Raw genomic sequence first — 70,996 nt, forward strand, 5'->3', positions numbered from 1 at the left:
CTAGCTAATGTTTAATGTTTATAATAGTTATTTTTATCTCCTGATATAATAATGAATAAATATTTTCACACAAAGTAAGCGTTATTTACTGTTCGGTTGTACACATCGTAATTTTGTATAGTACATGTTTCTATATTCGTTTTCAAATGTTTATATAGCGCACGCGCGCGTGAAAGTGAGTTTTTGGTTGCTGTTAAAAAAGGTGTTATTTTGCGCGTGTAAAAATAAATTAACGGCCAGTTCTGTTTTGAAATAAGAGGAAAAAGGTTTTACCGGTTTTTATGTCGGAAAAGTTCGCGTCTTTTATTTCGCTGTTCACGACATTTTTTGGTCCGTCGAGCCGGATACATTCGTCAACTTGATTATGTTCCTCAACTAATCATCGAATCGGCTATCTTTCCGTGAGAGACAGTGAAAATTAGCGTGGATTCTCCGTTGGAAACCGTTTAAACCATCGATCATATCCCGATCGTAAACGAATCAACATAAGTCATCATGGATGTTCTGGTGAGAAGAAGAGCAGCTATCAAGGGACAGATCACCAGGATTGAAAATGCGGTGGGTCAAACAGCAACGAATCTATCTGACGTCGCCTTGAAGCTGTATGTAGACAAGGTGGAAAAACTATCGAAAGACTTGGATGAGGTTCACGATGCCGTAGTTGCAAATATCGATCCCGACGACGACGACTTCGCGGATCACGAAGATGAATACAACCCTCTAGTCACTCGACTCGTCACTGAATCAAATGAAAGAGCAGCAAACATTCCAGTCAGACAAGTCAGACCAGCTAGTGATGTACGTTTACCTAAGCTGGAACTTCCATCATTCAGCGGTGGTTACGTCGATTGGCTTCCATTTCATGATCTCTTCACGGCCACCGTACACAACAACGAATCGCTCACCGGAGCTCAGAAGTTTCAGTATTTGAAGTCATCATTACGAAACGAAGCAGCGCTCCTAGTTCAATCTATTCCGGTAACTGACGCTAATTATCTGGAAGCTTGGGATATCTTAAACAATCGGTTCAACAATACCCGGGAAATCATCGATGCACACGTAAAACGTCTCTTCAGTCAAACTAACGTCATCCAAGAATCTTCATCCGCTTTACGAACGCTTATCGATACCACCGCCGAATGCATAAGGGCGCTCAAGGTTCTCAAAGAACCAGTACGACATTGGGACTCCATACTACTTCATCTTGTAAAGGAAAAACTGGATTCAGAATCTCGCCGACAATGGGAACTTTCCCTGAGGGGGACCGAAAGACCAACTTTCGAGGATCTCGTTACATTTCTTGAACAACGGGCCAGAGCCTTAGCAGCAGCTCCGCCTACAACTACTGCAATCAAGTCGAAGCCTCCATTACATCAGAGACCGAGTACAAAGGCTCATCATGGTGCTCTGAGCGAGACGTGTCACTTTTGCAACGAAACACACTCGGTATACAAATGTACCAATTTTCTGAATGCATCTTCGGACGAGCGTTGGAACATGGTCAAGAGGAGTGCCATGTGTTTCAATTGCTTACGAACCGGTCATCAAAGCAATGACTGCAAATCTGGTCATTGTAGGAAATGCAACGCACGACATAACACACTTCTACATCAAGAGAAGGAATTAACGAAGACGAAGGCAACCTCCGGTGTAGTTTCATGCCCATCTCGTGAAATAATTGGATCAACCCAAGTTATCTTGGCAACCGCAATGGTCCAAGTCAAGGGACTTGACGAGCAACTTTATCCAGCCCGAGCGCTTCTGGACTCGGGTTCTCAAGCCAGTTTCATCACGGAACAATTCACGAGGAAACTAAGATTGAAGCGAACACGTTTCAACGTCTCAGTTGACGGAATTGGAGCAACCGGAATGAACACCTCTCAAGGCAGTGTCATGGTGAATATTCAGTCAAATATCATTAACACGTCGGAGGTCATCATCGAGGCAATCGTCCTGAAAAAGGTCACGGATTATTTACCTAACAGTCCGTTCGATCCTGGAAATTGTCTACACTTGAAAGGCTTAACACTTGCTGATCCAACTTTTCATAGCCCTGGACAAGTGGATATTTTACTAGGTGCTGACGTGTATCTAGAGCTCTTACAAGATGGCATTTGCAAGGGGAAAGAAGGTCTTCCAGGTGCCTTTAATACTCTTTTCGGATGGGCAGTTTCCGGTCCATTGCTGATGGCCGGAAGAAGTTCGAAAATAAAGGTCCACCATTGTACATTGGAAGCAGATTTGAAACATCTTTGGGAGCTAGAAGACATCCAGCCTCGAAGAATACTATCTCCAACAGAAATTCAATGTGAAAAGAACTTTGAAGAATCACATACACGTGACTCTACAGGAAGATTCACTGTACGATTACCAAAGATAAACGATGCACCAAAACTTGGAGATTCTAAACAAATGGCAATCCATCGATTCTCTCACTTAGAACGACGTCTACGTGTTAACCCGAATCTCTATGAGGAGTACCGCAAGTTCATGGGGGAATACATTGCCCTTGGACATATGGAACTCATTCCCTCGAATGAAATAAAAATCGAAACCAATCCATCTTACTACGTGCCTCATCATGCGGTATTCAAAGAAGACAGTACCACCACGAGAGTTCGTGTGGTGTTCGACGCCTCTGCCAAATCTACAACTGGAGTTTCCCTAAACGATCATCTGCTAGTGGGGCCAAAACTTCAAGATGATTTGGTCAACCTCCTTATTCGCTTTCGTCAACATCGCATTGTAATGAAAGCAGACCTTGCCAAAATGTTTCGTCAAATTAGAGTACATCCAGACGACTCCGATCTTCAAAGAATTGTTTGGCGAAACAACTCACACGAACCCTTGCTCGAATACCGTTTGCTAACGGTTACATATGGAACCGCATCAGCGCCATACCTAGCAACTAAAGTCTTGAAGCAACTCGGCCATGACGTGAAAGAGACACTTCCGTTGGCATCTTCGGCTTTACAAAATGACTTCTACATGGACGATCTAATGACAGGCGACAAAACGATTGAGAACGTTTTAAGACTTCAGTCAGAAATCATTCAAGCTACATCTCAAGCAGGATTTGAAATAAGGAAATGGGCGTCGAATGAAGCTGCATTATTGGATACACTACCAGCTAACATGAAGGATTTACAAAAGCCACTATGCATCGAGAACGACGAATCAGTCAAGACTCTCGGCCTATATTGGACTCCTTCGGCTGATAATTTCTCGTTTATGGTTACTTCTCCAGCGTCAAGAAGTTCAATCACTAAACGTACGATTCTTTCGGATACAGCAAGGATATTCGATCCTCTGGGACTGTTGGCACCAGTAACCGTTCGAGCGAAACTGATGTTACAGGAAATGTGGCAGCTAAAATTGAATTGGGATGAGCAACTTCCCCAACCACTTCAAGCTAAATGGAGGTCGTTTCGAACCGATTTACCAGAAATTGAAAACATTACGGTTCAACGGCACATTTCGCAAGCTAATGCTACAGACATTAGCCTGCATGGATTTTGTGACGCATCAGAGAAAGCGTACGCAGCTGCCGTATACCTGAAGACGGTGAATAACAACGGACAAATCAAAATACAACTGATCGCTGCGAAAACAAGAGTCGCTCCGCTCAAACAAATCACACTTCCGAGACTGGAATTATCTGGTGCATTACTTTTGGCTTCTCTGATTCAACTGATCAGGGAGTCATTGAGATTGGATATAGCTGATGTTCATTGCTGGTCGGACTCAACAATCGTCCTAGCTTGGTTGAAAGCTCCACCGCAACGTTGGAAAACGTTCGTAGCCAATCGAGTGTCAGAAATCCACGAGAAACTACCGAGAGCGCAATGGCATCACATTTCAGGAGACAGCAACCCTGCAGATTGCGCTTCTCGAGGAATATCCGCTAGCGAACTGGGAAATCATGGTCTCTGGTGGCATGGACCGCAGTGCCTTATTTTCGCCGCAACAACGCAAGAACTACATGAACTCTCAGAGCCAAATGAATGTTTATCCGAGGAAAGACGAACTATTTCTTTAGTAACACATCATCAAATGGATTTCACGCTCCTTTCCAAATTTTCAGCGCTTAAAAAACTCATTCATATCACCACCTACATTCTACGTTTTGTCTTCAATTCGCGAAATGCGACAGAATTGAGGATTACTGGACCTTTATCGAAGGAAGAGAACGAAAAGGCGCTATCCCATTGGATTCGGGTCGTCCAAAGCAACAGTTTTAACGAAGAGATAGCTTGCCTTAAACAAAACAAGGAATTACCACGGAAAAGTAAAATCCTTTCGATGCGTCCGTACATCGATCAAGATGGGATTCTTAGAGTTGGTGGCAGACTTTGCCACTCCAACTTACCATACGAACAAAGGCATCCGGCACTGTTACCGAGACAGAGCAAATTAACAGAACTTCTAATACAACACGAGCACGAGAAACATTTTCACGGAGGTGCTCAACTACTAACTTCTGTCTTACAGAAACGTTATTGGATCGTCGGTCTTCGTGATGCCATACGTTTCCATATCAGAAGATGTGTTTCATGTGTACGACAGCAGGCAGTCACTGTAAAGCAACTTATGGGCGATTTACCACCAGCGAGAGTAAATCCTGCTCGGCCATTTTTGAAGTGTGGAGTCGACTACGCAGGACCATTTACCCTTAAACTAATGAAGGGACGAAGTCACTTCAGGTTTAAGGGATACATTGCCGTCTTCGCTTGCTTTACCACAAGATCAATTCATCTTGAACTTGTCAGTGACATGACCACCGAAGCATTTCTGGCAGCATTGAAACGCTTTGTTGCTCGACGAGGAAAATGCGTCGACATTCACAGCGACTGTGGAACCAACTTTACAGGAGCCGATCGAGAGATGAAAACATTCATCAAATTCATAGTCTCTACAAACAACAACGATCAAGTATCACGATGGCTCGCAGACGAAGGAATTAATTGGCACTTCAACCCGCCTGCAGCGCCACATTTTGGAGGCCTCTGGGAAGCCGGGGTGAAGTCCGTCAAGTATCATCTGAAACGAGTTCTTGGCACCATGGTTCTAAACTTTGAAGAAATGCAAACGCTTCTTTGCCAATTCGAAGCTTGCTTAAATTCACGTCCTTTAACGGCGTTAAGCTCGGATCCAAACGACTTCAATGCGTTGACACCTGGACATTTCCTAATCGGAGATGCGCTCACCGCAATACCCGAACCCGATCTCACTTCTGAAAACGTCAACCGCCTGTCACGTTGGCAATTGGGCCAACAAGTACTGCAGCACTTTTGGAACCGTTGGCGAAATGAATTCCTCTCTCGCCTTCAACAACGTCCAAAGTGGACTACACCAAAACCGAATCTACGAGTCGGCGACTTGGTCTTGCTCAAGGATGAAGATTTACCTCCAACCAAGTGGAGAATGGCAAGAATCACTGAACTTCATCCAGGACAAGACAATCAAGTTCGCGTCGTAACTGTCAGAACCTCTGACAAATCACTGAAAAGACCCGTAGTTAAATTATGCCAGTTACCACTAGACTGATTTTAATTGTATTCAAACTGTTTACTAAGGGTTATTTATGTATGCAAATGTAACTTTTCGGACTTTTACTATCTCATTTGAAATTCGTTATTTCAAGGCGGGCGGAATGTTCGGTTGTACACATCGTAATTTTGTATAGTACATGTACCTATATTCGTTTTCAAATGTTTATATAGCGCACGCGCGCGTGAAAGTGAGTTTTTGGTTGCTGTTAAAAAAGGTGTTATTTTGCGCGTGTAAAAATAAATTAACGGCCAGTTCTGTTTTGAAATAAGAGGAAAAAGGTTTACCGGTTTTTATGTCGGAAAAGTTCGCGTCTTTTATTTCGCTGTTCACGACAAGAAGTAAATGAATTATGAACGTCTTTTACCAGAAGTAAATGAATTATGAACGTCTTTTACCAGAAGTAAATGAAATATGCACATTGTTAAACAGAAATAAAATAATTTTGTACATATTTTACCAGAAGTAGATGAATTTTTAACTTCTTTTACCAGAAGCAAAATAATTATGAACTTCTTTTACCAGAATGAATTTTTAACTTCTTATACCAGAAGTAAATTAATTGTGAACTTCTTTTACCAGAAGTAAATGAATTTTGCACATTGTTAAACAGAAGCAAAATAATTTTGTACATATTTTACCAGAAGTAGATGAATTTCCACTTCTTTAACCAGAAGTAAATTAACTTTCGGGTTTTACACAGTATTGGGAGCGTCCATAAATTACGTGGGGAGTATAGGGGAGGGAGGGGGTCGAGCTGAATCTCACACAATCTCACGTGGAGGAGAGGGGGGTTTCGGCAAATATCACGTAATTTTTTCCGCAAGAAACAGAGTAAAATTGCGATAAAACTGGGTTAAATTAAAACATGTTTCTCCACTAAAATATGGCTGCAGAGCACCGGCGTGCGGTCCACAGAGCACCACCTGCACCAGCGCGCAAAGTGCGACCAAGGACATATAGGATCCTTGGTTGAAGGAGCAGCTGATTTTACTGAAAATCACAAGGACACGTCGGTTCCAGTAGTCACTCTTGAGACCACACATGAGTCCCCGTGGACTGAATTAGAATTAATATTCTTTTACGAATTTTAGTAGTTCCTTAATACTTAAAATTTAAGTATTTTATTGTTCGATTTTCTCACTGTGATTCTAGACTACGATCTATCTAGAATACTAGTCTTAAATATAAATAACTAGCTTTAATACCCGGCTTCGCCCGGGGTCTAAGTTTTAATGAAATAGATATGATTTGTACGTAAGAAAGGTAAAAGCTGTAGCGAAAACGTAACACGCGTAGCAAAACGTCCTGAACTACTTAAAAATCCCAACTAAACCTCCCCTTCTACGAAGTCCCTTTCTTTCACACTACGAATTTCACACTAATTAACCCGTTAAAAACGTTTATAGGTCGGAACGGGCACAAAATAATATTTAATTAATTGATTAATAACCATGTCATGTATTTGGAACTAGAACTAGGCGCGTTTAGTTGGAAATCGGGCCCTGAACATTGAGTTAAAATTTCAAAGCTCTAGAGCTAACCGTTCTCGAGTTTTTAGGAACAGGACATAAAAACTTGCTGAGGTTAACGGTAATAGTTAGTGTAGGGAGCTGTTGGCTCGCGTGGCATGACCCTCCTACGCATTGTAACCCGGCCACCTGTTACTTGATCACGCACAAGCAACATTGCTTATGTGGTCGAAGGTGGTGCCTTGGGTATTAGCTCTATTTAAAAAAAAATAAATAAATAAATAAAAGGACAAACTTTAAGACTTATAGTTTTCCGAATTTTTTAAATAAATCCAACGCAATCAAACACAGATTAACGTATTAACAATAAAAATAGGCATTTTGAAAAATCTCACTTGATATTAGGGGGTGGGAGGAAGGGGATCGAGCCAAATCTCACGACATCTCACCAAAGGGGGGGGGGTCGAAAAATCGCCTCACGTAATTAATGAACGCTCCTATTTCAATATCGATTTAACTTTGGCATTTCGTTGACCTTTCAACGATAAATGAACTTTTTTTACCGGCTTTGATCCGTATAGATTCCCTATTGGTATATAGGTTCTTTTACCTGAGGTAAATGAGCATTACTTTGCCAAAAGAACTGATGGGCATTGCGACAAAGCTATTTCTGTTTTACATGGTATTTCGCTAGAGATTGAATTGTTTTGTTTGATAAATAAATTTTAAATATCTGGTATTAAAATATTTAGCAGTCGAGATATTATAAAGTGCTATAATTAACACACTATCTCTGATAGCCATTTGAATTGAATTGATAGAAAAACATTGTAAAACAATTCATTTATTCAACCAAATGACAGGTTACACCTTGGATCACAGGTAAGTTACAATTGATGTCACCGAGAGTTAGGAGACGTTGCGGGGAACCAGCCAAAACCAATTTTCAGGAAGCGCATTGCAACTTCCAAACATTCACCGTTCAAAATCACATTGATGTTAATGTTAAAAACACCGCGTTTTTCTTTTGCCAAATTAGACTAGACAGCAACCTAAAACTAACATATTAAAAAATAAACATCAGTTTGCGTGCTTTCAAAAACCAAAACATTGGGTAATCAAGCATTCCTCAAACGAGAAACAAATCCCAAATATTATTTAAAGTATAATTGACGAAATTACAAATACCAGCCAAAAACAAAACTTTGTGTATATATATATTTATATAATATATAACTGGCAAAACAGTCTTAAAATAATGTCAAAATGACGTAGCATGGCTTTTAAAGCACTATGAGTAATAACATTTACAATTGCTTTGAAAAAAATAGTGCGTTAAAACAAACTTTTTGGAAGAATTCCCATTTTTTTTTATAATAACACTAATTCAAACTTTTTTTATGCAAATAATTAATTATCAGTGTAAATACAATAACTTTTAAGCCATATTTCATATTTCTCAGGATTAAAAATAATGGTGACCAGTAAAATTTTTTAGTTTATACAGCAACAAATGAAAACCAAATCTGTCAACTAGCTATATATATAAACCTAGCAAACAGCCAGTTAAATATAGAAGGAATATTGCTCCCTAAGAGAGAATGTAACAGTTAAAGAAATCTTTTTTTAAATATATACTAAAAACACTTTGAATTTTTAATTTTTTTTTACTAAAACGCTTTACACAACTAAAACACAGGGAAATGTCAATAACTTTGAAATTTCCCCCTCTTTATATCAACACTCGCTTCTTCACTCTTTCCTTTACCAATTCATATTGTCCACAATTTGGGGCAAGTGAAACAGGCACCAATACGCTTTTTTGCGGGTTTTTCTTTGTTTTTAAAAAAATATTAGACACAAAATTAACTAAACTGGAAGGATCAACCCCATTGCGGCCCATACGAGTCCTGGTACCATTGCGCGTCACTGCTGCCCGATGGACCACAGTAGGTATTGTAACCACTGGCCATGTCAAGAGGTTGCTGAGGAATTGGCTGGCTCCCCCATGTACTGTTTTGAAAACGGCGTTTAGAGTCCCCTTGATTCTGGTGACCTCCGTCGAACTTGCGTTTACCGGCTAGATTTCCCCGTTGGGCGCCCCCACGATTGCTGATTGGCGCCGGACCAGTTCCCCCCACTACTCCACGTATTGTTCCCCCACGATTGCCGCGGCCGCGAGTGAGGGGGGGAGGTACTGGCCCCCTGCCACGGGTAGGCTGGCCAACGCCTCTGCCACGGGACATTGTACCACGTCCACCACGACCCTTTAAAAACAATCAGAGTTAAGTCATCTGTCTCTTCCAGTTGGCCTAGATTCAAAAAGACTACCATAGACTAAGTAACTACTCCTGCAGAGGAATTTGCAAAGAAAAATAAGCGAAAGGAATTAAAGATAGCAAGCCTTATTCTTTAACATTACTGAGGAAAATAGTCCTAATACATTATGGTTTTCCTTTTTAGTTTGGAAATATTAAACTTTTTTTTAAACAAAATGTAGCATTGGCATGCAAACTACAAACTGCCAATTTTTCAATTATTTCGTTCCCAAAGCTTTTGGTAATTCAAACCATTGACCAAATGGCCTATAAATTGCCATACTACTTGTATTTTAAACCCAATAATGTTAAAAGGTAGATGAGGAATTAATGGGAGTACATGAAAAAATGAACATTCATTTATGTGGAATTCTTGGTGGTAGCATTAGGGTAGAATATTCCAATTTAAGTTTAAAAATATTAGTATCTTTCAATCCATCTAGATGAATATCCATTTTTTAGATAAAATTTTGCCCTTAAGCCACAAATTATCATATCCGAGCTTAAATAACAGCCAATAATAAAAAGCAAAGCAAATATATAACAAGTTTTCCTAATTTTTTTCCCGGCGGCCATTTTTTCCCTTATAACTCTCACACTTTAAAGTATAGAGGGGAATCGTCGGATATGATAACATGTGTTTCATATATTTTGAGCAGAGAGAGTTTTTTTCCGAAAAATTTTAAAGCCACGGATAATTTAACCCACCCTCTCTGTTCCTCCTCGAGAACGAGCTCTTGATGCTGCTCCATAGTTGTAGTCATAATAGTCATCGTAACGGCCATAAAAATCATCATAGTAGGGGTCTGCGTAACCTCCCCGATAGTCCCCGTACCCGTAGTAGTCGAAGTCATAATCTGATAACAGAGCAAAGTCGTAAGCATTTGCTCTTGGTTTAAAATTTTCCTAACAAATTTTAATTTTTTTATGCATATATCCAACCAAATGCACTAAAATTCTCTTTTTTGTATACAAATTTGGCTTTAAAATAAACGAAATTTTTCAAATTAATACTGTGTTAAAAAAGAATGGTCATAGAGCTCCAACTTTGGTAGAAGAGAGGAAAAATGGTCTTAAGAACGATAGAAACTTACATGCCGGGAAAAAAACAGAAAATTGTTATATGCGGAAAAATAAGGAAACTAAATCCTATCTTCAATAACGCGGAAAGAAAATACAACTATGTACCAAAAAGTTGAACAAGCGCTTCTTAAAAAACTCCCAACGACCTTACCATAATTTCTCATAGGTGGAGGTGGCATCCTTCCACCACCTCGATTACTAGTTCCAGGCACACCACTGCCTCCACCGCCTCCGCTGGTGCCACGAGGGGGGGGTGGCATTCCCATCATCCTTTAAAAATAAAATTATCATTCATCATAAGCAACCAATGCTAAAGAAAGCCCAACTAAAATAGTTTTGTCCCATTTTATATTCATTCCCCCACCGCTATCAACTTTTTACATTCAATCAAGGAGAGGAAAATTTTCCTACCGGGTTACCACAATTTGAACACAGAAAAAAATGTCAGTAGCTGTTATTTTTCATAATTTTTCCAAGTAAATTACTTTTTAGTAATTAAGGGTAATAAACTTTGAATGTCAGTAAAACAAGTAAAGAAAAACAGCATAAAAAAAATTCCTTAGCTTTTGTAGCATTGTTAGTTTCTAGCTAAGCATAAGACACAAGTCTCATACAAAATAATCTAGAAAACTAGTTTTACTATACACAGTATGAAACGCCAAATTAACTATGCATCAGCTAATTAGGAGCTGGACTGTGACATCTATTAAAATATAAGTAAAATAAAGGGAGTCTTACATGGCTCTTTGCTGCATCATTTGCATCATTCTTCTTTCTCTGTTTCTTAGTACTTCTTCCTTTTTCTTTTTGTCAGAAGGTGGCTTGGCTAAGGAGATTTGCATGATGGCACCGCACAACTCTCGACAGTTTAGTTCTTCAAGGGCTTGCACCGCATTGTCACGATCTTCGAAGTGGATAAATGCATAGTCTTTAATCTTTTTAACACGTTCCACTTTTCCATAGGCCTCAAACGTTTCTTTAAGCTTTTCTTCAGTCACTTCAGCTGCCAGATTTCTGGCATAGAGTACTTTGACCTGGAAAATCAGAAAAAATTAGAACCAAGAAGCCATTTTATCGTTTCAGAGTAGGCATAAAGAAACTGACCTTAGACATCGTTTCATCATCAGGTTCTTCCTGAGGATCAGCCCAATCAACAATGATATCGCAGCCCCAAACTTTGATCCTGCCTGTACTTAGGCGTCTTTTGGCTAATGAGGCAACTTTGTGCGAATCATATTCGAGAAAACAAAACCCTCTATTCTTTTTCTTATCATCAGGAGAGCTATAAATTATGACATCAGTCAAGCCCGCTAAAGTAGAGTGGGAAAGAAATGCAAAAGAAAATTATTTTCAAAAATTCACACTACTTAAAAAATGAGGCCTCCACCTAGGAAACACGACCAATTACCCAAGGATAAGTAAATATATAGGTAAAATGTTTCACCAACTAAGAGGAAACACGGGTCCAGTGTTTAAAATCGGGGAATAGGTTCAATAGCAATTTTGTCACCAATTTTGACTTACGGGGAACGGCGTCAATACGCTTTTAGTACTTGAATCTCCCAAGGTCCACAGGCATCGACAAACAAGGTTAGCCAATCAACAATTTAAACTTACGTGCGTGTTTGGTAAATTCCTCATATAACTCGTCTTTCCCTCGGTTCTTTGGAATATTTCCCACAAATAACCGATGGTTGTTAATAGAAATCGTCACACCAATGAATTTTCCTTTTCTAATTTCGTAATTATCCAGCTGGAAATACATATAGTACTGCAATTTGCCAATCGAAAAACCCTTCAGCGAATTTCAGGGGACGAGGATCTGAGGAGCTTTTTTCCAAAAACAGGAGACCCCTTCCAAAGGAATTGATATAATTTTGATACATTTGGTAACTATGGCTTTGATTTCCTGGTTGCGCAATAACGGGGTCAGAAACTCATAGTAGAGTAACTACTACATTCCTTTGATGAGGTCGTCTCCCTAGTTTATGAGGCCACACCTGGTGAGTATTTATACTAGCGCAGCTAACTTGGCTAACGCTCGCACGTTTCTTTCAGCATCGCGAAACCCCGTGTCATACCTGTTAATTTACCGTATTCTTCAAAGATCTCCTCTTTGCTCTTGCTCTTTGGTATGTTACCCACAAAAAGTCGTAGGTTTGGAACAGAAATATTGACTTTCAGGTTCTTTCCCTGTCTGACCTCATAATTATCCAGCTGAAAGTAAAAAATACCAAAACAAGCTTGCCAAAAAAGAAATTTCTACTCTTACAAGTGAAAAAAAGTTGAGACTTGAAAAAAAAAAAGGGGGGAAAAGAAATAAAGCAGGAGACCTCAATTAAAAATTGAAAAATAGCGTTTAAAAAAATAAAGAGGAAGTGGTGTTTATAAGCGCAAAAATTTAAGATTGAACAGAGTTAAGACCTAAAGTAGCGAGAATCTTTCTGAAGAAATAGGCGACTCGGAATTTTGCTCAAGTCGAGTGAGGGAGCAAAAGAGGAGACCCACAGATGTAATTGCAGGCTGTAACATCATATTGACCTTATAACATCAAATATTTACAATCACAAACAAAAAAATTTATAAACAAAAACGATGAGAACTTTTCATAAATACACAACAATTAATCACCAAATTAAACACAGCCACATACACTTTTTATCAATATAAACAAATTTACCTAATCTAACTATTAAAGCAAAAATAAGCATGTTTTTCTGTAATTTCAGTTGTTTAGGCTAATACCTCACATAAAATCTATGCACTAAAACAAGTTCCACAAAGTATGGCCTCTTAGTGAACAACATATTTCTGAAGCTTACAAAGTCCCAAATATACCGAATTGAAGATGGGATTTTTGTTAAAGCCTCAGAAAAAAAAGGTAATAATAACCCAGCTACTTACAGATCCATCCATTACGAGAGTAAATGAACAAAAATCTAACCTGTTTAACAGCATTGTGAGCCCCATCTTTGTTACAAAAGGTAATAAATGCATAGCCTCTATTTTGACCAGTCAATGGATCCATCATTAAACGGAGATCCCAGATTTTGCCACAATTTTCAAACAAAGGTATAAGCTCATCTTCAAATAAGTCTTTCGGGATCTTCCCAACAAATACCTGTTGATTAAAAAACAACGGGTGAGTTACTAAGATACAAATTTAAAAGAAAATAATTTGTATATTTTATGAACTGTTCTAAAAATCCGGTATTTTTTCCAGTTTTAAATTGTCATCGCGTCTTTTAATAGTCAGCCTAATTTTAATTTAACCGGACCGCTTCCAAATAAAAGCTTTTCATTATTATTAAAATGTTGCAAAGGATCGTATTACAACTATAATAAAACAGAGTAATATAGCGCCTTTGACATTTCTTTCCGCAGCATAGGGAACGCCAGCTATTCCATGGTGATGGTATAGCTGGAGCTTGACTGCGCAAGAATGCAAGAGATCTAACCTCGCAACCAGATGAAGGTTGGTTTCCTTGCCAATTGGGTGGAGGTCCTCCATATTTTCTTTGCCCTGTGGTTACATCTAATGTATAGCCCGTACGGTCTAAAATAGCCTGCCAAAACCATAATGTACATCATTAAAAGCTCATATTTTCAGGTTTATTCTATATTACTTTGATTTTCTCCTCATCAGGTCCCTTGGCAGTTTGAGACGTGGCACTAGGAAGTTTACTTTTCTGCCTATATGTCTTCATAACACCACATAGATATGCACTTTTGTTCGACACATGCTCGAGACTGCTTTCAAGGAACTGCTTCAACACAGCAAGAGCACCATCTGCTGGAAATTCTTTAAGGGCATCTAAAGCTCGTTCGTCTAAATCAGCGTATAAAAGCTTTCCTAGAACAAAAATTCATTTAAAGTTATGAGACTTTTTCAAACAAGGCTCTGAGAGAAAAATACCTGTTTGGAATATTTCATCTAACTGACTGGCTACTTTATCATTAAGACCATATTCTATCAACTTATCATAATCTTCAGAATGGGAAACTTCAGTCTGGTCCATTGGCTCAACGTCTTCTTTTTTCTCTTCAGTCATTTCTTGATCATTATGTATCTCACCATTACCGGTGGCCATTATAAATATAAAATTTTATCTGCAAACCGCAAAGTACAAATTAAGTCCAAATCCAATCAAATTTACAGGAGTGTTGAAAAAAATTGTATCATAATCTAAATTAGTAAGAATATGACATAGCTTTTTTTCATTTTAATATATGCAGTTAGAAACGCCAGTTAAACTATTGAATGAGAATATCTGGAGCTGGTCTGCAACCTTAATACATGCTGACGGATAATTTACATTTTCTAAAAAGACATTTCTTAATAAGAATTTTGCTAGGCCCTAATAACTTTCAATTTTCAACCCATTTTAGTTATAAATTGCAAAGGAAAAGAGAGTTTCAAGAGACCATGTGCTTTCTCAATGTGAAGGCTTAAAAAAAGAAATAGTTCCATTCAAAAAACAATTTATCCACGATCTGATTACTATTATGATCCATGATCAAACATTGCATTACGATAAAAAATAGCAAGCAAAAAGAACTAAAGAAGAAACAATTTTTCAAGCTAATAACCATTGCTCAAATTAAGCTGAGCTTTATATTTATCTACCCATGATGCTAGGATATTTTTAACTAAAAAGCTCCATTTACTATTCCTACTCTACCATTTCAAAGATAAATTAATAAAAACGTATAATATTTTGAAAAGAAGAAAATATTAACTATAAGGGTAAGAAGTTACCTTGAAACTTAAGGCTTGAAGACTTTGGAAACCTTAAAAATGTGGGCCAAGGCTTAAAAACTAGAATTTATCATTTCTGCGCTTCCACGAGCCCACGAGGTGAAAAGGCTTAATACTTAGGCCTAGCCATGTTGAAATTTACGTTTAAAATTTCTAACATCGAAAAATATTTCTAGCTAAAACTTTCTAGTATTTTCAACGATAAAACTTTAAAATTTCACAAAACAAATTTACCTATAAAACGATGTATTTTTGAAAACTTCAGCCAATTCAAATAAACGTTAACAGTTAAGTATCAAAAAAGCAGATACAAATGTCGTTACTTTCGAAGGTACGCGTAGAAGAGGCGGGCTAAGGGCGCAAGGAGGATAAATGCCTGGTGGACTGTGCAAAGAAGAACGCTTCCCCCCCAAAAAAGGGGTGATTCGTCTCACAAGACAGGAAAAACACCGAAAAACGAAAGAGTTAAGCCGCGACGCGGAAGCGCGGGTGAAACTGTTTCCCGTTACAACGGGGGTAAAAATTTCCGTTAACCCTTTTTCGAATGAAAGGGGATGAAAAAGTCAAAGCACGGGTAGTCTCCTTACATTTCAAAATGAACTGTTTTTCGGGGACTATTTTATAATTATAAAATACCGAATGGCGTTGAATAATTCTTAATAAACTATACTTTTAATAAACCTCGATTAAATTTAAACAAGCTCGAAATATATTTAAGAACTACTTTTTGTTGCGGTTTTTCATAAATTTTTTCCGTTTTTCATAAATTGGGCCATGGAAAAAAGATGGACGCCGCATTTCGGGGGAAAAATTAAAAGAGTGTTTTAAATATTTTTAATTTGACATGAGTTATTTAGCGTACTATCAAATTAGAAAGGATAATATTTTTGTGGTAGTCTCAAATAGAAGACAAGATAAAACAGTATTCAACAGTTAATTAAGTTATGCGTTTCATTTTCTGCCTCTTTATTTAAAAATTACCTAGGCTTAGTGAATGTGCAGCCGGCGTAATATTTAAATTACCCAGAGCTTGGTAATTTTTTAAACCAGAGTTTTGTAAATCGTAAACAAATGGCTGGAAGTAGTGGTTATGCCAGCCTCCAGTTAGAAGCTCCACCGGAGTTACTATTTCAAGATTTTTACGCAGAGGTATTTTTCAAAATGTTTTAAACGAGGTTTTAACTAGGATTGCAAATATTTCATCAAGGATTTTTCAGGTTAAAGATATTGAAAAGAGAGACTCTGTACTTACTCCTAAGCAGCAAATTGACCGTCTCTTGAGACCAGGGTCTACATATTTTAATTTAAATCCATTTGAGGTGATTGACTGTGTAAAAAATGTATTGACACTTGTAAACCAAATTTTGTAATTTAGGTATTACATGTTGATCCAGAAGCTAAAATGGAGGATATAAAAAAACAATATAGAAGGGTACAAATGCAAGCTTCTGTTTACCCATCAAACTAAAACTTATTAAATGTGCTTTTGTTTCAGCTATCCTTTTTGGTTCACCCTGATAAAAATCCTGATAATAGAGAACGAGCTCAACAAGCATTTGATAGTATAATATAACATTAATGGTTTTACAACAATGGTAGATTTAATAATGCCTCTCTTATAGTTATCAATAAGTCTTATAAAATATTGGAAGATGAGGCCCTTAGAGCCAAAGCTCTCGATGTGATAGAAGAGGCAAAGGGAAGAACTACTCAAATGGTAAACAATGCAGAGCATTTAACTAAATGAAAGCTTAAAGAATATGATTTGGCCCAGCTCAGAGGACTAGTTAAGAATGTGGCAGCATTGAACAAAAATCTACTGTTGTAGGCTTATTTTTGTTAGCGAAACCCGATTCTGTCAAATTTTTCACAGATATCTGTCTGAGCAATGTGAGAAGGAGTTTGTTTTGCTTCCTCCAACCATGTAAGTAAAGAACCGAATACATAGCTACATTTTCCGCTAAAGATGAACTCAAGCTTCAATAAGCCCGTGTAGCTTACAAATCTAGCTTGCCAATATTGGAATTTAAATCGAGTATCATTACGCGATCATAGATACATTTTGATTTTCATTCTCAGATAGAAGAAAAGAAAAGGAAACTTAAAAAGGCTGGTAAAGATACCAGAGTGGAAGAAGATGACCCAGAGAAAGTAGATTAGTGAAGATTGACCGTTGATTACCTTATTTATTAAAACATTGTTTTAACAGTACAGGCATGCAGTCTATGTGTTAACCATGAAATTATTCGCTGATATGGAAAGAAAGAAGAGGCAAATGGAAGGAAGAGAATTGGATGAAAGGTGCTACCTCAATCAATCTTATCTAGAAATATGTTGAGTTTTATTTAATTACGATTAATATTAAAGGAAACGTAAACGAGAGAAAGAAATTGAAGAAGAAGAAATGAAAAAAGTTGAACAAGAGTGGAACAAAAATTACGAAGTACAAACAAGTTTTACACAATCTTAACCAATAAGATTGGAGTACAAAATAAATTTCCATTAATCAGGAAAGCAGAGAGAACAGAGTTCATAGTTGGAAGGAATTTCAAACTGGTGGTAAAAAGAGTAAAAAAATAAAGAAAGAATTCAGGCCCCCAAAACATAAAGCGGAAATTCGAGAGAGTAAACCAACATAACTTGGTATACATCTGCGTATACCTGAAAATAATTTTTAACCAAATGTTTTTGTTCTCACTCCAATTGAAGAGTAAAAGAAATTTTTTTATTAAAAAATAGATTTTTTTTTGTAGAGAACAAAAAAGACCAAAATAAATCTCATTTAAATTTTTCTCACCTATTCGTACATATTGGCATACATTTCTTGACTAAGTTTAATGTAAGCATCTTTCTCAGTTTGTGTCATTTTCTCTATGTGTTCAGATGTAACTGCCTGCAGTGGCACCCGTTCATCACCAATAATTACATAAAGCATATTATCATCATCATCACTTTCTTCTTCCATTTCCTCAACATTTTCATCTGATTTTGAACAAAATTAAATCTTAACCATAGTGTAATTCTAATTTCCTCTTATTAGAATTTGTGGGATATTTGAGGACTTCCAATAGTGTTCTCTACTATGTTTTTACACACAAGTACATCTTTAAATTTTTTAGGGATGCATGGCAGATATATTAATATTGGCCGATACCGATATTAGATAATTATTTTCCGGAAAAACTTTTATTTTATTTGATTTGATTGGGCACCATGTACACGAGACTTCAGAAGCTAGATCATAACTTTTTATTAGACAGGGCATTAAGAGTATAAACAAATAAAAAAAAACAACGATGTTCGATTTGTTATGTGTATCAAGTAAAATAAAAAGTATTCAGAAAATGTTTTTTCATAAAAAATTTGAATAAAATGGTATGACAGTGCACTGAACAGTCTTTTAGGATGATTTTATCATAGACACTACTGTTATAATTGATAACTTCGTTAATATCAGCCGATATTATGGGTCACTAATAGCCAAAAAATCGGTTGTACCCATATCGGTGCATCCCTAAAATTTTTGTGCAAATGTATGTGCTCCAATCTCCCAAATATACTCAAATATCTATATCTAAATTTACCTGGCTCTTCGTTTAATTTTGTCAGGATATTACTGTTGATGTTGATATTGATATCAACACCGGAAGCCCCAGGAATGACCAGTTCAGTGGTAGAACTCTCCTTGTTTTCATGAGCTAAAAGAACTTCCATGATATCAATTTGTCGATTAGCTTGGAATTTGGAAATGGCAGGCGTTGACAAAGGAGTAGAATTGGAAGTCTGTTGCATAAGATGAGAATGTATGTTATGGGGCTGAGCGGCTGACTGGGCAGCTTTAATGAGAGGGTCGATTGAATCAGATCGGCCAGTAAAATCTGAATAAGACTAAAATATACATAATAAAAATCAAGAGCAACACCTTTCATATATTGTTTTACCTGTTCACTGCTGTTTACGGTGCTTTCTGTCATCCAAACTGGTCTTTCTTTTCGTTCAATGGTTGCTTGATCTTGAGCATTGGCTGAATCAGATAAATTAATAGTTATGGCTTGCTCATTGCCAATATTAAAACCACGATTCCTTGTAGCATTTCCACTCCATTGTGCATTGTCCATTGCATTTTTGTTAGCATTATTTTTGTTTTTGTCATGAACATCAGCATCCCTTTAAAACAGAGATAATTAAAACTTTTGCAAAACTCATTTTATGTTTCCGCAAGGTGACTGTTGTCAAGGTGTTTAAACTAACAACAAAACTATTAAAATGCCACCTTTTGAGTTGAGACACATCTGTTGGCTCTGGTTCTAGGATCTCGGGAGCTAATCTAATATCTTCAACTTCACGAAGAAGTATATACAAAGGTTCAATTTGTTCATTGAATTTGGCTAGTAAAAGTCTAGAATCAGTTCGAGGTAAAGCGCTTGTATCTTCTTCTACAATAGAAGAACAATAACTACACTTAAATTCGCCTGTAGTCATATCAAAAAGTTGTCCAGCTTCTAAATCTGTGAAAGTTTTTTCACAAGCTTCGCACTTAAACGAAGCTCTGCTAGTAAGATCTCTTTCTTCCATTTCAATTTTACGCCGCATGTGATCAAGTTTGTACTTCACAACATTAACAAAAACCTGAAAAAGTATTGTATTAAAAATAATTAAATGTTGTGAGAGTTTTTTTAAATTTACTTTATAGTTTATATAGTAGTAGTTTTGCCTGGTGGCTTTGCCATCAAGTCCAGTTTCCATTCTTAGTCTAACTTTAACAAATCGATCATTTTTTAGTTGCGCGATTACAGCACGAAGCTGTTTTCTCTCAAACTGTAACAACTCCACTAAATCGTCTTCTTTCATACAGGGATTACGAATAAGCATGTCTATCAATATAACATGCTCAATGGAATAAAAACCCCGCATGACCATTCTAACGAGTCTTTTCAGGGAACTTGGAACTTCAGTAACTACAGGTTCTTCCATTGTACATATAATAAATTAACATTAATTTCGAAAATTAATAATAAATAAGTTACGCGAGATTGTAATTTAAAGATAATTTAAATATGGAAAAGGAAAATAAATTCGTTTTTCAAGTCCCGACGGTTAACATAACACATCGAACTTCCATTTTGAAAATTGAAAGTTTACGGACTATTCGAACTTTCGAAGGTAGATGGCGCCAGAGTCTCCATCTGCGACTCAAAATCCAAATGAGAATGTTCGAGGACAATCCCCATTCCCAATTCTTTTTATAGTTTAATATTTAAAATTAAATTGAAATTTACAAATGAAGATTAGCAAAGCAAGTGTTCAGGAAAATGTGAAATTATGAGGTTTCTTTAGTTCGATTGAAGCCCAAGTGCTTCAGGAAAGCACTTACTACCTACCTTGAACTGCAGGCCTGATTCCAGGCTTTAGTCTCGACGTGATGGGTCTTCGACCTTTTGTTGGGCTACTTAGAAACAAAGAAACAAAGAACTAATCGACAGGTCTAAGTACTTAGCAAGGGCCTTCCGGAACTGAGCACGGCTGGGAATGTACTTTAGGTACTCCGGAAGGAAATTCCAGTCCTTTACGGAGTAGGGGAGAAAGACACGCGAGTCTAAAATGTTTGGTCACTAGCCGCTCTTTCCTAATAGGGTCCTGAACACCCCAGATCAGTCTTTTTTTTTCTTCAATACAAGTCTTTCGGTGATCTGGGCAGCCATGCCATCCTAAGAAAAATGCCTTTGATGACTTAAATACACGTATCGTTCCATATCTTATATAGTCACTAAAAACTCGCCTCCTGACTCGATCACTGATTCTTCCAGAGTACCTTAAATGAAATGATTTTTAATGAAGTATGTTTCAATGTTATTATTTCATTTATGTATTCGAAGTTGAATAGCTTTATGCCAAGGAACCCTTGCGTTCCGGGGGTTTTTAGCGAGCAAAAATGGATCTTAAGAAAAATTCAACCGTTCAGTATCAGCACCTCAGCAGTATAGAGCATTTAGTTAAGTAAGTCGAACAAGAAAACGGAGATAACGTAATTTAAGGAGTGCTGTCCAGTAGGAAACTAAATTAAGTCTAGTGGCTCTCGAGTGAAGTGACGGAGAAAAGGAAAATCCGGGGGTGGCCCATAAACAATTTTACCCCGGAAAACGTTCGAGTCCTTTTTATATTCCACAGGTAGGGCCGAGAAATGACGAAAACGATAGCGGAGAGCTTAATATAATGGAAGAAGCTCTTATCTGTCACGAACGATGGCGCAAAAAAAACGCAGAGAGGAGGGAACAAAAATTGGACAAGTGGGTTTTCCGGAGATGGGGCGCATTCGAGCCTCAAAATTCGGGGGTAGAAAAATCGATCCGCGGAAACAGCGGTTACCACGGCAACGGAGCATGCTCAACGCCAACTCGTTTTCTATTCGGGAATGTCGGCGAACGAGATGTCCCGAAGAGCGTGGGAGTGTTTATCAGACGTCCAAGACACGAAATCACGCGATTACAGACATCGCAGAGAAGGCTCGCGAAGCGGCCACCCTCAGACTCGAAAATTCGCTCACTACGAGCAGTAAATTGAAGCGCTCCACCGAAGTAAGCCGGCGCGTTTTCCTCCGCAAAGTACGGGTACGAAACACAAACGGCGAAGTCTTCCTAGCTTATCTGGACGCGCGGCCCCATTCGTGACCGCTACTCATTTTCACGGCAAGAACGAAACGGGGGAACAATTACTCTTCGGCGGTGCGTGAGAGGTGAGTACCTTCGACCTTTTCCCGACTCGCCTAAATCTCTCCTTTTCCCGCAAAATGTCAAATGTTACTATTTTCTCGCTATACAATTACAAAAGTATGTTTGTTTTTTAATGCATCAAAGCTCGCAACTACCGACTAATGATTCAATTAAGCAGTACACGAAGTAGTAATCGTATCAATACGGTACAATTACTTTTTTGAAAATTGAAAACAGCGCTATCAGCTACGACCAGCCACAAAAATTATGAAACTTCTAAAATGAATTACTTTCAACACCAAGAAAAGGATTTTCTTTGCAAAGTTTTTGTTCTGGGGGTGAATCTTCCAAATTAATTAAAGAAAATTATAAATTTCTACATGCAACCATACGTGTTCGGGGGCACGTGCCCTTGAGCTCCCTATAACTACGCCACTGTTTCTTCGCATTGTTCAGCTTTGCTATTTAATGATCAAATTGTTTCATTGCGTGTATTGTATAAACAAGGTGATTTCAAATCATTATATTTTGAACGCGATTTAAATATTTAAAGAATTACTCGATTTATCACGCTAATGCGAAGGCTAACCTAAAAGCACGCAGGTGTAAAAAACTTTGTACAGCCTCTAATAATGATAAATCGGTAATCAGTGACGTAATAATTTTAGTACAGTAAACGCTACAGGCTTGTACCCCGACTTCGAGGAATGATCTGCCCTTCGCGCTAGTGTTATTAACATAATCACATTCAGTACGAGTACATATTATACAACTGGACCGACATTCATAAAAATCCCTATACACTCTAGAGAAATCTGAAAATCAAATTGAAAATCCCGAAATCTGGTCGAAAATCAATTCCACAATCTGGAAGTCAGGCTAAAAAAACTGGAAATCGTGCTCTAAAATCTCAATTTTTTTTATATTTTCCGAAATAACTTTTGAGATTCAAAATCCCGTACCCGAAATTGGTACATAATAACCTTTCCTTAACCACGGCCAACTTTGATCTCTCGCGCTACAGCGACCAACCCATTCGTCGAAATTCCTTGAGCAAGGATTTTCCCCCTATAAAATCCAATCTGTGTTATCTTATGGTATTATCGCTTGGGGTGGTACCTACAAATATTTTATCGAACCTTTAGAGGTAATCCAGAGGACTATTATAAAAATTTGTAAAAAAAAAGGGCGATATGAAAATTGACTGAACTTATATAACGACTTTACAGTTAGAAACTCTAAATGTTTTAAACCAATACAATACTCGTTATGTTTCTAATAAGAACTTAATTATCGATAAAACCTCTAAGACTATTGGTCAAAATTATTTAATGTTTTAGATCAGGAAATAGTATGAACACGAACATATTTAAGTACAATATTTCTGAATGGCTTATAGCGTATGGATATGAGCAGCTGTATAATTTCTTAGACTTTTGAGTTATATATGTATTAAAATATTAATGTTTGGATGTTTTTGAAAACGTTTTGATCGCCGTTCCAAAGGCTATATAAATGTAAATCCCCTACCACGCACAAGCTTCTAGCTTATGTGGATTGGGGGAGATGTAGTAACTGAAGTTATCAACTAATGTATTTTCATAAGGCCTCAATAAATTATTATTATTATTATTATTATTTTAAAAAAATGCCTTAACTTACGTAACGGCGGTGACTGAAAAAAATTCCTGTGGGGGCCCGGACCATTATTTTTTTATCCAAAAATGCATCTTAAGGAAGAAAATGTACAGCTCTAAATTTTTATTACTATATACATTTTTTAAATAAATAAATAAATAATAATTAGCTAGTGTTCTTTCTAATATCTCATCCGTCAATGAATACATTGATAACAAAAGTTAAGTCGATATCTTCAGAAAAATCTCTGTGTACATGGCTAGATCATTAAGCCTTTCTTGGCCACATACTTTACGAAGGTATTTTTGGCTTCTAGCGTAACTTAGAAGAAATACGTAAAATTGGGTACACGACGCGGCGATTTTCTGTTTGGACGAATCTATCGAAATCAATTTTACGCTTATTTCACGTTAATGCTACTCGCATCTGCAATATCAAAATAAATTCTGTACAAAAACTGAATTCGGGACCGAAATAAAAGCAGTGAGATTAGAAATTTTTCCCTGATTGCAATTTTTCTCAATTTCCCCCATTTGTTTTCCCTGTGGGGACTCAAGCCCCTGAGCCCCCACGGGATCGCCGCCACTGAACTAACGTCGCGAATAAATGGGACTTAATACGAGAAATCCTACAATGAAATCGAAAGAAGCTAAGCGGGCTTTTAGGGCTAAAGAAAGAGGCCGATCCCGTAGAGGAGGAAAGAAAACGCGATTTCTTCACGCCGGCATATAGCGAGCTCCGGTTCATATCGGAGAGTAGATGAAAGGAACCTCGCGTAGGAGGGGCTACGGCTTTCGGGAGATCCCGCCGTCATCTCCGCGGGAAGGACTCTCGAGGGGCACCCGCGAAAAAATGGTCGATAAAATGCTAATGTTAAGCACTCATCCATCAGACCTCGTCGGCGGCTCCGAGATTGAGCGAAGTTACTCTCCCAAGTTTGCATACACACGCGCTAAAGCCGAGCTAAAGCGGCGAGATCTTTCCCGCGTCCATTTATCATCGAAACTCCCTCTCGCAACCCGACTGTAACCGACGAGATATGAAAAAAGAACGGAAGAAGATAGTAGCCGTAGACTTTATATACTCGGGAAACATAAACTTGGCGTGTATTTCGCACCGCCGCGTTTAACCTCTCGAGTCCGAGCGACAGACCTTCGGGGCAGTCTAGCACTTCTTTCGTCATATTCTATTCTTTCGCTCGCTCTCAGGCGCTACTTACGCGGAAGGCGGCCGACACTTTCTCGACAGACTTGTTGATGATATCGAAGTAGTGACTGAGAGAGAGAGAGAGCCGCCATATATATCTCTCATCATTTTTTCACCCCTGAATCAAATAGTGTACCCCTGAAACTACCCGCTAGTTTTCTCTTTCTCCGCCGTTGTATTCTTATTTCTTCTCAAATCGGTTTTCGATAAGGCGGAATATTTTTGCGCTTTCTCTTTCTCTCTCTATACATTTCTTCTCCATCTTCTCGAATTTATCGAGCGTAACTTTATTCTTCTCGGGGGAAAAGTTCCCGCTTCTATTCGGGAACTGTGTTTTACTCCCTTTATACGGAAAAGAGACGAGAAAATAATAAAGGTTGTCTGCCGTCGTTGCCCAAACAGCGGAGAGCCGTAATTGGTTTCTATTTCCATTCAGAGTGGATCAGGCTATTCAGTTACGTTATCTATTATATATATCACCGTAATTATTAAATAGAAATAACGCGAATACTTTATATAGTATAGACTCGAAGACTGATCGAAATTCTGAACAAATTAACCGTATTATCAAAGATTTCGTTATATCCGCTATACACGAAAATTTGCGTTTATGATTTTGAAAGAAATTACCAACAAATCATGTTGTTATTTTTAATATTTAAAAAAAAAAGGTTTATTTTCGCTTGTTCCGGGATTTCGTAGTATAGGGTAAGAAGAGTAATGCTATGACGTCATTTTACTCCGATTCTGTGGTGGCGAATAGTTTGAGTCGGAGTAAAAAAATGGCTGCCTGTGGCCTTTTCAGCATATAAATCCTGGCTAACAGACGACAAAATCCGATTTACTCTCTTTACACCTCCTTTTCAGAAGGTGTAAAAACAGTAACCCTAATACTCCGGAACAAGCGAATAGTTTATGGGGCGGTGTAATTCTCATCCCCGGAACAGGCGAATAAAAAGTTTTAGGGTAAAAAGAGTTCACTTTTAGTCCGAGAACAGGCGAAAAGAAACCACCTAATAATAATAATAATAATAATAATAATAATCAGCTAGGCTAATACCCAAGACACCACCTCAGGCCTAAGTCATCGAGTGACTTTTAAATCCATTAATTCAGGTGGCCGGGTTACAATGCGTAGTAGGGCGGTGGAAAACCCTTAATTCGTGCAACGCGAGCCAACACTTACGATTTTAGTTTTTATAACCCTCTATATGAAATTTAGGAGCCGATATGGGAAAAGGTAGACGACGCTAACTTACAGGGCCACCAATCGCCATTAAAATTATACTTTTTACGGGTCCTAAGTAGTGAAATAAAATGTAGTAGAGATCATTTAAGGATAGCTGAAAATCCAGACACTTCCCACACGCCGCGTCGCTCAGTTCTAAAAAGGGTTTTAATCTCATTAACTTTCTTCTCGCAGGAAAAAAGTAGAAGTGAAAAATTGCCGAGAAGATATAATAAAGCGGTTCAAAGGAGGCGTGCGGGTACCATAGTTAAGACCGGTCAGGTCGTCAAAATGAACTGGGCCAGGACGACGACCAAATCTTGGAAGCGATGTTTGGCGCTGCTATTTCTGGCCATCCTGCTCGTTACCGGATCCGAGGCCAAAGATTCGTCTTCGCCGAAGGGGAAGGAATCCCCCGTCAAAGGTAAGAACCGCGTACTCCGCCCCCCGTAATAATTGCGATTCCGCTCTAGCGGCACCCAATTACAATCCCATCTCGGCGCTATCCCTCCGCGACCCTTTTTTCCAGCGGCAAAAAAGGGGGGAGGGAACAACGTTAAAGAGATCAAGCGAGTGTTCGAGAATCGAAACACTTTAAATGTCTCTCTCATTCCTAAAGTAACTTCTCTTAAATTGCTTTTCATCCCGGACATTGCTAAAAGCTTTTAACTTAGACCCCAATTCGGCTAACTTACCCTTCGTTAAGAGTTGAGAAAATGGTAGGCGTCGCCAACTGATTAAGGTAGAAAATGGCGCTGCTCAGTAACCGCATAATCGGAGCTAATTGGATTTATTCTATATAGTCCGAGTTATAGGGACTCGACAATCCGCCGCTGATCCCGCGATCGTCTAAAACGCGTGGCTGTATTATCTGGAGTGGAGAGGGGATATAGCTTAGAAATCGTAGTGGTAGCCAGGTGCGACCGTGCGGGTAAAGAATGAGACCCCATTTAACTCATTTAATTAACGTATAGCAAATAACGCTTATACGTAAAAAGAGTTTTTAACCCAGTCCCGAAGAATTCCCAATAATGAATTCCCTCTTAATTGAATGGGATTACCCATAAGTCATTATCTCGCGTACCTTTCAAAAATAGCCGCCGAAGACAAAAGGGGATTTCGTTTAAGCTTTTCAATATTTCATCGAAAGGTGTGTTCGGCGTCAAAAACAGACACGCCAGCTCAACTTTCGCTTATCGCCGGCCCTCCTTGGATACTTATCAATTCTAACTTTCAACGCCGACCAGAATCGTTAATAATTCGAATCGCCGAACTTACGCTAGCCCCGAATCCTTTCCCCCTGGTGGAATTTTATACAATTATTATCCCATCTTCGAAATGAAATTCACGGTCGGAATGAGAACTAGTCGTTTCCAATTTAAATTTCCCATTTAGAACGGCATTAATCATATCCAGCTGCCATAAAACGTCTCCTTCTCCCACGAGTGTAGACGCGCCCCCGAATCAATTCACGCGATTGTAATGACTTTTAAAAGTTCATTACCGGTAACGACGGCAATGAATGTTTTAATAACAACGCGGAAATTGAGTTTCGAAGCAACGTTCCGTATAAACGGGAAACACTGACGCTCGCGAAACTCACGTTTTTCAACTTTCCTACTAATCTATTCGAATCAATTATTTCGTCAATCCAGACAAAAAGTCAGCGGAGGACATCATGTTCGGTAATCAGCAAAACAAACCGGCTGGAATGGTGGATGACCTATTGACCATCCCCGATAGGGACTCTACCAAAAGCGACAACGGGGATAAGACTCAAGCTCCGGCGACTGAAAACCATCTCAGCGGCTCTCACGGTCAAAACAAAACGGTCAAGACGAATGAGTTAGGTAAGGGAAATCATCCTAAAGGTTTTATTTTCGCGTAAGTATATGAGCTTAAAAGTTAAAACAAAGTTAAAAAAACGTACACATTTCTGTGCAGGGTGTTTTCAAAAGGTTATGCAAAAATTTGAAGGAGTTGTAGGGGGAGAGTTGAGAAGTATGCCTGTTTTTCCCCTATTTTCCTACGATGAGTTAAAAGAGCGCCAGAGAGCTTCAAAGTGTGGTCTACTAGCCCCTGGAAGTAGGCTGCAACAAGCGTAAAACCAAGCAGCAGGGACTTTAAATACTGTTTAAGTTTACTTTTTTACGCTGGTAACCTCGATTTGTTTTCAAAGTCCTTTTTCACCTATCACACGAACCCAAACCTTAATGTTCGCATTTCCCTGCTGCTTGGTTTTGCGCTTGTTGCAGCCTACTTCCAGGGGCTAGTAGGCCACACTTTGAAGCTCTCTGGCGCTCTTTTAACTCATCGTAGGAAAATGGGAACAAAACAGGCATACTTCTCAACGCACCCCCTACAACTCCTTCAAATTTTGCATAACCTTTTCAAACACCCTGTATATGAAAAGTAGAAACTAAATGTTTTCAAAGGCTTACGATATGAGAGCTATACCAAAAGTAAAAGTGGAAAAAACCAAAAATCGAAACGTCGACGTCTGTGTCTGTGACAGGTCGTCGAAAGAAACACCGCCTGCTACAGCGGCCGTTTAGTAGCGGACAGTTTCTCTCTTTTAAGTTCGCGGACCCTCTAACCAGTAACTTGTCACAGATGGGCCAATCTCAATTGGACCATTTCGAGAGTTTTATAGGGCAGTTTCGCCGTATTGATTAGAGAGGTTAAGCGACACTGGGACCAGTAGCGGTTTAAACTGTCTCAATTCGGAATGCTTTAACGGCGCTGTTAAGTTAGCTTGACGAAACTCGTACGATGCGTCATAGAGGCCTAGACATTCCCGTTGGTAACGTGGCGGTCGTGGCCCGAGTAACTTCTCAATTAATCGTAGGCTCAACTAGGGGCTCTTAGTTTTTTAGAAGCGGACGACGCGAAATCGCCTTCTAGAGTGGAAGCTATAGCCCGTCAGTTTCAGGCGGGATAGCGACAGACGGAACGACAAATTATTTCATTCTCTTTTTGGTTTCGACGCGGTTTCCGCAGAGACGTAACAAATACGTCGATTTTTTGCTCTTCAAAATAAGTGTCTTTTAAAGGGCGTTCTCGGCCACGGACACATTTTTTTCCCTCCGCAAATAAGATCAATGGAAAAGGGGAGGCTTTTTTCGCAGGGACACCCATTAATCTCAGTTTTCCAAGAACACCAGAGAGAACAAGGTCCTCTCTCTCTCTCTTCATTGTCCTTTTTCTTTGGAGGCAGTGGGAGAACCGGGACGGTTTTGATAGGAGAGAATAAATCAAGATTTAAATTAGATTGGTAAAAATTACTTCTGGAGCTCCCGTGAGTTTCCCCTATACGCTGGTTGTAAACTATAGGTGGGGAGTTACTTTACTTATAAGGCCTATTATTAGAGAACCGAAGACGCCGGTAATTGAGCCCATTTTTATCCGCATCCGCAAAGAGCCATCGCGGCTCTACTTTACCGCGCCTGAAAAAACGTCTTTCCTCTTCTGGAATGTTTCTCTGTTATAGGACGGGAAAGGAATCTTTTTTAAAGTTTGGACTTTTCTATAAAGTGATCGTAGTTTTTAGGGGTCAAATAAAGGTGATTAAATAATGGCCATTTATATCCCCGAATCGAGAATGGGCGTTTTGGAGGCCTGTCCTTCACATCCGCACCCGTGAGTAACGTCCAGACTGTATACTGGTTAGCAGAATGATAATAACATACGTAAATTAAGGAAAAAGGATAAGGGAAATTAAATCGAAAATTCGCGAAATTTGGAATGCCTATGCTGCTTTATCGCGTATGCTAATATCACTCTGACGGCTTTGGCCCCGCCTACGAGAGAAAAAATCCCCTCTGAACGCGCTCCCCTCTCACGTTGTTGTTTGTTAAAGTGTTGGTTGCACGAAATTTTAGCTATGGCTAATTAATGATTCATTAGAAAGAGCAAACATTTTATAGCAAGTACAGAAAAGCGATCTTTGAATTACTATCAAAAGAAGTCAAAATGGTGGAAATCGAGTTTTTCGGCGAATTTCCAGACTTTTGAAATTCTTGTCGGCACCCATGACGTCAGAAAATGCGAAGCGCATCATTGGCTAATTGTCTGTAATACATTTCTTTACATCTGGGATTGAAGCAGGTTGATTTAACACCCAGGAAAAAGTCCTGCGCAGTAATAATTGAAATAGGCATACACAAGTCTACGTAGTAGAAAAATAAAAACGTCGTGTCGAGCGCGCCGCGTAGCGCGCGCTTAAAAAAAATATTTTTTATAATAATAAGCCTAATAGGCCAAAACTATTCGCTCGCTTTGGGACGAAAAGAGTACACCTTTTACCCCAAACTACCAACTTCTTCCATACTATAACAGCCAAACTGTATTTTGAAGTTGCTCGCTATTTCCTAAAAAATTACTCCAAAACTAGCGAATAGTTTTCGCCTCATATGATTAAAAATCTCTGGTTTGAAAACTTCTACAAGTAAACTGAATCCCTCCACTTCAGTTCCTTCTGTTTTAGGAATAAAACTACAGCTTCGATTTGCCCCAAATTGCTCGTGCTACGGAGGAGAGAAATTCGCGGAAAATTTCAGGATTTCGGGGAGCGAAAAAGGTCAGTTTCGGACTCAAAATTAGTACACTTAAACTTGGAAATTTGTTTCGACAATGACATTTTTAGAAAGAGGACGTCCAGGGCTTCAAAACAAGTCCGCATTCATTCGTTTTTATTGCTATCGATTTTTCGTGCAACCAACACTTTAAGTTAACATAGTGACGTCAAAAAAACCGTCATCCACATCGAGACGAAAATCTGCCGCGATAAGTATTCCAAGTAGAGCTATGAATTCCTGAGCGAAGCTATTAAAAATTGCCAATATCTGACAAAGTTGATTAAATTTAAAAAATAAATACAATAAAGTTAGCCTCCAACCTCTTTGGTATTTTATTTTAAGCCTTCGTTAAATATCTAAACTGAAATATCAAACCAACTTAGAGATGAATTATGGTTATATAGTTCGATGGGATGGCGAAGTGGTTAGCACTTTCGCCTCGCAACAAGAGGAACCGGGTTCAATCACAGCTTGTAGCACTGGGTGAACAACTCCTTCTGCGTAGAGTTTGCAAGTTTTCTCCCCGCTGGTTTAAGAGGTTTCCCTCGTGCTCTTCGGTTTCCTCTTCCATAATAACTTGTTGACGTAATAGTTAGTGTAGGGAACTGTTGGCTCGCGTGGCATCCTCCCTCCTACGCATTGTAACCCGGCTTTAAAAGCCTCTTGACTTAGGAATTAGGTGGTGACTTGTGTATTAGCCTAGCTTATTATTATTATATTGAGAATGTACATGGCGCTTTATTTAATATACTAGGGACCATGCTAGAGACCTACAGGTAAAATTATTTTAAAACAGACTTTCGTGATCTGGCATCACTGGTCTATGGGCGCAGCCACATATTCTCTGTTAAGACGAATACAACACCAAAACAAAAACAGGACTGAAATAAGCGGTTTTTGTGGTTATACAGGGTGGAAGCCTCAGCCGTGGTCCAGCCTGGTACTTCTCCTAGTACACCAGAGTGCTGCGGGTGGAACACTTCTACAGGCGCTGCTTCGGCCACTTAATCCGTTATTTAATTATCGGTTAACTAATTTTGGTAAGAACAAAGTTACGCACTTGGTTTCCGCGATAGAAGACGACGATTTAAAACTGAAAATGAAAATAAAGACCTAGTAACATCCAGCTAAAATTTGTAGAAATTCTAGCTGGGTAATTTTAATAACGGATTAAATAGCCGTGGCAGCGCCTGTAGAAGTGTTCCACCCGCAGCACTCTGGTGTACTAGGAGAAGTACCGAGGCTGGACCACGGCTGAGGCCATTGAATTGGGAATAATACCAGAGTTCCTGGCAGTTATAGAGATGCGAAACTCCGTCGAAAACCTGACAAAAAAATGCAAGCATCAGCGCCGCCCTTCGGCCGGAAGGAAGCGCCCGTTTCAAGCCGAGAGACGCAAAAATTGTAAACAACGGTAACAATCCTAGGATCTCTGCGATTACTCCCCACGTACAGGCGTCGCTGCGATCGGCAAAAATTTGGAAAAAACTGGTTTGCTTAGGGTATAGGGAGTGTCGCATCTCTATAACTGCCAGGATCTCTGATAATACTGCTAGAATTACAATTACGATTTCGGTCGCCATGGTTACGCGGGACCTCTTCTGATAAGACTGTATGAAATTCATCTTTTTTATTAGGCTGTAGCGCCATCTCTATTTTGTAAAGTTATATGGCTAAAAATAAATAATTATTAGCTAACTCACCGTAACTTGAGTTAAAAAGGATCGTGTTGACAGAATAAAATTATTTTTAAACAACTTCAAAGGTTTGTTTTTACGAGAAATCATACATTTCAATTTCGCGTCAGATTCGCGAAAAAATTCAATTTCAATATAGTTTCCACCACTAGAGACAGATGCCACCACGGTAGAACGATAAAGTTGATAAAGTCTCCTTATGGAACGAAATTGGTCCCGCGCCAGCCAGATTTAATTGTACCTCTATTTATTCCCAACTCAATGGCTGAGGCTTCCACCCTGTATACGGTAACGTTAGATTGGTAATATCGTTTTGCATCCGCTTTTATAAGCTTCTTCGTGGTTCCCAATTTAAAAGCAAAGTGGAACCGGAAATACCAATATAAAAAAAATGTAAATATTGACGTATCTCCTCAGTAGAAAATTCCGATCAGACTAAAGAAGGGCATCCGGCCGCTGCTGGCAAAACAGAGTTGAAGGAAGAGCCGCCGAATTCCCTGGACGGACAAAAATTCGACTACTACGATTATTTACAAGAGAGCGACGACAGCCGGCTGCCATACCCGAGCGTCGAGGGATACCATCTGGAATCCATCGAGGAACAGAAAGCCACGCTTCCAGATGGAAATCTTCCAGACGGTCAAACCTATAATCGTAAGTCACCGTCTTTCGGCCGCGTACTTCCGCCTGCAATACAGGAATGGACCATCGACTTTGGGGTAACGGTGATGGTAGACTTTAAAATACAATTTAAGTCGGTTTGCATGCCAGTTTTGACCAATAAAATTGATATAAACTAGCTGGTTTCAAGGGATAGTGTGACCGTGCCTTAATTTACACCAGAAGTGCGGAGAAAATCTCGTTTGATCATCTAGGCCATTTCATTAAGGGGCAGTTCACTTCGATGATTAAGTTGGCACCCTTGATCGATTAAATCCGATTAAATCACGATTAAGATGTTTAAACTTATTAAATCACGATTAAGATGTTTAAACTTATTAAATCACGATGAAGATGTTTAAACTTATTAAATCACGATGAAGATGTTTAAACTTATTAAATCACGATGAAGATGTTTAAACTTATTAAATCACGATTAAATCGAGTTAGTGATTAAGCCTATTAAATCACGATTAAGTTGATCAAAAATCGATTAGGCCGATTAAATGTCGATTAAAAGATGAGATCGTGATTAAACAGGTTATCTTGTGATTAAATCAAGATTAAAAAGATTAAATTGAGATTAAATCAAGATTAAAAAGATTAAATTGAGATTAAATCAAAATTAAAAAGATTAAATCAAGATTAAAAAGATTAACTTGTGGTTAAATCAAGATTAAAAAGATTAACTTGTGGTTAAATCAAGATTAAAAAGATTAAATTGAGATTAAATCAAAATTAAAAAGATTAACTTGAGATTAAATCAAGATTAAAAAGATTAACTTGAGATTAAATCAAGATTAAAAAGATTAACTTTTGGTTAAATCAAGATTAAAAATGTAATCGCGATTAACACGATTTAATACATTTATCGGATTAAGTATGCACCCGAAAGAGGAGTGATCTGCCCCTCGCCATAAAATATCGAAAGGTAGAACTCCACTTAAAGGTATGGAATGTAAAAATCAGTTATATGTACGAATTGGTAAATTATATTTCCATTATGTAATAGTTTTAGGATATACTGTATAGTAATAGTTTAGATGTATTTCCCCCGAACGTTTTTTTCGTACGAAACGTATTTTGAAAAATATGAGGGAGCCTACGAAGGCACACGTTTCAAACGAATAACATTAGCAATATAAAGAGACTAATAGCTTTAGAAATATATTGTATACTTCCGTTTAAACTGAAATAATTCTATATGGCGGATTTGATTCCCGCCCGCTCTACCCTCCACCAAAAACCAGCCGCCCTTAAAATGATCGTTCTTTATCGTCCTGTCACTATAACTTACGTAATAAATAATTAAATATCTTGATTTAGCCCTGGTTGAAAATCAATATTGAATTCCGTTTTTCTTCGAAACTTTTATCTTATTTTTAAAGTGTCAAAAATATAAATGGCAGGCCTCCGAATGAAGGCGGGCATGCAGAAACCATTAGTCTTTAATCATGCCAGTTTCAAAGATTAAATTTTCGCCCCGAGAAAGTTTCCGAAATACCGACAAACGAGGAGAAATGGTTATTTATAGTTCCTCTCTCTCTCGGACCTCGTGCGCGCTTCGTTTAATCAATGAGCGCAAAGTTTCCCTTTTAATTCCTTCGAACAAGTATGTACGCGGTTGAACGGAGAATATACAGCCAGCATCCTGTTCGCGTCGTGATTCCCGGTAGAAAAACAACGCCTATCCGCCTTTCCTCGCGTAAATGTTTTCCCTTTCCCGGTTAAGGGGGAAGACACTCCGCTAACGAGGGTCGGCTCTCTCTCCGTGTAGGCGGAGGGAATCTTCGTGGAATGATGAAAACAGAGGCTATACCCGCGGCTGCGTATTCTCCCTTAACTCGAATACATTCTCGCTTCGACTGAACTTCTCTTTCGTTTCCGAGATAGCTTTCATAAATGGCCGCGTGACATAGCGCATTCTTAAAGACAGATTAAAAGGGAGTTTTCGAGATGTCGTATAGCTCGTATCTGCAGATTCGAATTGAGAGAATTAAAGGCTTCTGTTCGAACTAATTCATATTTAAATGGAGGAATTGAGGTCAACTTCAGTCAAACAAATTCGCGCGTTCGACCGGAATAATGTACGCGTTCCAATCTCATATTCCTACAACGTCAATAGAAGCCGCCTGATAAAATTTGCGGATAATATTACGCGTACACGAAAATTAAATAATAATTAACCGCTGGGCGGTACTCGCCAGAATATAGAAATGGGGAAAATGTTTACCGTCATTTAAGTGGAGGCGAACATTAATCAAGCTTTCCAAGGAATTACTTTTAACATAAGTAACAAAACAGAAATAAGTGTGATACTGAACGATTTCGATAATCGGACTTTCAATTTGTATGATGGCCATAAGACGAACGAAAGTGTGTTGTTCAACTTGCTAAAACGTTTAACGCGCTCCTTAACATTAAAAAACTCGCGCATATTTTTGATGCTAGGGAGCTCGCGCGAAATCGCTCGAGACCAATTACGCTAAAATATGAAGAAGCGCGTGGGGCTTTTTAACAAGTTCAACACAGTGGCGGATACAGAAAAAACTCAAAGGGGGGGGGGGTGCTAAAAGACATCTTGAGCTATGGGTGTAATAACAAATAATCAAGTCACATGCAAAGCTTAAGCGTCAAGGGGGGGGGGAGGCATATGAATCCGCCACTGGTCAAAGAATATAAAGCCCCAGGAATGGAAGGATTGATATTATTGGCCGCGTGTTTTGGTTGCATTAGAAACTTCCGGCAGAGCAAATCAGAGTAACCGGAAACGGTTAACGCAACCCGGTCTATCTTTAAAAACGAGAGGCACAAAAGCTCCACTAGACGGAGCTACACCTTCCATTCCTGGGACTTTATATTCTTTGCACTGGTTCAACAAGACATAAATATAGTTTATGCCAGCTAGGAACCACAAACACAGCACCCCACACAAGGAGGACGCAACCCGTCAAAAGTCGTGCATTTTCTTGCGTACATTTTTCATTGGCTAGACGCTTTAGCTCCTGCTGCCGTCGGAAGGGGAAAATACGGAAATTGTCTTCCCCCCTTTCCTTAAAACGTTCAGCCTAAAGGTTCGTCCAATGAAATTTGTACACATCCCTAGCGTGTTTAAAGGCTAGCTGCGTTCTCCTTGTGTTTGTTGCTCCTAGATGCCAGCGTCTATTCCAAAATCGAAGCCTTGAAACGGCCGCCAAGACATTAGTTCACGTCACAGGTCACGACGCAAAACACCTCACGATCCTGCAAAATAATACCGTGACTACCATAGGCATCTCAATGTCATGGTCGACATGAACGCGTTACCATGGCATCGGACACACGTCACACCCACGAGCTAGTTACGAATCTTATAATAGTCAACTTTATTTTCCGATTCCATAATTTACCATTATTTTGTCACGGTAAAGATTAGATTTATTGTAGAAAGCGTTTCAAATTTCAATACGCTTTGGCCGATCCTTCAAATACATGTAGGTTGGAAATAAACCGGCATTCCTTGGGCACCGTTACCCGACACTTCCATCTAGGAGCCACAAACACAGCACTGCCCACCCGTAAAAAGTCGCGCAGTTTCTTGCGTACAGTTTTCATTTGTTAGACGCTTTAGCGCGTGCTGCAGCTGTCGGAAGGGGAAAATTCGGAAAATGTCTTCCCCCTTTCCGTAAAAGAGTTCTTAGTCCTTAGCTACGAAAAGATATATATGGTCATTGGCGAAACCAACTATCATTAAAAAATTAGTATCGAAAGAGATAAAGTGTCATACTTAACTAATTACGTTACTTACGGTCTTAAAAAGAAAAGTTTCACTTACATTTTAGCCTTCATTATCCGTTGGGCTATCTAGGGATTATCATCATTTAAACGTTGGCAAACATGAATCAAGCTTTCCGAGAACCCGAGCTTTGATTATCCTGGGTGCTATATGGATTTCTTGAACACGCTACCACTCTTGTTTCTTTAATAAAAAAAATTATTACAAAGGTAGGCAGGCACAATGTATTTACCAGGCCAAATTTTTGTTCGCGTTAATTCATTTACATAGGATTAAATGAACCGATTCTACCATACTCGAAAACGTCGTATTTTTAAAAAATTATTTGAGTGCGCGAGATTTTCTAGTGAAGAAAGTAATATGAACCATCTTTGTTTTGGAGAGAATTCTTTACGCGTCAGTGAGCTGTTTTTTTTTTTGTTGTATCCCCGGAGATTTTCCTGGAATTTCGGGGAGCTATAGGACTCCAAATCATCAGTTTTTTACGCATCATTTAAGATAGGCTCATTTAATACTCTCCGATTTTATCTTTTGGCGCTTCTGGAAGTTCCGCTATTGTTATTTTTGGCAGACGCGCGAGAGGAGGGAGTTAAGAGGTCTTTTGGAGGGCAATACGAGATCCTCCCGCTATACCACTGTACAGGGGTCTGCACTGCCGTGCAAAGCACAAAAGCATTAACGACCAAATTTTAGATTTACGGATTTTGGTTTTATTTCACCTTATTTTATACGTTAAATTCAATTTTGAACTAATTTTCGAATTTAAAATTTTTGTTTTTAGAAAAATGACTTGTTGCAAAACGCATTATTTTAGGTTTTTGCATTATTCTCAAACCAAAAACGCATTAATGTGTTTATTTTCTTTAAAAGTCAAATCAAAACGCATTTTTTCGTTTTTAAGACATAAATAGTTCAACATATACGTGGTAAAAAGCATTTTTTTTATGATATTTCTGAAATATCGATTGGCCTGTAAATTGTTTAGTACCAGAATATAATTTGAGTTGAAAAATCCAAGTCTACTATATAAACTTGAAAGAAGTAAGTTGGGGTATCTTAAGGCAAAGAATTTCGCGGGTTTTCTCCATATTTTGGTTTTGGTCGTTAATGCTTTTTCGCTTTGCGTGGCAGTACAGTCCTTCCTTATTACGGCATAAGGAACTTTAACGGTGGGGGACTAGCACCGAGTTGGGGCGAGTCGGACAACGATAAGAAATGACAACAATGCGAGACGACGGAGGAACGTGGCTCAGAGGAGAAATCTAATTCTTTATCTCCGGAGAGATAAGCCCTGACAACCGAATAAATGCTATCGAAATCCTATCCTAGAGACGCGTCAGGATAAAATCTAATTTCTCTCGATGTAGGTAAACGGCTATATTTTTAAAATATCAAATGTGATCAATCTTAAGGGAATTTATTCAATGTTCAAACTGCGGTTATCGGCAGGTTATATTAATTCCTACACTGATTGACACACTTCCCAAACTAACGACGCTTTTGGTTACGGAATTAAACCATGGACGAATAAAGTAATAGAACCAATTCTTATATCGCATCGCCGCCAGCGCTCCTACCGAGAGAATCGCCAAACCTTAGGACCCAAACACAAAGTTGGTGGGGTAGCGGAGTGGTTAGCACTTTCACCTCGCAGCAAGAGGAGCCGGGTTCGATCCCAGCTTGTGGCACTGGGTGAAAACTCGGAACAACTCCTTCCGCGTTGAGTTTGCAAGTTCTCTCCCCACTGGTTTAAGGAGTTTTCCCCGAGCTCTTCGGTTTCCCCTTCCATAAAAACTTGTTGAGTTTAACGGTAATAGTTAGTGTAGGGAGCTGTTGGCTCGATCGCGTGGCATGCAGGGCTTGCTACCACCCTCCTACGCATTGTAACCCGGCCACCTGAATTAAAGGCTTGAAAAGTCGCTTGATGACTTAGGCCTAAGGTGGTGCATTGGGTATAGCCTAGCTGATTATTATTATTAACGTACGTAAAACCTAACGTCGTTCACTTTATATTGCGCACGTTTAGTATTTGGGCGGCAATGTTTCCAATTTCGGACACAATGGCGCTGCTCGAAAAGAACCAAGTGCGTAATCTAGGTTCGGGTCCGGTAGTTTATTTGTCTAAGATTAAACTCGTTATAACTCATTATCTTTAAGATAAATAGGACGCGAAGCTCTCGCGTTTCCATCGCTTCTCTCGTACGAGAGACGCGACCAAATCTGACAAATAAAAGCGACTTTAGGACTTAATGTCTTTCCGTAGTTTCGCTTTTGATATTCAACCGAGTGTTTCTCAGCTTATGAATTATTCCTCCGAAGACGCAGCTCGATGAGCTCTTCCGTATATATAGATAAGCTTAGCCCGTTATCGTCTTATACCGCGGGAGGGTGTGCCGAAGACGGAAAGACACCGTCTGGGGGAATGACAGAGGCCGGTGTATAGCGTCTGCCAGAAAACAAAGGTACCGGAAGGAAGAAGCCGCCGTCACTATGCATTCTCGCTGAAATGAAAGCGGCGTAGCCCTTGATTTCTACGGGGAATTCGCTTCTTCTTCCCGCGCACCTACTTAGACATGGAAATCTACTAAGATCCCACCCCGCGAAAACTATACGTGTAGCAACAAAAGAAATTGAGACGGGAACTCTTCCCCCGTCATCGGGGGAAGGGGAGAAAAGTTATCCATTTTCCCGCTTTCAAAGATCGTTCGTTGTTTTATTTTAAGCCATATACTTTATAATTAATCGACCTTGGTTGCTCATTCCCCGACGCTACGGGTCGCTTAATTGGATCTTTTGCCTTAACATTTACTAAAATAGCTTGGAAATCCACACCCGAGAAAAAAATTACCATACAAAAGGCAAGAAATTAGAAAAGACATTGTTAAAAAAATATATTTTGGTTAAAACAATTGGTGCGTCAAACATTAAACAAGATGTCGCGGATATTGAGTGCACACAATCCCCCTGGTGTGTTCAGTGATGGGCACCGCTCCTCTCATTGTGAGCGCTTTTGTTATTATGATTGAAATTGAGCTGAAATATGTTTTTTTAAAAGAGAGCGAAACGTAAATGAGAAGAGTGCTTATTTTACCGCTCAAAAAAGAGCGGAAAGAGAGGAGCGCTTATTTTACCGCTTAAAAAAGATCGGAAGGAGAGGAGCGCTTATTTTACCGCTCAAAAAAGAGCGGAAAGAAAGGAGCGCTTATTTTACCGCTTAAAAAAGATCGGAAGGAGAGGAGCGCTTATTTTACCGCTCAAAAAAGAGCGGAAAGAGAGGAGCGCTTATTTTACCGCTAAAAAAGATCGGAAGGAGAAGAGCGCTTATTTTACCGCTTAAAAAAGAGCGGAAAGAGAGGAGCGCTTATTTTACCGCTTAAAAAAGATCGGAAGGAGAAGAGCGCTTATTTTACCGCTTAAAAAAGAGCGGAAAGAGAGGAGCGCTTATTTTACCGCTTAAAAAAGATCGGAAGGAGAAGAGCGCTTATTTTACCGCTTAAAAAAGAGCGGAAAGAGAGGAGCGCTTATTTTACCGCTTAAAAAAGATCGGAAGGAGAAGAGCGCTTATTTTACCGCTTAAAAAAGAGCGGAAAGAGAGGAGCGCTTATTTTACCGCTTAAAAAAGATCGGCAGGAGAAGAGCGCTTATTTTACCGCTTAAAAAAGAGCGGAAAGAGAGGAGCGCTTATTTTACCGCTTAAAAAAGATCGGAAGGAGAAGAGCGCTTATTTTACCGCTTAAAAAAGAGCGGAAAGAGAGGAGCGCTTATTTTACCGCTTAAAAAAGATCGGAAGGAGAAGAGCGCTTATTTTACCGCTTAAAAAAGAGCGGAAAGAGAGGAGCGCTTATTTTACCGCTCAAAAAAGAGCGGAAAGAGAGGAGCGCTTATTTTACCGCTTAAAAAAGATCGGAAGGAGAGGAGCGCTTATTTTACCGCTTAAAAAAGATCGGAAGGAGAGGAGCGCTTATTTTACCGCTCAAGAAAGAGCGGAAAGAGAGGAGCGCTTATTTTACCGCTCAAGAAAGAGCGGAAAGAGAGGAGCGCTTATTTTACCGCTTAAAAATGCGTGAGCGTGAGCGGATATTATGCTAGCGAGTGCGAGCGGTGAGTGAGCTGAGCGGCTCTTTGACGAAAATGCCCAACAATGGATGTGGTAAATATAATGCAGGCACTAAGATTAATGGACGCGTCTAACCAAAAATTTAATCTTCTGCGAAATCGAGCTTCTTTCAAGAAATGTACCTACCAATATTTGTGGGCTCTGATCGACAAAATTGCTATTGCGTCAGCGAGGGTTTAAAACTTCCTGTCGATTTAACCATGAACTGTAAATTTACTAGGGATGCACCGATATGGGTACAGCCGATATATCAGCCGGCCGATATATCGGCTAATCGTGGCCGATAATATCGGCCGATATTAACAAAGTTACCTATCACAATATTATGCTTTTTTGTTTACTCTCGTAACCACCTGTTAAAAAATGATTTGATCTATATGGCTTTTGGAGTCGAAAAACCACTTATGATTCCTGACCGTTTTGGACGCGAATAATTATTTCCTACAACAGCGATCAACTGGCCTTTTTAAAAGGAAATGTAAGGTTGTGGCAATAAATGTTTTCCATTAATTAGTTAGTTGAGTATCGCCTTTTTTAAAAGTTTTTCCTGAAAATATTTTCTAATACCAGAAGTATCGGCTAATATCGGCCTCGCTTAAGCCGATATTGGCCGATACCGATATTTGAAAAATTAGCCGATATATCGGTTACCGATATATCGGTGCATCCCTAAAATTTACAGTCCGTGATTTAACTCTATGGTTTGGAGAGTACTGTAAAATATGACGAAATAAAAAAATGACACTGTCCAAGTTCGGCGCATATCGATTGATGTATCACTTACCATAAAAGCCGTATGGGTTGAAGAGTTACATGGAGTACGGCGTCGGTGGCGGACTGCACTGTACGCGAAACCATGGATTCATTTAACTAAATGATGTACTGTTTGAAACGCCATCTAGGGGAATAGGTGGTTTTCCTCACCCAACTAAACTATCACCATGGTTACCAATCAAAATATCGCTGGAAATCAAATTTCGCTAGGTCCATCGTTGCCCTGACCACGGCCGTCTCGAGATCTGCTTCGCGCTCATAGCGGCCCAGGCAAAGATTTCCTCTCCTATGTATTTCCGCGAATACCTTCTTTTAACACTAGGAGCGCTGTCTGAGCCCCCCCTTAAATGTAAAAAATTAGCGGGATATTTAATAGTTTTCCATGGCGGTAAATTCAACTAGTTAATCCTTTTTGCATTGTTTTTCAAAAACTTCTGGAAAGTTTGGGATATACATCTTATGATTTGATCTTTATCTAATAAGTTTTCATTTAAAACATTTATTTAATTAAAGTAATATGCTTATATTGAGTTTTATTAGTTAATTGCTAAGCCTAACCAAAGTTTCTTTTGTTTTTCACAATTTTCAAACCAGTATTCACATTTTTTATCAGAATTTTAAATAAATAACCACAATATTATTCATATTATTTAAAAAATACCTTTATTATTCTTTAAATTAAGTTCACATTTCTCAAACTTAAGTTTTAAAATATTGCCTATTTTTAATTTGCAAAAATGCCCACCACAAAAATTTGTTGCGTTCCATTTTGTGAATCTAAGAAGAATATCAATGTATAATTTCATTAGTTTCCAGTTGATGAAAGTTTATGCAAATTATGGACTAAGAACATATCTAGAAAAGATTTTGGGGTCAATGAAGCTTACGCATCACGCAAGATTTGTTTGTAGTGGGACATTTTAAGGAAAGTGATTACTATCAAGGTCTAAAGATCCGCAAATTAAAGAAAATATTGACAAAGGAAACATATGAATCTATAATATCTATTAGAATAACTTCATTGTCTACAATATCTTGCGTGTCATACCTCCTTAAATCTGGTTTCCAGTTTGTCTTGACAAGAAATTTAACGAGCGATGCTATTGAAATGTTTTTCAGCATTCTCAGGAAAATGGCTGGAGGGAATGACATGCTTGATGCAAGAGAAACTATATTCAGTTTAGAATCCTACCTTAAGAGAGGCACTATATCATTAACAAAACCTAAAACATCTAACGTTCCCCAAGACAGCTTCACAGATCTATCAGCCATGATTGATACTAGACTCGATGGATTTTCAACTATTTTTAACGGCAATTAAGTTACGTTACCATCTGAAGTTATGAGTACCCAGATACACAGAGATGCACCTTACGGCTAGCAAGTATCGCATACTTGGCTGGTTATGTAGTACAAATCCTAGAGGAAAAACATTTTTGCAAATTGTGCCTTGAAAATGTATCACAGCCTAATTCTGACTCACCATTAGTTGGATTGATAAAATTGTCCGACAGAGGAAACCTTAGGTATCCGCAGCAAAGCTTTATCATGTTAATGGCTATAGTAACAACATTCATAGAGAGAGCTGTACCCTATCTCCGGGATTCACCTGCCATTTTAAAAAAACATTGAAATCCACTTGTGGCCAAAAATTGCTCTATGCCCTTACATCCAATGTGATTTGATTAATAATCACCGAATGAAATTGCTGATTTAATTTGTTGAAAGGTCGTACTTCCAATTATCACAAATATTACCAAAACTCTGTCCGCAAAATTTGAGAAAGTGAAAGAACTTGTGCATAAGCCTCTTTCTTGAAAAGTACTCAAGTTGTAAATTTTAGTTTTCTAAATTTTTAGTCGTGTATCATTCAGTGGGAAATTCACATTGGTTTATTATATTTATCAGATTTAAATACCTTCCAAGTTTCCATCACTATTTTCATTCATAGTGATCTTCCAAGTGTCAGTTAGTTAATTAAAATTCATTTATTTCACTACTTTAATTAAAATAAATTAAATTAAAGGCCTCTGGAAGTTACTACATAGCAAAATTACAGCTGTAAGGAGAACCACGTGTTTATGTTTACATTTATATACAGAAAACGTCGACGGCGACTTCTGGCTCCAGAATGACCAAATTTTAATAACGTTTTTCAAAACTTTACTTTGCGTTAAAAAATCTCAAGAGGTGTTTAACTTTTTTATTATTAATTAACTTAAATATTACTAAAAAAATATTTTACAAAAAATTACACATTACGCGATAATAATTGAAATTCCAAAGTTCCGCGCAGTTCCTCCCATTCGATAACATGGCTGCGAATTTTCTCAAGGGGGGGCTAGACTAGCGCCAGAAAACGATGTGAGAAGTTTTTGAACTAATTTCCCATACGCGATTTTCGTACGATCGCCTGGGCCGCTATGAGCGCGAAGCAGATCTCGAGACGGCCGTGCCCTGACGATAGAAGAAAAAAAAGGGGGAAAAACGAACTCGAATTTACAAGTCAGTATAGAGATAAATACCTAGTGGTGAAACCTTGGATTAAAAACGTGTTACTGGATACTGCACTCTACCTTCGCCAATGCATTCTCGGGCGCCTTACGAATGGCCCAAAAAAATCGGGGCTGGGTGGTGTTGTCATGGAAACGGTGATACAAGTTAATCTCGGCGCATGCGCGTAACGTACAGCGATTTGAAAAAATTACTGGTTTCTTCGCCATTTAGATCCTTGTTGTTATGATTATTTTATTTGTGGTAAATATGATTTATTATTAAAAACTGATTCCAGCCATTGAAACTCATACCTAAAATTATTAAGACTATATGAAATCTTAGAGTGCGTTATAAATACGAAAGAATAGAAGTTTGATTACGTTTTAACCTACCTGAAAACTGATATAACGTTTTTGATCCAAGGTGTGTAATTCCTTAACCCTAAAACGCCGTCTTGATTGTATCACCAAAACGCCAAAATCCGATAGATGGCGCGAGCGGCATATCAAACTTTTGAAAATCACTAAATTCTTGGAGTGCAATATCCAGTAACACGTTTTTAATCCAAGGTGAAACTACTACGCACAAATCCCCTAACAATTGTGTCAACACACCGAACCCAAAATCAGCTTTTCTAAAAGTCGACTTCTCTCTGAACACGAATGTGCTGCTACTTGAACACTTCTACAGGCGTAAATAGGTTAAAATTAGATTACGCAATTTGGAATATTTAGTGGAAATTTTCGAAAGGGAAGAAATAAGTGAGTTTCAATAATATCTGTCGCACGCGCAGTTTGGCGAAAAGCAGACGAGGATGGTAGTTGGACGTCATACCTAAGCGTGACTTCGGTGACCTATGACGTCAGTTAAGTCTTCCCTCGGTTTATTAAAAGGTTCATAAGTCGATAGATGGCGGTTATTCAAAGTCGCTTATTCAAGAGGAGCCGTGTTACGATCCCAGCTTGTGGCACTATGTGTAAACTCGGAATAGGCTTTTCTATAAAGTAACATTGGCTTCCTTATTTTGATGTGGCTGCTGCGTCACGGGTGACGTATCGATGACGTTTCACTACGAAAAGCCCTGGACATAAGAGTAAATTCGACGAGGCACCCTGTTTTAAGCCTAAACTGAACTGAACTTCTACGTATTTCGTGACGAATGAGCTACATTAAAACAAGCTCAGCAAACGTAGCTTATTTTATAGAAAGGCCTTTTACTCCTTCCGCGTTGAGTTTGCAAGTTCTCCCGGGATCTTCGGTTTCACCTTCCCATAATAGTAACTGTAGGGATCTGTTGGCTCGCGTGGCATGAAGGGCTCGCTACCACCCTCCTACGCTGATTAATATCATTAAAAGTCAATCAAATCACCCCGTATACCAATGGGTCCGTAAAACCAAGAATGTATTTATTTATACCTAGGGAGAATGTCTATGTCGAGACGTTTTTTAGCCTTTCTCTCAATCCACCCGTTGGTCCCCCCCAGTACGCTCCTCCGCTTTAAATAAAGCGAATAGTAACGGTATTTCATTGGCTGCTTAAAATTTACGTCACCTAACGCGATGGATATCAAACGCCGGTGACGTTTTGTCTTTCCCCCCGCGCGAGACGGGGGAAAGGCGTTCAACGTGCCCGGCGATTGTCGCAACATAATCATTCTTCCTAAATATAAATAAATACATTCTTGGTAAAACTGAGTCTTGCTAAGCGTTTGAAACGCGAATGACGGTTTTCCTTCCGTTGACGCCCGCGGCTCTTCTAACCATAGGCATTCTCCTTAAGTATAAATCAAAATCGTCTTGATCGAACGTTCTACTTATAACATATTTGTATAAAAGTAGATCACTAATTTCAAGCGTGACCACTTAAGCGATAGAACTCATTTCGCAGAATGGAGTAGAGAGAAATTTTGAATAATAATCGCGAAGCGGATATCGAAAACAGATGGGAGAGCAATTTCCCAATATACAGCGGCGCCAAAAAAGCAAGACTGGCTTCCCGGGTATTTTTATTTCCCGACTGGCCCGTAATTAGGAGAATCGCTCCCGACGCGACGAAGCAATGAAAATACGAGGGCCCGGGTATCGTTAGGATTGGATATTACGTCGACGCGTTTCTTAACAATATTAAAAGAGTTAGGTTTAATAGAAAGCCAACCTAGCGTGGCGATTGGCGGAAGAGGGGCGCCTTTTCTAATAATAGAGCGAAGCGGCGTAGAAGCGACATCTACACGTAGCCGTTTTCCCTTCCTCCCTCCCCGAGTTTCTTCGTTTTGGGTCAGCGCTTATTTCAGTCACCGCCCGAGAAAAATGACCCTCTAAACTTTATTTCATCCTTCCAAATTCGGGGGGGGGGGGGGGCAGACCCCTTAACGGGCCTTCCCTATAGCTGTTTTTTTCTCGTTCCGGGAGAGTGGAATAGAAGGATAGATGGGGAAAAAACGCGCTTTTTAGACTTATATTGGGAATAGAGATAAGCCAAGGATATTTTCTCCCCGAAACTGACGCTTTCGCTGATCCCGGCTATAGCCTTCACCAGATAACTTAAACGCGTTTCCAAGACGACAAGGGAAAACCTACGACCGAGGCTTAGCGACGTTTTCTCGCCCGCCATAGCCTCTCCACTATGTTCTTCCATCTTCCCGTCCCCCAACTTACCGAGATCAAAAAACGCGGCCTTAGCTTTTAGATCGGGAAGGAGTCACGGAGAAATTGCTGGAGTACCCTATCTAAGGATCGAGATAGACAGTCACGTATACGTCTCTCTCTCTCTCTTTCTATATATATATATATATATATATATATATATATGCAGCCACGTATATGTCCCCATACATGTCATTTCTTTACGTATTCTGGCCGTCATAAATGATACATTTTTGTGGCGTACGATGCGCAAAAAGAGCTGTAAGATTTTTTTATCCCTGGAAACCCGTACACGGTTTGTTGGAGACTGATTCTTGTTGCCGCGCTGTAAAATGGAATTTATAGTACCAGGAAGTACCGAGGGTAAAAGGGAGCGCCTGAGCTACGCGGGAAAGTCTCGTCCTCGCGTGTGTCCGAGCTTCAAACTCCCATCCACGGGGGAATTAAAATTGGATAGTCTCGCTAATTGAGTAGTCAATAGAAAGTTCCTATTAGAAGCCCGGGGAATAAGGACGCTAATGGAATTGAGGGGCTGACATTAAAGGCCCTGCTCCCTGGAATCGCTCTCGGGAATGAAGAGGCTACGGACTCGCCAGTGTCGGGACATCCGTTGAAAGAAGGCATCGCGACAAGCCTAAAATAATAGTTTTACATTCGCCATTAAGATTATATTTTCTAAGAGGCTTTATAAACCGAAAAGCTAAGCTCCTACCGGTAGAACATCCCACAGACAAATTTCGGCGAACCGCTCGAGCCTAGTTTTATAAACGAGCGAGAAACCGAAGCCGCTTTTGCAAATCAGGCTTCAATTTTTGGCACGCGCTGTCGCCACCCATCCCAGCGAGAGGTTTACGATTCATTCGAAAATAATTTAACCTTGTAAATTGGAGCTGTATTCAAATTATGGTCATTAGCAATTTATGCCATATAGTGAAAGCCATCTGTGGCCCGAATTTGAAACTAAACTATAAAATTATTTAAATTAATAGATTAACACTTTTATATATTACCTCAGCTACACACCATTAAACAGCGCCGAAAAAACATAGCGGGGAGCGCGCCATTTTGGAACCCTTTGGAGGCGACAGAAATTACATAGCTTATTGCCACCAGGTTTAACCGAAGCGGAGTGATTGGCGCTAGTTACGTTTAAAAACTAGTCGAAACACGTGGTAACAGACGATTTTTCGATATAGTCCATACTCCCTTTATTTAACCGACAACTTAAAGAGACAGTGTCCGAATTTTCTTGGTATATTAGATTTTTGCATGAAATATATAATTAGATAGTGATATTAATAATGGTAATGAAGATTTTACTTTAAAAAAATATTCCTAGAAAATTGAAGTTTTCAAATGGAGGGGTAGGTACCTATTATTGATGTAATTTGCGGGTAGATGTTTATAATGGTTGCTACTAGAGCGAGACGAGATATAATGTTTAGAGGGAAACCAGAGATAAAATATTAGGACAAAATTTAACCATAGACGAAGAACGGGTAAACCCGTTCTCGTCTATGATTTAACGAGCTTAATATCTTAAGCCTAAATTTGGGATTATCAAAAATCATTTTAAACCCTTATGGAGAACAACAATTCGACATCGGAATCGAAAATCTAACTTTAATAAAATCACACAACTGTTTTACGTATAAGGATTTTAATTATCAATAAACAGAAATAAATACCTTATTTACAAAAGAAACAATTTGGGGTTTTTCGCTGTTTTCCGATGCCCTGTTAAAATTATAATTGAGGCAGCGTTTTTATTTTAAATTTTTGTAGGGAGCGCGCAAAGTCACGCGAGCCACACTCCTCTCAAATATTAAGAGCGCCCGCCCAAAGAATCAACACATAATTTTATAAACGCATTTAATCCTAACAAAAACTAGAACGGTAACCGTAATCGGTGTACAAGCCCGTAGCTTTGACGGTACTAAAGTGATGACGTAATCGATTACAGATTTAGCACTACCAAAGGCTGTACTCGCTGTAATCGGTGTACAGAATTTGAGAAAGTGTTTAGCCCCTCGACAATTTATGACGTAAACAATGGGTAAGATTGCGGCGAAGTGATTAACATATAAATATTTAAAAGTTAATTTTCTTAACTAAAATTGGTTTTAAAAAAATTCGAAATGTGTCCAAGCTGACACAATCTCTTTAAAAGTGATTTGACGGCTCCCTTCGAATTAATGATAATGAACCGCGCGTTTCTTCCATGTAACGATATTTATAGAACACAGGCAGCCAACAAACACGTGATACTTATGTTACAGTAATTTTAGTAAATAAATAGGGTAAGAAAAGTAAGGCTATGACATCATTTTACTCCGATTCTGCGGTGGCGAATAGTTTGAGTCGGAGTAAAAACGGTTTTCCAAAATGGCTGCCCGTGGAATTTTTAGCAGATAAATTCTGGCTAGCAGACGACCAAATCCGATTTACTCCCTTAACACCTCCTTTTCAGGAGTAAAAAAGAGAAGCCCTAATACTCCGGATCAAGCGAATAGTTTATGGGCCGGAGTATTTCTCATCCCTGAAACAGACGAATAAAACCGTTTTAGAGTAAAAAGAGTACACTTTTACTCCGAGAACCGGCGAAAATAAAACCACCTAGTAATGTTACTCGATTTTTATAAGATTTACGGTTTATTTGTTTAATTATGTAAGACAAAATAAATTACTTTTAATGTACCTCTCCTCGATTACCATTTGGTTAAACTCCCACCAAGAGATGCCAAGTCGAGGGAAATTTCCCAGATCTAGGGAAATTTTTACCCTTAAAATACAAAAAGGGAAAATGGAAATCAGACCAAAAATTTGGGAAATCTATTGAAATTCGCCGTAGGGTGATTTTAAAGTGAAGCTACTAAACTAATTAATCACAATATTTAAAATAATTGATTTATTTTGAAGAAAAAATTAATAGAGAGTAATCTTAGCAAGAAAGCGTAATGTTTTCGATGGACCTGGCACCCCTGTAATTTTGCTTTCAATATGTTAGTCTTATTTTCGACGACTCGTCTACGGCAAGAGACTCCGGAGTGAGATTTGGGTTATTCACGGTGCTGCGGGCCTGCGGGCGCAATTTTTATTTATCATTGTGGTAAGTGAGGCCTAACGTCTGAATGCGATGTTGGTTTAACCAGTAATAAATTATAACTGGTTAAACCATGCATTATAACTTATAATTAAGCAATGAAACTAATTCATTAAGTTGAATTAGGGGCGTATAGTTAAATATTGGTTATGTAGAAGGCGCTATGTATTCAATATCACTTTCTGAAGGCCAATAAAGAAATTTTTGAACCAAGTGTTATAGTTCTTAGGGTTTTGGCAAAACTAGCGAAAATTTGGGTCAAAAAGGGAAATTTCATTTTGGTGACTAGGCATCACTGCTCGCACCTCTAAATTACGTAACTAATACTCAACCTCCCCTTTGTTACAATAACACCATGAACCGTAAAAATTATTCAATTTCTTTCAAATTAAGGTAATCCTACTAATAAATGAGTAAAACAAATATGAAATAAGTGAATTTCAATAATCTCACCGCCATCTATCGACTTTAAAAATAACAATTGGGATGGTACTTTTCACAACAATTAAGGGAAGGCTAAGCTGACGTCATAGGTCACCGGGGTCCCTCTGAGGTATGACGTCAAAGTACCATCCTTTTCTGCTTTTTCACCTAACTGCGCATGCGTTACATATAATTGAAACTCGCTTATTGCTAGTATACCTTAAAATAATGGCTATTTAGTTTTCGGTGTAGAAATATGATATGGGACCAGGGGGGTCGTATGGTCGTACGTACAAATCTTTTTATTATTTACTTTTTTCAATGGTGTGACCCGCCCCCCTCCCCCCACCCGAACCACTGTACGTGACGTAACATGTTAGCGACCCTACCCCTCTCCCCTGAGTCCCCTTACAGCGTTACGTAATATTTGAACTGCAACAAAGTACACCCTATGTAACGTCGTTCAATCTAGGAGCAACAAACACAGCACCCTACACAAGGAGAACGCAACCTGTCAAAAGCCGTGCATTTTCTTGTGAACGTTTTTCATTGGCTAGACGCTTTAGCGCCTGCTGCCATCGGAAGGGGAAAATTCGGAAATTGTCTTCCCCCCGCCAGTAAAATGTTCAGCGTAAAGGTTCGGCCAATGAAATTTGTATACTACACTGCTTTAACGTGTTTAAATGCTAGCTGCGTTCTCCTTGTGTTTTTGCTCCTAGGTTCAATTATTAGCATTTCATATCTAAACCGATGGTTTTTCCAATATCCTTCGAATGTTCTACATGCCGTAAATAATACGGAAGGTTTTTTTCTTCTGTACACGGTAATTTGAACCGAATATTTCACTTGTCGTATTCCTTATAGCTGTAATAACAATTCGGTAGCGTAAGCCCGGTTTGAGTCGCTGTCAAATTCGTAAAACCATTCCGAGTTCTTCCCTCATAGTCCCGGAGGCCTATTTGGTTAAGGAATATAAAATACAGCGCAAAAAGGAGCGCGAGCGAATATATATTTGGAAGAAAGCGGAGTTCCACTTTTGCCTTCGTATATATTTCCGTGACAGCGAGTCTGGGGTTCAATAAAAGTCGGGTCACCAAACAAACATTTGGAAGCGCCAAGACACAGACAGTCATATTATGATAATACAACTCAATATCGTACAATTCTCCATGAGAAAAAAAAACTTTTAAACACCAGGAAAAATATAGGGCACTAACAACATCGGAGGTTTTCCCTGACGTACCGTCTTTCTTTTTAGTCCGTCGCTTTCAAATCGATAGCTGTCCTAAGTTCCAGAACGCGCAAAGAGGGTATCTGGGACGGCGATAGTCTGGCAGAATTTTAGTTGAAAATAAAAATTACAGACGGAAGAGAGAGAGATGGAAACTCTTTCGCGAAGTGAAGTTTAAATCAAACGAAACTCTTCTTTTTCGAGTTAGACTTAAATCTTTTAATCACGTTAAAAATGGACCTCAGTCTAACAATGCGCTGGACGTCGGGAAAGTTTGAGACTTCTAGGGAAGATTGAATAGCAGCGTCACCTCGCGGGGGAATACGCGTGAATTGAAAAGCGTTTTAAAAGGATAGAAGAAAAAGCTGGTCGGGTTAAACAGAAAAGTATTAGATTTCTTTTTATCGAATTAAGGATTTTTTTGTGCTTAAGGCCTAACTCGACGACCGTCTCAGGAGGGACACTTTATCCCAAGAATCTAAATGCTCTAAAATTAACGCTAGAACCGGAACGATTTATTTATCCGTACTGAAAACCATTTTTTTGGAAAGTTTCTAGCGTTTACACGGTAAATATTGCAAAAACATTCGCTCTGGGCGTAATTCTTTTGCCCACTAAATACTGTCAACATATTAGCTCTCGCCTTAATTCTAACACCATGATTTATGTTTATTTTAAGGAAAGAAATTATATAGTTATAGCAAGAACGTACTTAGGTTCCTAAGAACATTGAATATTGGCTTCTCTTGCCATGTTCTTTTCAGAGTGGCAATGCACGCAGCGCCCTCTCGAGATTTCAAACCTAGTATATTTAAATTCTTTAAAGACTTAGGGCTCTAATGACTTCTCTAACATAAAAAAGCGTTTAACTAAAGTTTTCAACCACTAAAACAAAAAATAATTATCTAAAACTACAGATTTTAAATGAAATTATACACATTTTATAATAAATATAATACGTTTAAAAAGGCGTTGAGCTAGTGGTCCACGTGAGGTTACGTAACCGTATAGTAACTGTATGTAGAACGTAAAATAACCGAAAGAGGGCGTCCCTTACTTTGGTTGAAAATCAGCATCTACGTATTAGCATCAGATATAATGGACGTGCGCTTTGTGAAACCAAAGATAATCTAGACTACGTACCCTAGATTGGAAATGCCGCGAGATTCCTACGGGCTCCCGTCTCGCCATGCGATTCCCTAGTTGCGGGGGGGGGGGGGGGGGGCAATGTAATAGCGTGGGGGTAACAAGTCTGAAAAATTCAGTTTGGTTCAGTTTTAAATCTCGTATTCCCGGTTGGTGCTGGCTACTGGCAGTCTAAACAAAAAAAATCGGGACTGGAGGACGAGGCCCGACGTTTCGAAAAAGTTTGATTTGAAGCGTAAATTTTCTTTATTTTACTGATTGGAATTTTATTTTACCAAGGTGTAAACTAAATATGGGAAAATCTTGCCAATTCAAGAGTTGTTAGAACTATCACAAATCATCTTTAATCATAAGTTGGGTTAAATTGAAATTGTAGCGAAGTTTATTAATAACGTTGGTGCCTTCAATGGAATGCTTCATTTGTCATAATTTTTAAAGGATTTGCCTTAATTAGAAATCGGCGTTTGAATAAGAAATTATCCAATTATTTATTTTTATTCATAACCGAAAAATATACAAAAAAAAACGATTATTTTTGCATGTTAAATCGTTGTTTATTCGTATAAAATGTTCATAAAAAGTACCCTCGGAGAGGTTAGAGGTCGGGGATGGTTAAATTTTATTCAATAGATAAAGTTCTCAAAATTATTCGTAAAACATTTTGATCAAGTAATTTATATTTCTGTATTATACGATTAATTTTTTGATAAATTTGTAAAATTAATCAGAAAAACGATGTTTTTTTCGATAAAAAGCTCAATTTTTACGAATAATACATGTTTTTTAATCATTTTCCGAAATATTAACCGGTAAATTTCTTTGTTTACTTTTTCCCCCCGAAAAAATCAATTTAATCATGGATAATGATTAACCGTCCCCGACCTCTAGGAGAGGTAAAAATAAAGTACCAAAAATTATGTTTTTGCTTTTTCAAATCCTTCCGGGTTGCTAGTGCTAGTGAGCGGATAACTATCTATTTTCGACAAATGTTAGACGAGTTTACTTTCCATAGTTGGCCCGACTCCTTCGCCAAGGTCTCGCTCAATGGGAGGTCGCGCACGGACAATACCGAGGAAGCGCGCACTATAATCCATACTGACAAGAAAGGGTGAAAATCGTGCCTTATTCTTATATAAAATATAACGGGAGAGAACCAGCGTGGTAGAGTTAAACTGCGAGGGAAGATTTTTGTAAGAAGGGGTTAGAGAGGGAAAAGAACAAAAAGCAGTGTGAAGATTCTCAACTGCTCACGGGCCTTTAAGCCTTTGTACGCCGGACGTAGCCCCAGGTAAGCGACATTTCCCAAAATTGGAAATGAAAAATATTTTCAAAAGATTCTATACGTCACGTTTTTCAGAAAACGGTTTCTTCTCCGTTGAGTCTTAAGTCATTCAATAGAAAACAATATTATATTTTAAACTCCTTCGTTAGCGCTACAAACAGAATTTAATAGAAACGTAAGCAAGACCCCTATCATTGTCTTAGTTCAAGGTTCTAAGAGACCGAAACACGTTCTTGGATATATTTCTAAACCCCCACTTTTAAAATGAACATTGGCTCACTAAACTTGGTTGGATCATTTTAATGCCCTTTGTCTGCAGCTAGGAGCAACAAACACAACACCCCACACAAGGAGAACGCAACCCGTCAAAAGTCGTGGATTTTCTCGCGTACATTTTTCATTGGCTAGACGCTTTAGCGCCTGCTGCCGTCGGAAGGGGAAAATTCGGAAATTGTCTTCCCACCGCCCGTAAAACGTTCAGCGTAAAGGCTCGTGACGCTCGTCCAATGAAATTCGTACACAACCCTTCGTTAGCGTGTTTAAAGGCTAGCTGCGTTCTCCTTGTGTTTGTTGCTCCTAGGTCTGCAGAGGCCCCAGTTAAATTTATCAAAAATTTCCAAAATACGATGTAGGGAATATCCCGTCCTTTCTGAATCGTGTCTTTATCTGACAATATAGAGAGAGGAGAGCAGGCTGGAGGAGGGGACTATCCGGAAGAAGATTACGACGGAGTCCTTTACCGACGGAAGAGGACGGCCAAGAGAGCGGTCATTTCCGGTGGCTCGTTTAGGAAAAGGAGCATCCATAGCAACCTGGATGACCTGTTGGGAGGAAACCGGAGGCGCTCTCTTCGTTTGAAGAAGAGAGAAGCCGGAGTCGAACAGTTCCTGGCTTGGCTCGGTATGCTCAGAGGAGGCCCAGAGCAAGCCCGACTCAGAGACGAGGGTTTGGTAAGTCACTTAAGCGTTACCTCTCCTCTAAATTTAACTACAAAAGGAAATGCGCGAGAAGGAAACTTAAGTAAGAAAGATAGTTTTACGACAGACATCCAGCAGGCCCATATATGGGGGGCGCCAAGGGATGCTCAGCGTCCCCAAATGTATACTCGAGCATCCCCAACCCGACCGACTCCGCGAAAAAAAATCGATTGCTCAACCACCAACTAATATCATATAACATCGGTTACCTGTACTTTTAATAAAAATTTCTGTTGAAATTCATAATTTAAAAAATAACAAAATAAAGCCAATTTCGGTATATTTAATAATTTCAGGAGTGGGAGTTAAAACTTACGATTTTTAGTATCAAGGCACCATCTTGATTAACGTCTGTTAAATATATTAAAAAAATTTAAGTGTTATTTTAACCACCGCAATTTTACGTAAATAGCGAGCTATAACCGGACTAAAGGCTAGTTGCCTAGTTCCCACTTGGCGAATTTTCGAGACGAATAAAATTTTCGCGCCACGAAAAAAACGCGTTTTTTCGGTCGCTGGGGAAGCGGTTCTCACTTTAACGCGAAAATTTAAAAACGTTGAAAATAACTCGTGCGGGTTTTTAGTAATGTTTTAGGCCTAACATAAAACATCAGTTCAAAATGAACCAAATGGATGTTCCTTTGTTGATAATTTCAATAAATAAACGATTCTTCAGTATCTTGGCTGAGCCGCTTTTCTAAAGACCTAGGCTTAATAAGTGACGGACGGGAGGCGGGAGCAGAAGAGATCGAGGGAACCCATTTTCTGATTGGCTGAAGCTTTTTATCGCCAAGGTGCGGAGGTCAAAAAATAGAACATTCGCTAGATACCGCGGAGACGCGACTTTAGCGACGAATTTGAAAATAATCGCAAATTTTATTCGCGAGCGGCAATTTTCAGCGCGAAAATTGTTTTTTTCGCGAAGTGGAAACTAGGCTTAATAATCATTTTTCCGAACAGAAAGAACTGAAGCTTGCGGACGACGAAGAGCCATCTGAATTAGCGGAATCATATTTCTACGAGAAACCGACCGGCGAATGGTACAACGTTGGCGACGAATCCGACGAGTCGGCCTTATTCCCTCCGAGTTTACTCGAAGGAGCGCTGAGCCCGGCCGCCACGCGAGACATCATGGACGAAGAAGCGCGACTGCCCTCCTTCGTCGTCCCCGACTGGAGCAACGGTAGGGCCCACGCCCCGTCGCGCCCTTATCCGGTTCTGTCGAGGCGCTCCCAGTCCAGCGTCAATCTGCCGGCGGCCAAAAGCCCCTTCTACCCCGTCGATTACCGATACGTCCTGATGCCGGGCCAGAAGAAGAGGGACAGCCATCACCGGCGAATGGGTGGAATACACATCCAAGACTTGCACGAAGCCGACCAAGGCCAATGGGGGAAGTTCCCGACGCATCGAAGAAGACCCGACGATAGCCCCGACCCCGACCGATTATACGCCCTAGCTAGCTTACTCGCCGAAGAGAGTCCCGAACCGGAAGCACCCAACGCGGAAGAACTCGACCGACGCAGACGAAGGGCTCCAAAAGAATAAGGTCAGTTTCTTCTACGTCGCGTATCTCCCGAACATTCTTATTTCTATAACCGCCTAATGGGCGCTTCAATAAAACCATTTCTCCAAATCGCTAATTAAAGGGCAACAAAAGCGACAGAACCTGCTGAAACTTCGCCGAGAGACTGAAGCCAGTACCTTGTCGTTGTACGGCAGTGCCACAGGCGGTTTTTCTTTGAACTAGATATTGCCACTTTTCTTCCAGTGAAACATGTACGTTCGCAGGCCCTGGTTGATTTTCCAAAAGCTCGTTTGGGAAGAAATATAGTGCGGGCCGAAGACCGTCATATATTTCGATTTTCTAATACTATTTAATCGGTAAAATATGGTTTATCAATAGGTAAATACCCCTACGCTGTGTAATTTTTACATTTTACACCTCTAAGCGAAGTAATAGACTTCGTAAATTTTGAGCCGCGATGCGGCGTATCCATCCACCATTTGGCGAGAAATTCGCCTCCCACGGAATCCGTGTCATTGTAATGGACTAGATGGATTCTTCTCTCTTAAGAGATATATAATAAACTTCTGGTTATACCTACTCTGTAATCAGTTCCGCAATTACATTAGTACATAACAAGCTACAGGTTTGTACTCCGATTACAGCGAGAGATCAACAACTCGTGGCGGGCCACCGCGGGCGTCCGAACCAAGGGGCTAACCCCTGGCAGATGGCCTGTACACCGATTACGCGTACTCAACACTGATAAAGGTACAGACTCTAAAGATTACGCGTACTCTCATTAATACAGTCAAAGGTACGGGCTTGTACACCGATTACGCGGAGTGACTAACTTCTCGGTCGGCACCAAATATCCCTGTTAGGACTAGTAAAATGTTTTTGGGAATAACTCAGTTGACTTTTTGGTTTGTCGTAAGTAAGGATTGCAGATGGCTTCTTTAAATAGATCGGCTAGTCTGTTAACCGAATGAAGGGAAATATTTCTTCTAGCTTTGGCTACGAAGGGATTAAGTTAAATGAGAAAAGGTTTTATTGAAGCGCCTAATTACATAAAGATCCAAGTATGCGAATAATTTATAAAGTAAGATACAGATACGTAACTTGTCCCTCAAATTTAATGATCAGATGACAAAATCGGTAAATATAAAAAGTAGCGAGAAAGAAAAAGGGTATAGAGAGCTGTTGGAACACGGGTGACATCTCATCCATTAGGAGACGATCGAAGTCGGACCCTCGATGATGAGAGGCCCTCCTCGAATAAGTGGCTCTGATATCATTAATAATATCCAGCGAAGGCCAAATTCATCGACGAGTCTCGGCCGCTCGGTGCAACGTCGGCCAGGTCATTTCTAGATTATATTTTTACGACCAGTCAGTAATTACTCTTTCCATCCGAGCATCGAAATTCTCTTTATCGAACGCCGGACAAACGAACAGCGACTCGGTGACGCGGATCACTTAATCTCAGCCCGCGCAAGCAGTGACTAACGCCAGGGACCCCCGCTAAAAATTATTCCGCGTAAATCCTCTCCAAACTAAGAAAGATTTTGACTTAATGAGCTCTCGCGGCTACTCAAACAGGCGCGTGTATCCCTCGGGGTAATTACCGCGGAAGCCAATCAAAATAAGAAAGGTAGACGATGCTCCCCACGCACCGCAATTTTCCATCAGAGGCTTACTTATTTCATTAGGAAGAAGCGGCTTCACCCACGTGAAAGTCTCGCATTTATTTCGCTTAGATTCGCCACGGTTACCGTGTAGTATCGGAGTGCCTCTAAACGAGTTTCTCAATATAGCGCGCGTTGTGTAAAATGTGGAGAAAAAGTAAGGAGTCATTTTGTAAAGCAATTTTAACGTAATGCCAGCGGGATAACCAAAAAGCGGTCGACACCGATCCTTTTTAAGCGCGGGATGACGTCAAAGTGAGAGTCGGGGTTACTAATTTCCCAGCTGGCGTCCTTACAGGCGAAAAAAAACCGCAGTGTTTACCCCTTTTTTTGGTCAACCCCCACTATCCGTCTGGCATCGCTGAGACGAGTTAAAATTGTTTTGCAGCACCACTCCACCAGCCCTTTTCTCCATGCGTAAAGTCTCCCATCGTCCACCTCCACTCCAACCATGGAGAAAATAACATTTTCTAAACCTATGCGGGTATCAGGGTTAGCGGTACAACTAAATCTTTTACCAATCAATTTTGAAGTTAATCGATTACAAATGTTATTTTTTTATCGCGACTATGGACAGCGAAACAGCTATTTATCTTCGCCTCGTAACCCTATATCCGATACGAAATCAATGTTTTTTTCCTTTTATTTTATACAGTTCGGAAGGGGTGTTTTGCGCAGGAAGACACGCTTAGGAGCCGAACGAGATAATCCGACGAAGTTGTTTATATTGAGTTAAACCAGTTGTTTCGATGTCTTGTTTTTTGGTTGGAAAAGTTCTTTTTCCCTTCCTTTAAAAACGCCGATAATATATATACATGTATATAGTGGCGTGCGTATAAATATTTCCTGAAAATTTTCATTTTTTACCAGTTCCTTTTTATCTCGGGTATATCGTGTACCACGCAAAACAAGCGAAATCAGAAATATTAAAAGGGATTAGGAAGAGAAAAATAACAACACAGTCACATACTCTAAATTAATTTAACAGTACTTGGGTCATTTGGGTTTGGTGTTTCGGAAATATCTCAAGTTCGCGTTTTCCCCACCTATTAAACCGTACGAAACTTGACGTTTATTTATTTTGATGAGAACTATATATCAAGTGATTTTCAAGAGTGCTTCTCTCGTTTTATTCAATTAACCAAACTACTACTTATTAACGGCGCACTATTTAAGTCCCCTTGTCAAACCATTCCTTGTTGAAAACGATCACAATATATTTTGTAACTTAAAAAATTAATTAAATGTAAAAGGGATTATCCAGGAATATGTATAGTTATTGATCGAAAACTTATGAATTTTTTATTTCGAATTTAGTTTCAAACTTTCAATTTACCAAAGGTCAACAAATACGCTAGAGAAAATGTTTAGACACGACGAGTGAATTAAAAAGATACGCGAGGAGGTCCAGTGAAATACTTGAACGACACCTCTCGCAAAGTTTGATGTATAAAATGATCAACATTCCTTTTATTAATACGATTTGTACAAATTAGCGAAACCGAATGGGGGTGAAAATATTCTGGAGGGTACTTCAAATTCGAAGAAAATGGAGAATCTTGTCAGTAAATATCGAGACATCAGTTGTAACCGAAAACAATAAAAGTATTTATCTGGTGACAGTTATGGGATTTATTTACCGCGCTTTTCTATTTTCTAGTGCAAATAGAGCATATGCAATACAGGGTGTCCACTAAAAAATGAACCAGGGCGAATATTTAAAAATCTGTTTTAGGTACGATTTTGAAATTTTCAAGTCGTATACAAGCGGTAGGGGGAAACCTACTGCGAAAATGTCGATGAGCTTGAACCATGTCTTCAAGGTCATCTAAAATCTAACTCGAGAACCGTAAGGGTTAGAAAGTTTGTTCCAATTAGACACGTGTTCCACGTGAATTTTTAAGTACAAATAGCTTTGACCTGATCGGATTTGACCAATAGGAAGCCGAGAAATGCTAGATGAAAAACAAGAAGGTCGTTAAGTTGATAACGTGTCGAAAGCGAGGTTCGGGAGCTGATAACTCTAAAGATACTCGTGTTAGACTACTGAAATTTGCTACACATCCTCACCAGGATTGAGGGTCTTTAGTTTAAAAATTTCAATGACCTTGAATCATGTCTTCAGGGTCATCCAAAAACTAACGCGAGAACCGTAAGTGTTAGAAAGTTGATTCCAATTAGAAAAGTGTTCCACGTCACATTGAAGGTCTAATTAGTTTTGATTTGATCGAATTTGACCAATAGGAAGTCGAGGAACAGTTTTTCAAAATCACAAAGGTCGTTAAAATGAAAATTGAAAGAAAACGCACATAACTCGAAACGAATTCGTGGTACATCGAAATTTGCTAGACAAACTCGTTATGGTGGTCGTCATGACAACAATATTTAAAAATATTTTCAAATGTCATTTTATTTTACGCTAAGCCTAATATTCATTCGAAGTTTATTTTTGTAAGTACAAAGTTAGTTGTTTCTTTAGAAATAATAAAGTTATGTATACTATTCGAGAAAAGGGCGAAATGGTTCGGTTATTTTATGAAAATGGGTGAAATTCGCGCTCAGCAGCGGCAATTTTTCTAACACTTACGGTTCTCACGTTAGTTTTTGGATGACCTTGAAGACATGGTTCAAGGTCATTGAAATTTTTAAACTAAAGACCCTCAATCCTGTTGAGGATGTATAGCAAATTTCAGTACTCTTAACACGAGTATCTATAGAGTTATCAGCTCCCGAACCTCGCTTTCGACACGTTATCAACTTAACGACCTTCTTGTTTTTCATCTAGCTTCCTATTGGTCACATCCGCTCGGGTCAAACCTATTTGTACTTAAAAAGTCACGTGGACAGTGGCGGCGTAAGGGGGGCGATCCGCCCAGGGTACGGGTGCCATCGGAGAAGCTCGAGGGGGGGGGGGGGTGCAAATCAGAACTATTAAACTTGAAGAAGACGGACCCGTGAAGACTTCTGCACGGTCCTGGGGGGTGTCACAAAACACTGCCGCCGCCCCGGGGACCCAGCCTTCTTAAGCCGCCACTGCGTCTCATTGGAACCAAATTTCTAACCCTTACGGTTCTCGAGTTAGTTTTTGGATGACCTTGAAGACATGGTTCAAGGCAGAGTTCGTACACGACCTGGAATACCTGGAAAACCTGGAAAAGTCAGGGAATTGGAAAATGTTTCCAAAAGGTCAGGGAAAAGTCAGGGAATTTGAAAATGATTCCCAATGGTCAGGGAATAGTCAGGGAAATTGAAAATGGTCCGAAATAGTAAGGGAATTTTAAAATGACCCCAAAAACAAATCCGGCAAATAAATTTTTGAAAAATTTCTTAAAAATACATAATTAACATTTTTCAAGATTTTACCTCAAAACATAAATTTATTCTACAAAAATGGTCAGGGGAATTTGGCAATTTAGTCAGGGAAAACCTGGAAATGTCAGGGAATTTAATTCCTGAAATTTTGTACGAACCCTGCAAGGTCATCGACATTTTCGCAGTAGGTTTCCCCCTATATCTTGTATACGACTGGAAAATTTCCAAATCGTACCTAAAATGTATTTTGAGATATTCGCCCCGGTTCATTTTTTAGTGGACACCCTGTATAATAATTTATAAGTATGCCCAGAAATACAGTATTTCTGGTATACGGTTTACCTCTGTATCAAATTCCCTGACTTCTCCATGTTTTCCCTGACCATCTAAGGAGATTTTCCTTAACTTATTTTGGGCCAAGATTTTGTATTTTTTAACCTATATTTTAGTAAAAGTTTCCTATTTGCAACTGAAATAAAATTCCCTGACATTTCCCTGATTTTTAGACTAATTTTTAAAAAGCCCCGACTTTTCCCCTCGCTTTTCCCTGATTTTTATACCCATATTCAAATTCCCTGACTTTTCCAGGAATTCCAGGTTTTCCAGGTACCGTGGCAACCCTGATAACATTTCCATACAAAACATTTCAATGAGACCAATATCTTTCTGAGTTCCGGGAGGAAGTGGGTAAAGTGAACCCGGTAAACGTTATACGATAATGGCACTTGGTTGCCATATTTTATACAGTTTTTTTACTTATAGGAAAAGGCATGGGTGACGTTCTCTAGTGCTAAGTCCCTATTGAATACGCGTAATATTATTATTATTATTTTATATATATATATATATATATATATATATATATATATATATATATATATATATTTATTTATTTATTTATTTATTTATTTATTTATTTATTATTATCTTTGCCACAATCCAGTTTTAGATTAGTAACGGGGTTTGTATTTAACAGCAGTCAGCAAGTATTCCTAGGGAAGGCAAGAAGATTAATACAATGCTGGAAGTAGTCTGATAATAGAGTGCTTTCAATTTGAAACTCATGCCGTCACCAATGTTATTCGTCTATTAAGAAAAACCAGTAACACTACAGCTGTGACGTGACATGTTTTCAAAAACTTATCAAACGAAAGCGCTCTATAGGCTTCGTGTTAGTTTTGAACTGAAATCTTGCCTAGGAAAACTCTGATATCTTCACGAGTTGCCCGGAGATTGCCTGTGGAGTGTGAAAGCTCATCACGAGACTACCCATATTTTTACATTACTTGTTATTCTGATCCCCCGGGAATAGCAGATGACCATTATATTTTCTAGTTCCAGGATGAAACTTTATGCTATTGAGAATTTTGATTGAGCAAACAACTTTCCTACATACAATATGAATATTATAGCCTAACCGAAACTATTAATTAAAGTTGTAAAGCCCGCATTTGCATCCGCAAATGTAGGCTTTGTCCCTAACAGTCTTTCCCGTTACTTCAGAGAGTTATCTCGTTGTTTTGGGTCAACGCTGCTGGGGAAGGTAGGGATGACTCATTCTCGCTCGCGTCGTCCACCTTCGGAATTGTCTGAAAGTGGCGACCTCTGACCCGAAGGGTTAAGAGCGGAGTAAAGTTACCGGTGACGCTAACTATTGCACCACAGTGAGTCCGCAAATATTTCTTGGCGGGCTTTCTTCTCCAGCCAATTAGGTTGGAGACCGGTAGCGTCATCCGAGGGGCCCGCTATATAAGGGACGTCGGGACAATGGATTAACTCTCTCTTGGTTACGGACTCCGACCTAACCAGTCATATCTTTTCTATTCTCTCTTCCAGAGAAAGTTTAGTGCCATGCCTTGTAATATTTGGTAACTATTTATATATTATTATTAATAAAGAGTATTTTATAGTGTAACTCTCGTACATGGTTTAAACATAAGCCGACAATTTCCAGGCTTCACAAAGTCCATTGTCGAAATTGTCGTATATTTGTGTGCGTAGATCGTTTTTACACACAATCCTAAGGATTTGTGTGTATTAGTCTCACGTACAGTGTAGCGGTTGCCGCCGATGCCGCCGTGTCACGCATACCTCTTCAACGGTTATAACTAGAAGAGTCAATGATATCTCGTTCGAAAGTACATATATTGCCATTGATAGCCTTTCACAAAGTTTTCAAATCGGAGCCTAAGAAGTTGAGCATTTGCCCAATTTACTGTTTTCGGTGATTTCGCTTTATGTGGTAGATATTTTATTTAAAATTAAGTCCGATAACGTTTAAAACACATTTATTGGATAGGTTAGGATTCAGTCGACCTACAACTTCGGTTATATCAGTAAATATTAAATTTAAGTGGGTAATTCCACGTCAAGTCGACAACTCATGCAACCATGGGTCGGCCGAATCAAATGAAATTTAAACCACCTAAACTAGGGGACAAAACCATGGGGAAATTGAAATTTTGGGTGAAATCGATGCAGCGGTTGCGTAACTAGAGTCTTTCGAAAATAAGTCACTTTTTCAAACTCTTGAAAACTTCATTTTCGCACCCTCAAACATTTTAAATAATAAATTGAAGAATATTTCGATGATTACTATGAAACTCTCGATTTTAGGGTAACATATAGCGCTGATTTCGAAAACATTGATTATTATTTTCTAAATATTACCGTTTTATTATACCAAGTTAAAACTTCGTGATTTTTATTCAACGGGGGGTCATTTTCGACGGCCAATTTCGTGATGAAGGCAAACTTCGATTTTAGATTTTAGACATTCATAAAAATGCTCTTAAAATAAGCTTTAATTTGATGTACTACACTTTATGTCTAAAGAATTTCTAATAGGCGAAATATTAGATCAAAGTCAGTAATAAATTCTCGAAATTTTCAAAAAGATTTTATTTAAAAAATTAAAAAGATAACACTCGATTAGACTAGTGCTTCCAACCGACTTCCAGATATCAGTTGTGATATCTGATCTAATATTACATTGTATTACATTATAATACATCATTGTACATTACATTACATCGCATTACATTACGTTACATTGCATCGCATTACATCGTATCGCATTACATTACATTACATCACATCGCATTACATCGCATGGCATTACATTGCATCGCATTACATTACGTTACATTGCATCGCATTACATCGTATCGCATTACATTACATTACATCACATCGCATGGCATTACATTGCATCGCATTACATCACATCACATTGAATTTCATCGCATCGCATTAGATAGCATTACATCGTATTACATCACATCGCATCGCATTACATAGCATTACATCACATCGCATCGGATCTCATCGAATTACATCGCATCGCATCGCATTACATCATATTACATCTCATTACATCGCATCGCATTACTAATTTAATTTTTTTATTTAATTCAAAACTTCAATTTCATAATTACAATTTATCGTTGTGTCCGCTCACTAAGCTTAGCTTGTTTCGAGCGGACAGGTAAGTATATATTTATATATAGTTAACATTATATATATATATTTATATGTATATATGTATTTTTTTCTATTATTAACACAACAAAATTAATAGTTATATATTTTGTCTAATAAAGCTATTATGTCCATTTGCTTGATCTTCTTTAGCTGAAATTTTAGTTTTGGCAGCGTATTTACATTTTTTGGTAGTAAGTGTAATTTATTAAATAATTTTGGACCTATATAATTAATTTGTTTTTTCCCGAGTGGTTTCTTTTTTCGTGGAATTTTTAGATTATAATTAGATACAGAACGGGTGTTGTAAATATAACTAAGTGGGTTTAGAATTGTGGAAAGGTTCGATTTATAATATTCTAAAATTATTTGTTTTAAAAATAATTCACTAACCGAGAGTACACTAAAATCGATATATGCATCTTTCGTCGGTTGATAGTAATGTCGCTTTAAGCAAGTCTTGACTATTTTGTTTTGAGTTCTTGTAATGTTATCTAGTAAGGTTTTGGAGCAAAATCTCCAACCCGTCAAACCATACGTTAGAAGTGATTGGACTAGTGCGTAAATTTGAGACATTCAAAAAGTTGCTTAGTAAACTAAATTTAAACAGTAAATATCTTAAATTCTTAAGCAGAGATTGTACATGGTTTTTCCATTTCATATGCTGGTCAAACCAAACTCCCAAATACTTAACAGTTTCAACTTTAGTTATATTTTCGCAGTTACAGTCATCAACTAAGTAATTAGTTTTGTTACAGGTATTATCATTAATTTTTAGATTAATATGGAATGGCTGAGCAGATTTTATAGCGGAAAATGTTATATAAATAGTTTTTTTGGTATTTAAACTTAAGACGTTTTTATCTAACAATTGTTTACCACTTTTTAGTCCAATGTTCGCTTTATCGATTACATGGTCCCAACAATCACCAGTGAACACTAAAACTGTATCATCCTCGAAAGAGATCAGGGCGTCAGCACAATTCGAATTACAGAAGTTATTAAAGTAAATCAAAAAGAGAATAGGACCCAATACTGTTCCTTGTGGCAAACCACAAATTACATCTTCTTCGTTGCCTATGTTACCATTTAGCTTAACAGCTTGTTTTCTGCATTTTAAATAGTCTTTAAGCCAATCAAGTACAATACCTCTGACTCCTATTTTATCTAGTTTTTCAAACATTAAATCGTGTCTTATGGGGTCGAAGGCTATTAATTTTGTTGTGTTAATAATAGAAAAAAATACATATATACATATAAATATATGTATAATGTTAACTATATATAAATATATACTTACCTGTCCGCTCGAAACAAGCTAAGCTTAGTGAGCGGACACAACGATAAATTGTAATTATGAAATTGAAGTTTTGAATTAAATAAAAAAAATTAAATTAGTAATGCGATGCGATGTAATGTAATGAGATGTAATATGATGTAATGCGATGCGATGCGATGTAATTCGATGAGATCCGATGCGATGTGATGTAATGCTATGTAATGCGATGCGATGTGATGTAATACGATGTAATGCTATCTAATGCGATGCGATGAAATTCAATGTGATGTGATGTAATGCGATGCGACGTAATGCGATGCAATGCTATGCGATGTAATGCCATGTGATGTAATGCGATGCAATGTAATGCCATGCGATGTAATGCGATGTGATGTAATGTAATGTAATGCGATACGATGTAATGCGATGCAATGTAACGTAATGTAATGCGATGGCGTTTTTCAAGGCGCCGTTCAGAGAGGGCCGCGCTTTCAACGTATGACCAGAAGTATCAATTAAGTATGACACTGATCTACCTAGTCTTCGGCGTATGACCACAAGTAATAAATGTGACACTCAACGTAAAAAATAAGTGTGATCAGAAGTAACAAATAAGTGTGATCAGAAGTAACAAAAAAGTGTGATCTAAAGTAACAAATAAGTGTGATCCCAAGTAACAAATAAGTGTGATCAGAAGTAACAAATAAGTGTGGTCAGAAGTAACAAATAAGTGTGATCAGAAGTAGCAAATAAGTAGGAAACTGATCGAACTAGTCTTTGTCGTGTAACCAGAATAAATAAGTGTGACACTCAACGGCTGACTAGTAGTAACAAATAAGTGTTATCAGAAGTAAAAATAAGAGTGACATTGATCGAAGGAATCTTCGATGCTTTCAAAGTATGACTAGAAGTAACAAATAAGTGTAAATTTGTATATATGTGTGACCGTGGATATATTTTGGTTGTGATAACGGCGCTGCAGGTTGCTGTGAATAGCAATGTAACGTAATGTAATGCGATGGCGTTTTTCAAGGCGCCGTTCAGAGAGGGCCGCGCTTTCAACGTATGACCAGAAGTATCAATTAAGTATGACACTGATCTACCTAGTCTTCGGCGTATGACCACAAGTAATAAATGTGACACTCAACGTAAAAAATAAGTGTGATCAGAAGTAACAAATAAGTGTGATCAGAAGTAACAAAAAAGTGTGATCTAAAGTAACAAATAAGTGTGATCCCAAGTAACAAATAAGTGTGATCAGAAGTAACAAATAAGTGTGGTCAGAAGTAACAAATAAGTGTGATCAGAAGTAGCAAATAAGTAGGAAACTGATCGAACTAGTCTTTGTCGTGTAACCAGAATAAATAAGTGTGACACTCAACGGCTGACTAGTAGTAACAAATAAGTGTTATCAGAAGTAAAAATAAGAGTGACACTGATCGAAGGAATCTTCGATGCTTTCAAAGTATGACTAGAAGTAACAAATAAGTGTAAATTTGTATATATGTGTGACCGTGGATATATTTTGGTTGTGATAACGGCGCTGCAGGTTGCTGTGAATAGCTCAAACAAACTTAACACATTAGAAGGATTGTGTGTATTCTGAACGTCGTACGTCTTTTACCTCTCCGAGGTAAAAAAGACGTGTTCGCAGGGTCCAAGTCCAAAAACAGTTTAAAGGTAAAGTTGGCAATATTACCGTGTGACGGTGAGCGTTTACCGATGAATTTGGCGTGGGTTTGGGTTTGTAGTTTTTTTTTGTTAACGCTCACCGTCAGGAGGGTTTCAACTCACGACGTCAGTTTTATTGGACAGTTTGTTATTGTAATGTTTATGTGTAGTGTGGGAATGTTGAGTCTGTATTATGGCGGTTGTGGGTGATGAGTTTGTTGTGTATGCGTTTTTTATGTATTGGAGTTTTCTCTCTCCAACTTCTTCTTTTTGACTTTTGAGATGGACCGAGTACTGAGGGTTACGATAAACGTCTCAACGTCCAAATTGAGGGTTTCCATCAATTGTTCACGGTATTCGTCTTAGTATCAATCTGCGATCGCATCGGGCGGGATTCGAACCCGAGCCCTCCTGCATGACAGGCGAGTGTTCTACCATAGAACGTATGGAAATTTAAAGGTCAAATCTTGTTTTAGCGCAGTCAGCAGATAAGATGGTTAAAGGGTAGAACCCGTGGGTGGTCTACCTAGTTAGTTTTTTGTAATTTATTTGGTTTTTTCAGTCGTATATTTTTATCTATTGTGTGTTTAGCGTATTTAGTTTTCAAGCGTAATCGTTCATTTATGAAGATAATTTCGAGTTGTATACATCGTGCTCTTACATAATATTAGTCTGGTTTTTAACTGGGCCGTCATTACTTCGTAATTTATTTTAAACGTTTTCTCGACGGATTAAGATGTTTAATGCAGTTCATCAATTGGGTTTGTTTGTTTTTATTTATAAAGAGCCTTAACTATTTCGTTTACGGTCATTTATTTTACGTTGTAAGCCGTGTATTGCTAACGGTAAGGTGTTTTTCGTTTTTCTTTTCAGATAATTTTTTCAACTTTCAGTATTTGGGTTTATTTATTCTTGATTCCAAAGTATTTGGATTAACTTGTTCCTTGGTTGAATATTCTTTTATATTTTTCTATTGGTTATTTTTGTTGTTGTTTAGTACGTCTAACTCATTGTTGTAACTACTTAATTTATAATATTCTGAATAAATTAAACTCGGTTGGTTCGTCTCAATTATTTTAATTATTATGAAATCGACAAATTAAGGGATTATTATTAAAAATTAATAATTATTGGCGCTTGTACATTTATAATATGAATTATATAATATTTTAATTATAATTAAAATTTTATACCGGGCGGGATTGAACAGGGATTACGTTTTTAGTAAATAACTCTGAATTGCGGAGATATATCTTTAAAATTAATACCACTAGGGACAATTCTTCCGAGGAGAGGTAAATTTTGGCTTGCCAACTTGTTTAGTTTCACATCGAATATATATTCTGTGTATACCTACCCGTGTTAATAATTTTGGCTGAAACGGCGTTCCATATAGTTCCACATCGATATATATATATATATATATATATATATATATCCATATATAACATAATTACTCATAAGTATGCCACTAGCTCTATTTGTTCACTAACGGTTTGTTTCACAGATATTGCGTCATCCGTACCACGGCCAACTTCGATCGCGCGTACCGCGCTTTAGCGGCCCCGTAAATCGCCTCGCATCTAATGTTAATTTGCGTGTATGAATAATCCCGATAGGGGCGCTACATACGACCAAAAACCTACTATCACCAAAGGCGGGGAATACAAGCGAAATCGCGGAAAAATGTTTTTTTCTTCGGTTTTCCACTTTCCTATTTAGAAAAAACAAGGTATAGTAAGTTAAACTATCTTTTCACAATATATTTATGTATAATTCATAATTTAAAAAAATATTACCTTATAAATATTAAATGAAGAAAAAGAGACGCGTTTTTTACGCGAAGGCGCCATATTAGTTTACATAGTTTTGAAGGCTGTAGAGGTGTTTAGAGCGTTTTGACGCGTAAATAATGTCTCTCTTAAAATTTATAAATCTTTAATAATAACAAATCTTTATTAATAGTATATATATATATATCAAATTCACGAGTTTATAACCGTTCTTAAGCAGTATTTTTTGTAAATCTAATTAGTTTTAAGAGTAAGAATCTGAAAACTAAAAGATGCTCAGGTACATCTTTGGAACTAAATAGGTAAAAGATAGAAACATTCATCGCAATGCCTTCGTGTTGCGTACCATATTATACATCAAACCATGTAAATAGAAAATACCTACCTTTTCACGAGTTTACTAGTGAAGAAAGCCTTAGAAGTTTATGGTTAAAAAACATTTGTCGGGATGATTTTGTACCAAAAGATATACAGATGGTCTGCAGCCTGGAGGATTATTTCTGTTCAGGTTTGTACCTTTAATGGAAAACATTTCAATTTCAGTTAGATAAAATTACAAACCGGCCCTTACTAAATATACAATATTATTCTAGGTTTAAAAAGACGAAAGCTTAAAACTTGTTTAAACCTTAAATTATAATTTATGGAGCTTATAATATATTTTAACTTAATATTATTTAATAAAAAATGTTAAAATAATATATTTACCCTGAAGTTACAGTGATCTTTTTTTCACTTTTTGTTTTATTTACATGTGTTTCAAGTATTAAACAATAATACTATGTTGCTGGCAGCATCTAGAGGATGTTCTTGGTTTCTGTTTAACTCTTTTATAATTTATAAACACTGTTAAAAAATTTGAATCATGAAAAAAATATTATACTATTAGTTAAATATTAACCTACATTCGGTTTAATTCAATGTTTTTCTAAATTTATTTAAAAATAATTGTTTTTTGTGTATTTTTCCTATCTGACTAACGTTAAATTTTGGTCGTAGCGAAAGCCTGGTGGGAAAAAATATACACGGTAAATTCAGGCGATTGACAGGGCCGCTAAAGCGCGGTACGCGCGATCGAAGTTGGCCGTGTGCGTACCCTATGTAATATTTCATTTGACGTCATCGAATCTCAAATGCCGATAATAGGTGGTTTTTTTTCGCTTGTCCGGGGACAAAAAGTGTAAACTTTTTACCCTAAAACGTTTTATTCGCCTGTTCTCGGGGTAAGATTTACCCTGTCCCGAATTTTGTTCGCTTGTTCCAGAGCTCTAAGGTTACACTTTTTACTCCTCCTCGAAAGGAGGTGTAGAGGGAGTAATCTAGTTTTGTCGTCTGCTTAAATTTCGTTTCACGAAAATATGATGGGAAACTTTTTATTAATAACCTTTAACCTTTAAAAACTCT

General features: G+C 38.5%; 4 protein-coding genes and 1 long non-coding RNA gene across 12 annotated transcripts; 2 read left to right on the forward strand and 3 right to left on the reverse strand.

Moving 5' to 3' along the window:
• Nucleotides 1–7,850: 7,850 nt before the first annotated feature.
• Nucleotides 7,851–15,668, reverse strand: Syp (synaptotagmin binding cytoplasmic RNA interacting protein). 4 transcript variants are annotated; one of them, XM_090156040.1, is made up of 11 exons: nt 15,417–15,668; nt 14,340–14,533; nt 14,050–14,276; nt 13,882–13,989; nt 13,368–13,544; nt 12,041–12,176; nt 11,528–11,733; nt 11,162–11,457; nt 10,575–10,693; nt 10,049–10,197; nt 7,851–9,289 (listed from the first exon to the last, which is right to left on the reverse strand). In XM_090156040.1, the coding sequence occupies exons 2-11, from the start codon at nt 14,512–14,514 to the stop codon at nt 8,906–8,908; spliced, it is 1,977 nt and encodes a 658-aa protein (XP_090012166.1). In that variant the 5' UTR covers nt 14,515–14,533; nt 15,417–15,668; the 3' UTR covers nt 7,851–8,905. The 4 variants fall into 4 exon arrangements, with proteins under 4 accessions (XP_090012166.1, XP_090012165.1, XP_090012167.1 ...); XM_090156039.1 differs by lacking the exon at nt 12,041–12,176 and adding an exon at nt 12,505–12,640; XM_090156041.1 differs by lacking the exons at nt 12,041–12,176; nt 15,417–15,668 and adding exons at nt 12,505–12,640; nt 15,183–15,398.
• A 45-nt stretch (nt 15,669–15,713) lies between these two features.
• LOC149932273 (dnaJ homolog subfamily C member 8) lies at nt 15,714–17,978 on the forward strand. 2 transcript variants are annotated; one of them, XM_090156045.1, is made up of 10 exons: nt 15,714–16,001; nt 16,168–16,331; nt 16,400–16,501; nt 16,558–16,614; nt 16,678–16,744; nt 16,805–16,899; nt 17,262–17,333; nt 17,392–17,483; nt 17,550–17,625; nt 17,693–17,978. In XM_090156045.1, the coding sequence occupies exons 2-10, from the start codon at nt 16,254–16,256 to the stop codon at nt 17,819–17,821; spliced, it is 768 nt and encodes a 255-aa protein (XP_090012171.1). In that variant the 5' UTR covers nt 15,714–16,001; nt 16,168–16,253; the 3' UTR covers nt 17,822–17,978. The 2 variants fall into 2 exon arrangements, with proteins under 2 accessions (XP_090012171.1, XP_090012170.1); XM_090156044.1 differs by having other exon boundaries at nt 15,714–16,331.
• Nucleotides 17,900–20,266, reverse strand: TfIIEalpha (transcription factor IIEalpha). The gene is made up of 5 exons (XM_090156043.1): nt 19,869–20,266; nt 19,456–19,811; nt 19,124–19,349; nt 18,767–19,070; nt 17,900–18,164 (listed from the first exon to the last, which is right to left on the reverse strand). The coding sequence occupies exons 1-5, from the start codon at nt 20,154–20,156 to the stop codon at nt 17,980–17,982; spliced, it is 1,359 nt and encodes a 452-aa protein (XP_090012169.1). The 5' UTR covers nt 20,157–20,266; the 3' UTR covers nt 17,900–17,979.
• A 1,357-nt stretch (nt 20,267–21,623) lies between these two features.
• Nucleotides 21,624–59,677, forward strand: LOC149932275 (uncharacterized). 4 transcript variants are annotated; one of them, XM_090156091.1, is made up of 8 exons: nt 21,624–21,915; nt 26,160–26,388; nt 27,620–27,814; nt 30,451–30,543; nt 32,656–32,892; nt 54,567–54,838; nt 55,826–56,411; nt 58,713–59,677. In XM_090156091.1, the coding sequence occupies exons 2-7, from the start codon at nt 26,256–26,258 to the stop codon at nt 56,408–56,410; spliced, it is 1,515 nt and encodes a 504-aa protein (XP_090012217.1). In that variant the 5' UTR covers nt 21,624–21,915; nt 26,160–26,255; the 3' UTR covers nt 56,411; nt 58,713–59,677. The 4 variants fall into 4 exon arrangements, with proteins under 4 accessions (XP_090012217.1, XP_090012218.1, XP_090012220.1 ...); XM_090156092.1 differs by having other exon boundaries at nt 32,659–32,892; XM_090156094.1 differs by lacking the exon at nt 30,451–30,543 and having other exon boundaries at nt 32,659–32,892.
• Nucleotides 42,385–43,573, reverse strand: LOC149932276 (uncharacterized). The gene is made up of 3 exons (XR_016472874.1): nt 43,483–43,573; nt 43,048–43,173; nt 42,385–42,983 (listed from the first exon to the last, which is right to left on the reverse strand). It is a non-coding gene; the product is annotated as an uncharacterized LOC149932276 (long non-coding RNA).
• Nucleotides 59,678–70,996: the final 11,319 nt, after the last annotated feature.

The sequence above is a fragment of the Leiobunum rupestre genome, chromosome 8 (assembly GCF_980474605.1).
Source record: "Leiobunum rupestre chromosome 8, qqLeiRupe1.1.hap1, whole genome shotgun sequence".
Classification (NCBI taxonomy): domain Eukaryota; kingdom Metazoa; phylum Arthropoda; class Arachnida; order Opiliones; family Sclerosomatidae; genus Leiobunum; species Leiobunum rupestre.

What these genes read in the sequence shown, in the direction of transcription:
- LOC149932273 (XM_090156044.1), top strand. Translation starts at nt 16,254, where the DNA reads ATGGCTGGAAGTAGTGGTTATGCCAGCCTCCAGTTAGAAGCTCCACCG. An exon ending in GGAAGAGAATTGGATGAAAG is followed by an intron (nt 17,484 to 17,549) that starts GTGCTACCTCAA and finishes TTAATATTAAAG; the next exon opens with GAAACGTAAACGAGAGAAAG. An exon ending in AGTGGAACAAAAATTACGAA is followed by an intron (nt 17,626 to 17,692) that starts GTACAAACAAGT and finishes TCCATTAATCAG; the next exon opens with GAAAGCAGAGAGAACAGAGT.
- Syp (XM_090156040.1), bottom strand. Translation starts at nt 14,514, where the DNA reads ATGGCCACCGGTAATGGTGAGATACATAATGATCAAGAAATGACTGAA. An exon ending in AACCTTCATCTGGTTGCGAG is followed by an intron (nt 13,545 to 13,881) that starts GTTAGATCTCTT and finishes TTTAATCAACAG; the next exon opens with GTATTTGTTGGGAAGATCCC. An exon ending in TCCACCTATGAGAAATTATG is followed by an intron (nt 10,198 to 10,574) that starts GTAAGGTCGTTG and finishes CTCTGTTATCAG; the next exon opens with ATTATGACTTCGACTACTAC.
- LOC149932275 (XM_090156091.1), top strand. Translation starts at nt 26,256, where the DNA reads ATGAACTGGGCCAGGACGACGACCAAATCTTGGAAGCGATGTTTGGCG. An exon ending in GAAGGAATCCCCCGTCAAAG is followed by an intron (nt 26,389 to 27,619) that starts GTAAGAACCGCG and finishes TCGTCAATCCAG; the next exon opens with ACAAAAAGTCAGCGGAGGAC. An exon ending in AGACGGTCAAACCTATAATC is followed by an intron (nt 32,893 to 54,566) that starts GTAAGTCACCGT and finishes CTGACAATATAG; the next exon opens with AGAGAGGAGAGCAGGCTGGA.
- TfIIEalpha (XM_090156043.1), bottom strand. Translation starts at nt 20,156, where the DNA reads ATGGAAGAACCTGTAGTTACTGAAGTTCCAAGTTCCCTGAAAAGACTC. An exon ending in ACTACTATATAAACTATAAA is followed by an intron (nt 19,812 to 19,868) that starts GTAAATTTAAAA and finishes ATACTTTTTCAG; the next exon opens with GTTTTTGTTAATGTTGTGAA. An exon ending in CCGTAAACAGCAGTGAACAG is followed by an intron (nt 19,071 to 19,123) that starts GTAAAACAATAT and finishes TGTATATTTTAG; the next exon opens with TCTTATTCAGATTTTACTGG.